Genomic DNA, 72,089 nt, shown 5'->3' on the forward strand with positions numbered 1-72,089 from the left:
GTACCCAGGTGACTTAGTGGACCTATGGCTCGAAGCTCTAACGGTACGTGAATATCTGACTAAACTCTTTAGCTACGAGATCTACCATCCGTTAACTACCAGTATTGATGATCTTCTTGTAGACACAAGGTTCATCAACGTTTTGGTCAAAGCCAAACGACTTGATCGCAACATCAAACAGTATGTTCCAATATCGATACCCCTGTTTCAATCCATAAATGGACCGATTCAGTTTGCAAACTTTTTGCTCTTGACCTTGGGTTGTGAATCCCTCGGGCTGTACCATATAAATGGTCTCCTCAAGATTTTCATTCAGAAAGGTCGTCTTAACGTCTATTTTCTAGATCTCATAATTATAATAAGCTATAACGGACAGGAGGATGCAGATCGACTTTAACATGGCAACAGGTGAGAAAGTCTCCTCATAGTCGACTTCCTCTACCTGAGTATAACCGTTTGCACAAGTCGAGCCTTGAAGGTCTGTACCTTCCTATCAGCACCCCGTTTGTGCTTGTAGATCCATTTACAACCTATAGGGAAAACCAGATTAGGCTGATCTACAAGATCCCATACTGAGTTGGAGTACATCGACTCCATCTCAAGAGCCATGGCCTTGACCCATTCATCTCGGTCAACATTCTCCATTGCCTTCTTATAAGACAACAGATCCTCAACGTCGCCATCTGCTACCATAGCAAGGATTTTCGTGAAACCATATAGCGAACGGGTGGATTCGCAACCCTCCCACTACGTCGAGGTTCCCTAAACTCTCGAAGTCGAACCGACCTACTGGATGAAATCCCATCAACAAATCTTGTTGATGAAGCAGGCTCTTCAACATCTCTTGTTGAAGTTTCAGTAGTTTCATTAAAAATCTCATGCAACACGACTTTGCTTCGTGGATTGTGCTCCCTTATATGATCCTTCTCCAGGAAAGTAGCGTTTGTTGAAACAAACACCCTATTTTTCGTTGGATCATAAAAATAACCCTCTCGTGTACCTTTGGGGTAGCTTACAAAAAGGCATAACCTCGACCGTGATTCTAACTTTTTGGGATTAGCCTCAAGCACATGTGCAGGGCAACCCTAAATGCAGAAGTGACATAAACTAGCTTTATGTCCGTTCCACAACTCAAGAGGTGTTCTGGCAACACTCTTGGAGGGAACATAGTTGAGTATGTACACCGCAGTCTCCACTACGAAACCCTAAAACGAGTCCGGTAAGGAAGCATAACTCATCATCGAGTGAACCATGTCTAACAAGGTCTTATTTCTCCTCTCCACTATACCATTCCGCTGAGGTGTACCCGGCGCTGAGAGTTGGGAAACGATTCTATGTTCTATCAAATAGTCCTGGAATGTGGAGTCCAAAAAATCTCCACCTCGATCCGATTAAAGTGTTTTAATCCGTCTATCCAATGCAGTTTCAACTTCAGCCTTGAACTCTTTGAACTTTTCAAAGGATTCAGACTTCTGTTGCATAAGATAAACATACCTATACTTGGAGTAATCATTAGTAAAACTGATAAAATACTCATAGCCACCTCGGACTTGCACATTCATAGGACCACAAAGGTCAGAATGTACTAACTCAAGAGGCTCCTTGGCTCTAGAACCTTTTCCAGTAAAAGGTCGTTTAGTCATCTTAACTTCAAGGCAAGATTCACATATAGGTAAAGAATTTTCTTCTAACTCATTTAGAAGTTCATTCTTCACCAACGTCTCAGATTGATGTGCCCTAAATGTAGATGCCAAAGATGGGCATTTTCTTTTGGAGAAATTCATCGACGTTTTGATTTAGTTATGGCAGTTCTGAATATTTTAGTATTATGGAGGGAATTAATGGCTAATGACCTTAGCACATATAAATTCGATTCCAGATTTGCTGTGCAAATAAAAACACCATATTTACGAATAAACACTTTATTCAAATCAAAAGAAATAGTGTATTTACATTGCAATAAACATTTTACAGAAATAAGGTTTCTTTTTAGTTCAGGAACAATATATACATCATTTAAAATAAGAAACCTATTCTGTAAAGCTAACTAGAGTCCTCCCACTGCCACAGCTGAGACGACGTGATCGGTGCCTACTCGCATCGTCATCTCACCAGCTGTCGTCAAGATCTAATCCCCTGAAAAGAAGAACAAACATGGTTAGTGGTGCCTGAATCAATTATCCAGGCAGAATCATCATTCTCCACTAAACAAGTTTCAAGCACAAGTAAATCATATTTACCTTTATCCGCCTTGGCCTTAGCCTTGGCTGCTTTCTTCTCCTTCAGATACGGAGGAAAGTTCCTCTTCCAATGTCCATCTTGGTTGTAATGGAAACATTTTCCCTTAGCAACTTGTGGATGCCTCCTCGGGGCGACAGACGATGGGTTAGCAGGTGCCTTCTCTTTTCCCTTACCACCCTTCTTCTTCTTCCCTTTTATAGAGTTAGAAGTAGAAGGTGCAGACTTCGTTCCTGAGGTCGAACCTTGATGGAACGTCCTGGAGGATGAAGCAACATTTGCTTCACCCTTCTGCCTCTCCTTACTTTTCAGTAAAGATTGGTATGTCTGCAACTCGTTGAGGAGAGTTGTAAGGTTATACTTCACTTTATTAAGAATCATATTGCTAACAAAGTGCAGGAAGCTCTCCGGTATAGAATGCATTTAAGAGCCTTACCACCCTTATGCTTTCTTGCATTTTGGAGTTGAATATGTATTTAAGAGCCTCATGCATAAGCTATTCAGACGGTTGTCCAAACATCCCCCGCAGGGACTCTATGATCTCACGGGCTGAGTCCATAGGCTCATGCTTCTTGGCTAAGACGTCAGAAAGACTTGCCAAGATATAGGCTCGGGCCTTCTCATTCGCCCTTGTCCATCGCTCGTATGCCTCCCGAACATTTTGAGCAGCATTTGGAGCTGGAATAGAAGGACAAGCCTCCGTGAGAGCGAACATGAGATCCTCGATGATTAGGATCTTCGTGATCATGTGTTTCCATGTTGAAAATTATCGGAAGTTAGTTTTTTGGCACTTAACAACGATAAGGTGGTTGTAGCCATTTGAAAAAGTTGCTGAAAATATGAACAAAACTTTATTAGATTTTGCTAAACCACTTTTAAACCAATTTGTTTTGCAAAACAGTTTCAAGTACCCTAAGTTATAGACTTCTATTTTGCAATGATGCCCAATGAGTCAGGACAAACGCCACTGTTGGGTGATCAGTTGCCCTTTCACTGGGATGAGACATTCTTAACCATTAGGCAGAACCAACTCTTGGAACTGAACCTATCAGCCACCATTTTTCGGTCCAGAATCGTTAACTTTTAACTATTCTGTGTAAGTGAAACCCCTCGTTTTCGGTGCCAGAGTCCCACCCTAATGTGCTTACCGTAGGGAAAAGACAGATTAGGACAAGATCTAAGTTACCTTATTCTTTTACAGGAGATCAAATAAAGAAACGCGGAAAACTGCCATCCTTTAGGGGGACACTTTTAGGGTGGCTCGAGGCGATGTGCAGTAACTTTATTCAACCTAATGAGGGAGACCGAGGGATATGCTGTCGCACTTCCCGCTGCCACTTACTATGAACATTCTCTCCATCCACCTTGATATTGACCTACCCAAACACCATCCGTTGGGGGGACATGCCAAAGGTGCCGCGAGGCCGAGGATAGATCTCACGGTGTGGACTTTAGGAGAAAAGTGAAAGATTTAAGTGAAGCATCTTATGCCTTAAGTGCCTCCCTCTAAATGTTCTACCTAGGGATTCATTAACCTAGACAATCCAGCTACTGATTTTAGTCTAAGTCATCTTTTTAAACTCTGCTCATAAACAACGTTTGTTTATGAAATATAAACAAGTTCAAGTAGTCACATTTAAACACTTTAATAGACTGTCCTTAACTTGCACACATGCATAAAATTTATCTAATTCACCTTTCTAGGTAAGTTCTTAGGTAGGGGTGTTACGTTTCCGTCAACTTAAATACCCCAGCCTAGACAGAACCCGCCTTAGACAAAGGTCCCTTATAGATAGATTTGCTACACTTTAACCTTTTATTAGCCAATTTAATCCTATTAAACTATTTAAAAGATTAAAGCCTTAGGGTTGCTAATCATATTAGAACTATGATCTTAGGTCTATGTGATCCAAGTTTTAAACACTTTAAAACTATGAATTAAACCTAAGTGAGCATACATGTCTTTCTTATTTCTTTTAGTTCTAATTTCTCTTTCACTCTTAAAAAGAAACAACTAAAAACATTGTGCACAACGAGGTGTTTATAACATTTATAAAGTAACCTATGTGTCATGTTTCATGCAATGTCCGGTCATTACTATACATAACTTTTATATAACGCGCAATAACCAAGCAAACATGCTATTATTCACCCTTATACTATAACAATTATAATATAAAGATGATGCATGTCAATGTTTTTTATGCATGCATAAATATAACTCTTATATTATATGATGCATAAGCATGCTCTTACATAATTAAAATCATGCTTCTCTAAATTATAACAATTACAATAAAGAGATGATGCATGACCATTGCATAACCTAAGGTGGAATTTACTATATGTGCATACCATATGACATATAAAACATACATCGCATGTAATAAACAAAGGATTAATGGACCGGGATGAGCTTTTTAACCAAAATCTGGAATGAAAAACCCTATCTATTACATTTTTCATCGAGCAAACCGGTTCACAGATGAACCGGGTCTTGAACCGCCACGAGGTCTTCATCGTGTAGCAAACTTCAGTAGGTAGACGATTGTTGAGCGTGCACTAGACGATAGGAGCATTAACAAACGATCGCGTAAACGACGATGAGGCTGCGAAGCCTGATCGTCCATGCGATCGTGACGATAGGTAAACGATTTACCTTGAGTTACTAAGCGATCGTTTAGTCCATCTTATAGTGCGACGACAGGTAAACGATTTACCTTGAGTTACTAAGCGATTGTTTAGTTAGTAACTAAGCGATGAAGCTTGCTGACCTAAACGATCGTCTAGCGTGCTTTAAACGATACACGAGTGTCTCATCATCTAACCGATGCATGCAACTTGGTAAACAATTTACCTTGCTATGCTAAACGATCGTTTAGTCAGTTACTAAGCGATGAAGCTTGCTGACCTAAACGATTGTCTAGCGCACACGCGCATTAAACGATACTTAGCAATCGCGTGCCAGATCGTCAACCCGATACGACCAACTCTTGATCGCATACCCCATTGTTTAATCGATGCGTTCAACCGCGATCGCATACTCTTTCATCTTCACAATGTGATGGACAATGATCGCATATAACTTCTTCTACACGATGCGATCAACCCTAGATCATCTCGTTCCTCGAAGAGCCGCAACTTTTGCCCAAAACTTCGACGAACGACTCAAGACTTCAAACAAACTTTGAATACAGACTCGATAATGATTATTTATGCCAAAAAACGTAGGGGCTTTTTCAAACAACCATAAATGTAAAAGGAATTAAACAAATCGAGGCAATTCATCCCGAAAACATCCATTAATTCGGCACATCCATAATAGATTTAACATTTAAAAGAGCATAGAAATGCACCCACCATGAATGTATATGTTATTTCATTGCAACAGATGAAATCGGAGTATCAGAAACCTAGCTTTGATACCAATTGAAGGATCTCATATCGAGAGTTCTATGAGCGGGTTCAGATCGCTTCATAATGACCGTAATACAAAAGATGAAGACAAAAGATATACATTCAACACAAATAGTTATGCATATAAACCTAATTATCGGCATGCTCAGAACACAATAATTAACAAGGAAAGGGTTCATACCAGATGAAGACTCTCTTTGAACGTCTAAACCCTAAGCAACGGAAACCCTCCAATGGATCTACCAATGCTCGGCGGGTATGTCGACTGCAATAGCACGATCAGAACGTACATGAACACTACAGCGGGGACGATACCACCATAAGAGAAACCCGAGTATCCTCGAAGTCAAAGACCCAAAGAGTGGGCTTTAGTGAATTTGGTAGAGGACGGAGGATAATGCGTCGTGTAGACGATAAGCAAGTGGGAGATGAAACTATGCTATCGTATAGCGGAAATATTATCGTATAGAAGAGCTACACGATCGTGTATAAAAGGCTGAACGATCGTTTTGAAAAATTGTATACGATCGTTTTGAGAAAATGTGAGGTAGACGATCGTATAGACAGACGAGCTTCTATCGTATAGGCTCTCGCGATCACTTTCACGAATTCTTTTGGGCACAGACAAAAATATAAATGCACGATTGTGAAAAATGAAAACGGTTTTCATTTTTTAATCCGCCGGTTACCATAACCAACGCAACCCACTTCCCACGTCCGAACGTGGATAATTAGTTAATTATCATATAATTAATTAATTAATATAATCATATTATATTTATATCCTATAGTTTGTTATCACATATCTACTGTAGTATTTTCTCCTCTACTTGATATAAATCATATTTATATCTAATTTCCTCCAAATTAATGTATCTCATACATTTAGCCAATTATATCATATATAATTAACTAGTCCAATTATATCATATATAATTGAACTTCTTCTTGTCAATTTTAACATTTCAAATTAACCCAAAACACTGGTTCTCCAATTTATCCAAGCTACTTAGGTGACCTAATGGACCCGTGGCTCGAAGCTCCAACGGTACATGAATAGCTGACTAAACTCTTTAGCCACGAGATCCACCATCCGTTAACTGTCAGTGATTCCACTAAAGACCAACAACTAAACTCTTCTTACCACAGATATATTTCTGTGTCCATCAGATATAACCAATCATGAGTATGATGACCCTTCACAGATGCTCATAAGTATAATTGGACTAATTTACCGTTTTGCCCCTATAGTTACATCTCACTCTTTAAGTATCATTGATTCCTTTAATGAACAATACAACATAGTCCAACAATGTGTGAACACCTCTCGAGCCAAGAGAAGATGTGTGGCGCCACATCGTTCAAGCCCCAGAATCAGCCTTTAAGGGAGCCATCTATCTACTCACCCCTGCCTCGGGGAAGGAGTGAATTCCATCTTGTGTAGTTGAGTTCCCAGCTCCCAAATCAGACGAATCCCCAAAATGGTAGGTTTGAATCGGTGACCTGGCCATTCACACCCATACAAATCAAAGGACTGGCCTCAATGGCAGGAGTTTCCAACTCACTCAGGATTGATGTCATGTTACCTATGGTCATCCTATTGAAGTGAAGTCTCTGTCATGAATGGTGTTATATAACAAGACGTTAACACTTCGTGGTCAGGTCTTATACAAACTCTTTGTATAAGACGCCCCCGCTCGCATGTCCCCAACACAAATGATTAGGATCGGACTATCTGTGACAAGTCATAACACTTGTGACCATTCCACAAAGCGGGTCGTGTCCGTGGTGTTACCAGGATAAGGATTCCCTCCTTTATCCACTTACTACAGACCATTTTGGTTATCACTCAAGACATGATCGATCCTCTTGTATGTCACCACATACATGCTTGAGTCACATACAAATAACCAGGGATTTTATGTTTATTGGTTTGTGGTAAAGAAAATAAAACAAATAACCGAGCAAAACAACAAGATGTGAAGTAAATATCATATATTAACAACACAGGTGTTTGAACAAAAAGTAACCCCCTCGTGTACCTTTGGGGTACCCTACAAAGATGCACAACCTCGACCGTGGTTCCAATTTCTTTGGATTAGCCTCAGGCGTATATGCTGGGCAACCCTATATGCAGAAGTGACGTAAACTAGCTTTACGCTCGTTCCACAACTCCAAAGGTGTTCTCACAACACTCTTGGAAGAAACACAGTCTAGTATATACACTGCAGTCTCCACTACAAAACCCCAAAATGAGTCCGGTAAGGAAGCATAACTCATCATCGACCGAACCATGTCCAATAAGGTTATGTTTCTCCTCTCCGCTACACCATTCTGCTGAGGTGTACCCGACATTGAGAGTTGAGAAACGATTTCATGTTTTATCAAATAGTCTTGGAACCCTGAATTCAAAAACTCTCCACCTCGATCCGATTGAAGTGTCTTAATCCGTCTATGCAATGAATTTTCAACTTCAGCCTTGAACTCTCTGAACTTTTCAAAGGATTCAGACTTTTGTTGCATCAAATAAACATACCTATACCTAGAGTAATGATCAGTAAAGGTGATGAAATACTCACAACCTCTCCTGGCTCGCACATACATCGGACCACAAAGGTCAGAATGTACTAACTCTAGAGGCTATTTGGCTCGATAACCTTTTCCAGTAAAAGGTCTTTTAGTCATTTTACCCTCAAAGCAAGATTCGCACACCAGTAAAGAATTTTTCTCTAACTCACTTAGAAGGTTATTCTTTTCCAACCTCTCAATCCTATTGAGATTGATGTGCCCTAATCAGAGGTGTTAAAGTTGGGCATTTTATTTTGGAGAAACCCGTTGACGTTTATTTTGAGTTACAGTATTTTTAAACATCTCTATGTTATGGAGGAAACTCGTTGCTAACGACCTTAGCACATACAAGTTATTTTCCAAATATGCTGTATAGGTTTATACTCCATCTTTATGAATAAACACTTTATTCAAATTAAATTCAAGATTATATTTACACTGTAACAAGCACTTTATAGAAATTAAGTTTCTTTTCAACTCAGGAATTACAAATACATCATGTAAAACAAGAAATTTCTTTTGTAAAGTCAACTGGACTCCTCTCACTGCCACAACTGAGATGACGTCCCCGGTGCTGACTCGCATCGTCATCTAACCAGCCTCCAACTGCTGCAAGGATCTAATCCCCTGAAAAGAAGAACAAACATGATTAGTGGCGCTTGAGTCAATAACCCAAGCAGAATCATCATTCTCCACTAAACAAGTTTCCAAAACTAGTAAATCATATTTACCTTGTTTTTCTTTAGCCTTGGCCGCCTTCTTCTCCTTCAACTAGCGAGGACAATTCCTCTTCCAGTGCCCGTCCTAGTTATAGTGAAAAGACCTTCCCTTGTCAACCGATGCTGGATGCCTACCCCGTTGGGCGACAGGCTGTGGTTAGTAGGTGCCTTCCCCTTCCCATTACCACCCTTCTTCTTTTTCCACTTTTTAATGAAAGGAGTAGAAGGTGCAGACTTCGTTCCTGAGATCGAACCTTTATGGAACATCTTTGAAGATGAAGCAACATTTGCCTCACCTTCTCTCTTCTCCTTACTTTTCAGTAGGGATTGGAAAGTCTGCAACTCGTTGAGGAGAGTTGTAAGGGTATAGTCCACTTTGTTAAGAATTGCATTGCTAACAAAGTGAAAGAAGCTATCTGGCAATGAATGCAGGATAATGCTAACCTAGTTGCCCTCATCAATCCGAGACCCATTCATCTCCACCACATTGAAGTGGACCATCATGTTAAGCACATGTTCTCGAACAGAGGTGCCTTCCTCCATGTTGGAGTTGAAGATGCATTTTAGAGCCTTGTGCTTGAGCTATTCAGATGGTTGTTCGAACATCCCTCACAGGGACTCCATGATCTCACGCATTGAGACCATGGGCTCATGCTTCTTAGCCAAAACATCGTTAAGACTGGCTAAGATATAGGCTCAGGCCTTCTCGCCCAACGCTTATAAGCCTCCTGAACGTTTCGAGTGGCATTAGGAGGTGGAATAGGAGGACACTCCTCTGCAAGGACGAATATAAGATCATCGATGATAAGTATTGTTGTGATTGTGTGTTTCCAACTAGCGTAATTCTCGTCAGTTAGTTTATTGGTGCTAAGTAGAGCTATTATGGCGATAGCCATTTAAAATGTTGCTAAAAATAAAAACTTAATAAGTCTATGCTTTAACCATATTTTAACACCAATTTTAGTTTTAGCAAAATAGTTTCCAAGTACCCTAAGTGAAAAGAGTTCTATTTCGCAATGGTGCCCCAGCGATGCAGGACAAACATCACCGGTGGGGTGATTAGATGCCCTTTCACTGGGATGAGACACTCTCAACCATTAGGCAGAAACAACTCTTGTAACTGCACCTAACAATCACCATTCATTCGGTCCAGAACTGTTAACCCTTAACAATTCCGCGTAAGTGTAACCCCTCGTTTTCGACCCTAGAGTCCTGCCCTAATGCGCCCACCATAGGAAAAAAGTAGACTAGGACAAGAGACAAAAGAAACCTTATCTTATACAGGAGATCAAATAAAGAAACATGCAAAACTGCCATCCTATAGAGGGACCCTCCTAGGGTGCCTCGAGGCGATGCACAAAAACTTTATCCAACCTAATGAGAGAGACCGTGGGATATGCTATCGCACGTCCCGCTCCTACTTACTATGAACATTCTCTCCATCCACCTTGATATTGACCTACCTAAACACCATTCTTTAGGGAGGCACTCCCAGGGTGCCACGAGGTCGAGGATAGATCTCACGGTGTGGACAATAAAGGAAGAAACGGGAAGAGGTTTAAATGAAGTATCAGATACCCCAAGTATCTCCCACTAAATGTTCTACCTAGGGGCTCATTAACTTAAACCATCAGACAACTGATTTTAATCTAAGTCAGTTTAATTTGCCAAAAAATAAATCTTGTCTTTGAAATTAAACAAGTTCAAGTAATCACATTAAACTCTTTAATGGACTATCCCCAAATTTGCATGCATGCATCAGATCTATCTAATTCACCTTTCTAGGTAGGTTCCCAGGTAGGGGTGTTCCGTTTCCGTCACCTTAAATACCCCAACCTAGACAGAACCTACCTTAGACAAAAGGTCCCTTATACATATATTTGCTACAATTTAACCTTTTATTAGCCAATTTAATCCTATTAAACTGATTAAAAGATTAAAGCCTACGTTGCTAATCTCATTAGAACCGGGATCTTAGGTCTATCTCCACCAAGTTTTAAAATACTTTTAAAAACATGATTCAAACCTAAGTTCGCATGTATGTCTTTTTTATATATTTTAGTTATAATTCCCTTATAACTCTTATAAAAGAAACAACTAAAACCATACACATTGCCACACAACTAGGTATTTATAAGACTTATAAGTTTAAATTATGTGTTATGCTTCATGCAATGTCCGTTCATTACTATACATAACTTTTATATACATGTAATGAACCAAGCAAACATGCTATCATACACCCTTATACTATAACACTTATAATATAAAGATGATGCATGTCTATGCTTTATGCATGCATAAATATAACTCTTATATTATATGATGCATGAGTATGCTCTTATGTAGTTTAAACCATGCTTCTTTAAATCAGAACACTTACAATAAAGAGATGATGCATGACCAATGCATAATGTAAGGTGGGATTTCTTCTATATGGCATACCATATGACATATAAATAAAACATACATCCTATGTACATTCACAAAGGTTAATGGAATAGGATGAACCGCCTCAAAATCGGACATAAAAATTCTATCTATTACATTTTCCATCGAGCAAAACCAGTTCACAGGTGAATCGAGTCTTGAACCGCCTGGGCAAAGCTCCCATCGTTTAATAAATGCGGTCGGGTATACACAATCGTTTAGCTACGATCGAGTACTAATAACTATACGATGAAGCATGAGGTACTCGATCGTTTAGTGCACAAGACAAAACATGTGAGTCTAAACGATCATTCAGACGACGACGTTGTTGTGAAGCACGATCGTCTAGACGATCACATAACAAGCGCTTAGGTAAACATTTTACTTCGCGATTGTGTAGTCAGGATCTAAGCGATGAAACTTGTTAAGCTACACGATCATCTAGTGCGCTCGTGTTAACCTTCTCCCGAGTGTCCGATACTCTACGATCATTTACCCCATCGGTTACACGACACGACCGATGCTTGGTCGTCTTCATCCTCGAAGAAAAATAACTCCTTGCATTGAAGTTTCATCATGAACGACTCAAACAGACTTAAACACTTTGAATTTACAGACTCGATAGCAAGTTAATACGCCCAAAAACATAGGGGCCCTTAAAACTAACTTCAAATGTAAAAGAATTTAAATAACCAGAGGCTTCATCCCAGAAACTCCATCAATCCACATCCACAAACACATGCTTAAACAGAATGTAGACATGCTTTACCCACCGAGAAAGTAAATGCTATTTTTTGCATCAATGAATTTGAAATATCATAACCTGACTCTGATGCCAATTGAAGGAACTCTTATTAAAGAGTACCTCTGAGCGGAAGAAAAATTGTTCTAAATTCATTGTGATAGAATTTCCGCATTCACAATAAAAAAGATTAGTTATGCAGTTAACAACAAATTATAGGCATGTTTTGAAACTTTAAACAACAAAGAGAATGAAATACATACCAGTTGAAGAACCCTTCTTCGAAGAAAAACTCGTTCTCATCAAAGGACTGCACCTCTCGCTCTCGCTGAGATCGTCCAAGCTATTGTCCACCAAATATCGCTGTCATCTACCCATGAACGGACTCCTCACAAACTTAACAACAAGAAAGACACTACCACTCGGAACCCTCGGTATTCTCGGAGTGAGAATCCAGGAGGTGTGGGTTCTGGAAATGGGAGATATCGGGTGTCTATCGTATAGACGATGCTTGATCGTTTAGGTAGAGGTACACGATCGTGTAGTAAAAGGGGCGAGATCGTATAGACGATCATTTAGTAAATGCTCGGGCACGCGATCGCATAGGAAAAAGCTAGACAATCGTTTACTAAAAACTATGCGATCATTTAGTAAATTGCGCGTGTGAATATGATTGTTTAGAAACGTTGAGCTGTCGTGTATGCTCTCAGTTTGCTATGTGATAGGCAGTACACATAACTTGGTGAGTGAATCTCTGATCCTTTGCAAAATAAAAACAATTTTCATTTTATCCTTCAGTTACGAAAACTGAATGCAACGTCTCAGTATCTCATTCGGTTATGGAGAAAAAGCCGGTACAATTATCCCATAATTGTTAAATTAAAAAATAAATATAATCATATTATATTTATAACCTATGGTTTAATATAACATCATATGCAACATATGAACCATAGTCTTTTTCTCCTCCACTAGATATAAATCATATTTATATCATTTTCCTCTAATTAATGTATCTCATACATTGTGTCAACTATATCATATATAATTGACTCGTTTAATTATATCATATATAATCAAACGCCTTCTTGTCAATTTGAACACTTCACACTGACCCAAAAACCGATTCTCAACTTGAATCCATTGAGCTGCCAAGGGGACCTTATAGACCTATGGCTCGAAGCTCCAACGGTACGTGGATAGCTGACTAAACTCTTTAGCCATGAGTTCCACCATCCGTTAACTGCCAGGCATTCCACTAAAAACTGACAGTTGCACTCTTCTCATCACAGATATATTTCTGTGTCCATAGGATATAACCAATCAACAGTATGATAACCCTTTACAGATGCTCGTAAGTACAGCTGGATCAATTTACCATTTTGCCCCTGTAGTTACATCTAACTTCTTAAGTACCACTGATCCCTCTAATGAACAATGTAACACAATCCTACTATGTGTGGACATCTCTCGAGCCATGAGAAGGTGTGTGGCACCACATCGTTCAAGCCTCGAAATCAACCCTTAAGGGAGCAATCTATCTACTTACCTCTGCTTCGGGGAAGGAGTGAATTCCATCTTGTGTAGCTGAGTTTCCAGCTCTCAAATCAGACGAATCCCCAAAGTGGTAGGTTTGAGTTGGCGATTTGGCCACTCGCACGCATGAAAATCAAAGGATCACCCTTAATGGCAGGAGTTCCAAACTCACTTAGGATTTAGATCATGTTACCTATGGTCATCCTAGTGAAGTAAAGTATCTTTCATGAATAGTGTTATATAATGAGACTATAACACTCCGTGGTTCGGACTTATATAAACTCCTTTGTATAAGATGCCCCCGCTCGTATGTTTCCACATGAATGATCAAGATCAGACCATCTGTAGCAAGTCATAACATTTGTAACTATTCTACAAAGCGGCCGCATCTGTAATGTTACCAAGATAAGGTTTCCCTTCTATATCCATATACTATAGACCATTTTTGTTATCACTTAAGACATGATCCACCTGTATGTCTCCACATATATGCTTAAGTTACAAACGACAACCAGGGATCTTAGTTTATTAGTTTGTGGTAAAGTAATTAAAACATCCAATGTTCTATAGACAAAAGTGAAGAAAATATCATATATTATTACATCACAAGCGTTTGTTCAAAGCTGTGTTTACAAACTACAAGACCCAACGAGAGTTTAGGGCATCATCTCCAACAACTCAAAGTTCTTAAAATAGTTGTGGAAAGTTTCACCATGCATCGAAAAGTCATCCATAAAAACCTTGATCGTTCTCTCCACTAAGTCAGAAAATATCGCCATCATGCATTGTTGAAAGTTTGCTGGCGTATTGCATAACCCAAATGGCATCCGTCGAAAGGAAAAGGTGCCATTAGCGGTGTACATAAAAGCACTGAAAACCGATCCGACCAATCTAAATCTATTGAATTAAAGTTGGTCAGTCAGTTGTCGGTTTTCCTATAAAAAAAATTGAAAAATCGATCAACCGAAAAATTGAAAAATAAAAATAAAAGTAAGCTTACTACCACAAACCCAAGCCCAAGCCTACTTTTTCAGTACTGATTTATTATTTTTTTATGTTGCCTAATTTCCAACTCAATACATGATTGATTTAAATGTTTCATAAAAAAAATTATTGATTTAAATTTGAAAAAGTTGCAAATTATGTTAACCTAAGCTCTCAAAAAGAGCTATATTTTCTTGCTTAATTTAGGCACGTTAATGGATTTTATGTGTTAATCATCTTATTTTCTAGGTACTGAGCAATAAAGAGGTAAAACTAGCCATTTGATGAGAAACGGGGTTAATTGAGGCAATTTGTAGGTGATTTGAGCATCCGAGCTTCAAAGGAGTAAAAATGAACAAACTGCCCTGATTAGAGCGTCGCAACGCTCGTTACATGCATAACCTCAACACTCGTGCAACGCTGAGCAATAGAAGCTGAATATGCAGGGTAGCATCACAATGCTACCCTTGGCGTTGCAACGCTATGATGATTAATGCAAAGCCAATGTTCGCGTGTGCGTGCATGTCGCAAGGGAACATCGAAGCCACCGTTGCAATGCACACTTGACGCTTGAGGTCTAACTCGATAAGAGCTGTGCCTATTTTATAAAATTGTTCTTTCCAAATTAGGTTAAGGAAAAGGCTGATTTTATGGAGGCTGAGGTGGTGCTTCAATTTGCTTCTTCTCCCTTCAGATTTTAGCATCTTAGTTTAGGATTTACATCTTTTTTGGGGTTGTAAATGATAGATTGGACCTTTCCTCTTCCTCTTGTCTAAGGGATGTTGAGGTAACTTCTATCTAATTTTTGGAGCAAGAACCCTATGTGTTTTTCTTGAGATTTCTATTCTTTGGAGTTAATGCATATTGAATTTGTGTTTTCTTGAATCTTGCTTGATTTTGATATATATTTTTGTGTTGGATTGATGGCCTTAACATAAATTTATGTCTTAGCTAGTTTATTTTAGGCTCACACGTTTCTCTAGTGTTCGTTTTGAAGGAAATCGAACACGAGGATTTTCATGAGCAGCGGAATAGATCATTCCAAATTACAATCATGTATGAACATTACAAATTACAGTCGTAAACAAAACAAATGATTATGCATTCATTACAGAAATTACAACATGAAAAGTACAAATGATCAAGAAGAGAAAAGCTACGAACATTTTTCGACTCATCTCCACACTCTTTGATCACGAACGTTTGAACACAGCAACCTCGAACGCTCGAACAACATGACTGCTACACAACATGAACACCTTGCACTCGAACTCAGTGATTGCCTCGATCATGAACACCCCAGTAGCACGAACGACCTCCACAGAACCTCGACGACATCGAGTTAAGTATGACACCAACAAGAAGGTTACCTTGGTATTCTTAGTGTGAGAATCCAGAGGGTGGGCTCTGTGTGGACTTGGTATGAGGCAGAAGAATGGAGGAAACAACAATCGTGTACACGATTGGGTAAGTGGGAAATGGCTGAAACCTACCGTATAGGTTAATGCCCAATTGTTTAGCAAAAGCTAAGCGATCATCTAGCAAAAGCTAAGCGATCGTTTAACTCATCGTTTAGCTGTGTGTCTATCGCCTACAAACACTACACGGTCATTTACCTTTTGTCAAGCTGTCGTTTAGTAAATCTGTATTTACTTGACAACTTCGTGATATTCTTTTACCGAGAGAGAAATCTCCAAAACAATTTTTGACAAAAACTTACTAAAATTAGGTAAACAATTTTTCTTTTATCTCACGGTTACCATGAACCACCAATAACCTCCCACTCAATTGGTTATTAGAGAAAAAGATTTAATAATCCAATAATTAATATTATTATACATATAAATGATAACCAACTTATCATACTATATTTATAACCTATAGTTTTAATATTTCATCTCATGAAACATATAAACCATAGTTCTTTTTCTATTCTATGACACTTAATATAAATCTCATTTACATTAATTCTCTACAAGATGTATCTCATACATCATATCGATCATATCTTATATAATAAAAAATACCTCTTGTCAATTTGAACATTTCAATTCAACACCAAGAACTGATCCTCAACTGAATCCATTGAGCTACCAAGGGGACCTTATGGACCTGTAGCTCGAAGCTCCAACGGTATGTGAATAACTGACTAAACTCTTTAGTCGCAGGATTCACCATCCATTAACTGCCAGACACTCCACTAAAGATCGACAACTGAACTTTCCTTACCACAGATATATTATGTGTCCATCTTAACCAATCAAAAGTGCGACAACCCTTCGCAGATCGCTCGTAAGTATAACTGGGCCAATAACAGTTATGCCCTTGTAGTTATATATAACTTCTTAAGTACCACTGATCCCTCTAATGAACATAAGTCATAGTCCTACTATGACTGAGTCTTCTCTTTCAAAGAAAAGCTGTGGCCATTATATTCAAGCCCCAGAATCAGCCCTTAAGGGAGCAATCTCTCTACTTATCCCTGTTTTCGAGAAAGAAGTGAATTCCATCTTGTGGATTGAGTTCCCAGCTCCTAGATCAGACAAGTCCCTAAAAAGGTAGGCATGTTGAGTTGGCAATCTGGCCATTCTCACCCATACTAATCAAAGGACAGCCCTCAAAGGCAAGAGTTCCCAAAAAACTCAGGATTAAGGTCGTGTCACCTATGGTCGTTTAGGTGAGATGTAAGTCTCTAGTATCAACGACATTATATACAGAGTTTAGTCATCTCGTGGTCTGGGTCTTATACAAACTCTTTGTATAGGACACCCCCACTCGCACGTCTACACATGAATGGTCAAGATCTACCATTTGTAGTAGTTTACAATACTTGCAAACCTCTACAAAGCGGGTCGTATCCGTAATATCACCAGGATCAGGTATCCCACTTTAATCCTTATACTACAGACCAATTTATGTTATCACTTAAGACATGATCCATTGTATATCACATATACATGCTTAAGTTCACATAAGATAACCTAGGAGCTTTGTTTATTGGATATGAGTAAATGCCAGAATTAAATAACAATTATTTTATTCATAAAAAAATATGTATCTTTACAAAACAACGAGACTTCGGGAGAATTATGACACCAATCCCAACACATTTATGCTTAAAATCACTCCGGTAGCAAATGGTTGAATGTGTATGCTAGGATTTATAGTCTAATCTTGGGTCATAGGATGCATGTTTGATCTAGGTTCAAGGATAAATCGGTTGATTGAGTTAGGGCTTTCCGATTAATTAATCGACACAATGGAATCCTAAAGCTTAATGCACATGTGCTTAGTCTGAATTGATCGCTATTGAATCAAATTAGGATTTAATGCATGTAGTTTAATTAGGATGCTTTCTTGGTTGGTCCTAGCCAGTTGTCTGCCTTTGTAGAGCTTAGCTTGGTCATGTCAAGTGATTGTTGTGTAGGCATAAATCGATTGCATGTCCAATTAATGGATTTTGATGATTGAAATTATATAGGATCTCTCTTGCTTTCGAAACTAGATAATTCCTATCCTTAGTTTACATTTATCCGCTTTTATTTCAATTTCTTACATGTTTATCTCTTTCATACCAAACCCCCCCAATTTACCACTCTAATAGAAAATTGGCTTAACGAAACAAGTCACGCTGTCACGTGAATCGACTTGGACTTACCACCATTCTTACGTCTTTGTAGTGATAGAGTAGTTTGGTGTAATTATAAACTTTCTTTTGATTTGTGGCAGTTTTCTAGAATTAAATGACACCACAAAAGAGCCACTATCACCTAACAATAACATTTCGTCAATCCATATTCATCTTGACTTTGCTTTAAAAAAAGGAGAAAAAAAAGACCAAACCAACTGGCTCGATCGACAATCCAACGAATTTTACACATTTTTTGGTCGATTTTCGGTGCCGATTTTCTCCCAAAACCGACATCGACCGATTGATATTCACCCCTAAGTGCCATAGGAGCACGTGAATGTGGTTTTACTCTAATCCTCGAGCACTATCATGATTAATTGTACCCTGAATACCCGTCAAGGAAACAATAGTACTATTTACCAGCTAACCAATCTAAGATTTGATCTATCAAAAGCAATAGAAAGTGATCCTTCTTCGTGGCCTTGTTAAGCTTGTGGTAGTCCATGAAGACTCACCACCCTGTTACTATTTGAATCGGGATGAGCTCGTTGTTTTCATTTACCACTACGGTCATTCAGCCTTTTTTCGGTATACACTGTACTAGACTAACCCATCATTGTCGAAAATGGGATAAATCACTCCGATGTTTATCCACTTGGTGATTTCTTTGCGGACAACTTCTTTCATGTTTGGATTTATCCGCCTTTGACTCTCAATTGAATTCTTTTCTTCTTCTTCCAGGTTGATGGGATGCATACAAAATGAAGGAATGATTCCTCTTATGTCAACTACTGTCCAGCCAATCGCTTGCTTATGCTTACTTAGAATTTTCAGCAACAAATTTTCATCTTATTCCGTTAGCTCAGTAACAATGATTACTAGCAATGTGTTATCTTGACCTAGATATGCATATTTTAAATGTGCCAACAGTGGCTTCAAGTCAAGCATTGGTGGTTCAATTACCAATGGTTTGAGTGTTTTTGATATTTCACGGTCTGATACTAGACTTGCTATTCCTATTACTACAGCAACCTGTTATGTTGTTTCTTCAATTTCTTTAATACTTCTTCCTACTCCTCTTGATGTGTAACGTCCTGCACATTTGAAAACAAAGTATCAATAGCATCAACGAAAGAACACTCATCCAAATCTCCTGGAAATTTTAGTGCACTTGACACATTAAATGAAATCTTTTGGCATTGACTCGCATAGTCAATTCTCCCTTTTACACATCAATAGCTCTCCCAATTACTAAAGAATTATTGATATTTCCTTATCTGATTCACAGTCTAAATTTATAAAGTCCGCAGGAAACACGAACTTGTCTACTTTTACCAATACATTCTCAATCTTTCCCACTGGCTTAGTGATGGATCTGCTAGCTAACTGCGGCGTCACCGTGGTTGGCTTCACTTCCTCAATGCCAAACAGAGTAAAAATGGAGTAAGGTATCGAATTTATGTTTGCCCCCAGGTCACACAACACTCTACCTAGACTCTGTCCTCCAATTGAGCATGGGATAGTGAAGTTCTCAGGGTCTTTCAGATTAGGAGGAATCTTTCTACTAACCATCGTGCTATAACATTCAGTTTACACAATGCTTTCGAACTCCAACAACTTTCGTATCTTAGAAAAAAATACCTTTTAGAAACTTGATATAGTTTGACATCTCTTCCAGTTCCTTAACTAAAGGATGTTGATATATAATTGCTTGAGGATATCCAAGAACTTCTTGAACTACATGTCTTTGTTGGTCTTTTGAAGCTTTAGGGTAAAGGTATGAATGGTTTATATGCTGGTACCTCTTTCTTGTCTGTTGACACCCTTGACATTTCATCTTCTTCATTCTTTTTGCCTTTTCTATCTACTGTCTTTATTTCCACATCTTTCAGAATGGTATCTTCTTTAGACTTGACATTTTTTTGTTTCTTTCTTTGTACACTGTACTTGTTTTTCATATATTTTCGGTCTTTCATATTCCACTTCTCTTCTTACTGTAATAACCTTACACTACTCCTTTCCATTCAACTTTGGTGCTTCTATGTTATTAGGTAAGGCTCTGGGCAGTCTATTCTGAATCTCCTTTGCCAACTGGCCCACTTGCACTTCTAAGTTTCTCAGAGCCACACCATTTCTTGCTATATACTCTTTCATTATTTCTACCATGATGGGACTTTTTTTAGGAGGCTTCACAGAAGGTTAGGCTTGAGGCTACTGTCGCGACACTTGTGGGAATCCAGGTGGGTTGCTTTTGTTTGTTACTGCATGTACTTATGATGTTGTTAGGCTTTGACCATGCAAAATTTGGGTGCAATCTCCATCCAGAGTTGTAAGTATTGGAATAGGGATCCCAATGCTCTTGTATTGGGTTTTATGTCATAAAACTCGTTGTTTGTAAACAATAAACTTATTCTGAAATTCAATAAAGTTATTATTGAAGTTTGATTCAATAAAATTGTTATTGAATTTATGAATTGCTTATTTCGTTTTAGAAATAAATCCAATAAACTAAAAGATCTATGATTATTATATGAGTACTTGAACTTTATGTAGAGACACAAAAGTGGATCAAGTTTGAGTAAATAGTAAAAATGATCTATAGTATATAAATAAGGTTGGGTGCCTTATTCTAGTAACACTATTAGATGCGACCCACTCTATAGTTGTTACAAAGGATTGTAAAGTGCTACAAACGAGGTGATCCTGATTCGTTCATGTGGTGACATGAGGAGTGGGGATGTCCTGTGCAATGAGTTTGCATAAGATCGGACTAAGAAATAAGTCACTCTTACTTTATAACGTTGTTTACTTTTTAAAACTAACTATTTCACAGTGGTGACATAGGTAACTTAACCTTAATCTTGAGCTAACTATGAACTCCTGTTTATTCAGGATTATTCTTTGATCTGCATAGGTGAGAGTAGTCCAACGACACTACTTAATAAGCCTTCCATTTTGGAGATAAGACCGGGTAGATAGCTGGGGACATAGGGTGCAAGATGGAATTCACGCCTACCCAATTTAAGGATAGAAGGAAGGTTGTTCTCTTAAGTGCTGAATCTAGGTCTTGAACAAGGGGCTCCACCCTCTCATTGGCCCGAAAGGGATCTGGTTTAGTAATTAGATCACAAATCAATTGTTCATTAGAGGATCAGTGGAAGCAAGACATTATTTCAGGGGTAAAACAACATTTGACCCAACCGTTATTACGAACAACCTGTGAAGGGTTGACTTACTGCGTATGGTTAAATCAAGTGGGCACAAATATATCTACAATGAGGAGAGTGAAACTGTCGAGCTATAGTGGTGTGACTCGATAGTTAACGAATATTGATTAATTTGGTCTAAAGAATTTTAGCCAATTAATCTCAAATCGTTGGAGGTCATGATCTATAGGTCCATAAGGTATCTCTACTAGCTTGTAAAACATAACACCTTGAATTAGTAAATTGAGTGTATTTGGAATGATATCAATTTGAAGTGTTCAAATTGAATTTCAATTTGAAATGTTTAAATTGAATTTATGGTTTGAATTTGAATAGTTCAAATTCAAATTAGAGTTTGTATAATTATATTTGATATAATTAATTAATGTTTAATTTATTGAAACTAAATGAAAATGGAGAGTTTATATTGATTTATTGTATAATTATATTTGATATAAATATTGATTTAAATATTAATTACATGAATAGGATGCATGTTTAAAAGTAGGTATGTGATTAATTTAATTTTTGATATTAAATTACTATTTAATTAATTAAATCAAAATTAATTTTTATTTTTATTTCAATTTTAGAAATTGAAATATTGGTTTTGATTTTAATTAATTTTGAATTAATTAAAATTAAAGATTGAAAATTTGAAAATTGGTACTGCATGAAAAAGAATGATAAAACTCTTTAATTTTGAGATTAAAAGAATTTCAGGCTAAAAATTAGTTTTTGCAGAAACGGTTTTTCCCTCTCTTCAAACCCACACCAAATCCTTCACAAATTCAACCCAATTGTGAGTTTCACCACTTAAATTCAAGGCTGAGAATAGCAGAAAAGATCTCTTGGTGGTCCACGACTTTAATGGAAGAAGATTGCAGTTCAAATTCGTGTTCGTAGAGGATCTTCAAAGGTATGTATTGAAACCCTCTCAATACCCTATGAACATGCTTATTTTGATGTCAAAATTAAGAAATTAGAATGCTTAATGAACATGCTTATTTTGATGTCAAAAGTAAGAAATTAGAATGCTTAATGAACTTATTTTTTTCTGCTGCATGTTTCTGTAAAAGGAATTGAAAATCAAGATTAGGAATGATATAATCTGAAGAATGAAGTCCTAGTCCGACTATGCTATTTCACTCCTATAAATAAATGCCCATCACTCATCTCCCAACTTAGTTCAATTCATTCCAATGACTTGTCATAAAATTAACTAAAGATTTCTAAATATATTTTCATATTAAATTTAAATTTGAAAACGGATTGCTATATTTAATTTAGATATGAAACGTGTTCCTATTCAATTTAGATATGAAACATTTTTGTATTTAATTAAGTTTTGAAACGTTTTTGTATTTAATTAAGATCTGAAACGTTTTTGTATTTAATTAAGATCTGAAATATTTTCTACATTTAATTTAGAAAAAGTTTTTGTTGAATTCTTATAAAAAGAACCATGGTTGTTTTAGCCCTCAAGATGAGATTTGAGTTTGACATGATATTTCTCTCTATTAAAAATGATTTAATTTTTAGCCAAGTTTTCATCCTAGGCGATTTAACACCTCAGTCGCACCGATTTTGCTTTCAAGGAAGTGGTATATCTATGGCACAATAGTGGATGTTTGAATCTTACAATTTGAAAGCAAAATTCAATTTCTACCAAATGTCGATAAAGAACGAATTGTGAAGGAGTTAGCATCTTGATATTCAATTAATGGCAAATTGAGAAAACGAATCTGAACGAGGTGAACGGCGATGAGTGGCGGAGATCTCGGAGGAACTGAGATATTGCAATTGGATCTGAACTATGGTGAGCGGTAGATTTTGTAGCGTGGAAGATCGATCAGGAAGAGAGATCCACGAGTGAAGCTACCCACGTCGATAGATCTGGTGCCAGCGGAGGAAGACCAGTGGCAGGTCTGGTCTATAGAGGCGGTGGAAAAACGGCAGATGAGGTCAAGTCTTATTTATTTATTTATTTATTTTTGGCTGAAGCCAACTCGACGAATCTCCACTTTCAATTTATAAGATGAAGCCAACGTTCTGCGATTACAGAAGAACCAGTCGGAAATGTTGTCCATCGATCAAGAAGCTATCGTTGGGTGATTTTAATATCATTCTCGCGGATATGTTCTAATGCAAAATGAATTAGGCCCAACATCACGTCTAAAATGGTTTCAGTGACCAAGACTTTAGAAGAAGCAATTGGCAGTCGACTGGTATGTACACTTTAAATCCACTTTACTCTAATTTAAAACATCAACATCAAGTGTTGTTTGATGGAAGACATCAAGGTCTAGACTTAGAATTTGATTTTGTGTTATGTGTTGCCTAAAGTAAGGGTTGATCTAAAATTAGGAGAGAAGTAATATTTAATAAGATTGAAAAAGGTTAAATATCTTAAAGTAAAATCAGTTCTAGATTTGTTCATCTATTTTTCGAAGAAATCGTGAGAGATATTATATTCAATATCTAAAGATTTACCAATATGGTTCATTGATTCAAATCTTATGTCTGCAACGTAAATAATTTCAAATCAAGTTGAAAAGTAGAAGTTGATTGTACATTCTCATATGTGTTCAGTACAATTTTAGAATCATTTCTTATATACAACCATGAAAGAAAATTGGTACACTGAAGGAAAAAACCACTTGAGGTAAAAATTAAAATACATAAAGAAAGGGAATTAATTATTTGTGTGGCTTTCCTTATAAGTGATTGCATATAATGGAAAATAAATTTTGTAGTAAAATTAATTTAGCATTTCTTCATGAAAAACAAACATGGTGTTTCATTTTTTGAGTAAAATTCATTTTGAATAAATTTTGCATTTGTTTTCAAAATGGTTCATTGACTAAATCATCTAACTAATGGCATGATTTAATAGATTTGAAAAAAAAATCAGTATATTACATTATGTTAAGTAAATTAGTGGATTGATTAATGTTGGTTGCTAGAAGAGCTTTTTGTGGTATAGTAGTTGTTGATCATCAAGTATAATGGATTTAAGCTCAACGTTTCAAATTTTTATTTATGGTATGAGAATTAAGAAATTTTATTTCATTGCTACATTTGAGCATTGTATTCAATATATATTTGATTAGTATATATTATAATATTTCATGAGTAGCAAATGATATGTGCAATAAAAAAATAATAGTATTATTGTAATTGAATTGTCTTCCATACCTTAAATGGGATGCTATTGTGATCTACTTGAGCATGTGTATTAGCATGTTAGCATGAATGAAAATAATATTTCATGTATGTTATATTTAACAAAGTTTACGCATATTAAATTGTCATATTTGGCCATTAATTTTCATGAAGTTGAAAAGTATTATTATTACTTTTTAAATTGAGTGTGACCCTATACCATTATTTTGATTATCACTTAGCTTGTTTGTGGTACGAAAATATGTAAATTCCATCATTTTTATTTGGAAGCTTGTAGAATTGATGGTAATCTGAAATATTGTCTAAGCTATAAAATATGTGGATATTTTATAAGAACTTTTCATGGATATATAAGTTAGAACAACTATCTCTATTGGTATGAGGCTTTTAGGGTCAAAATAAATACATTACCATACTTTTGTGAAAATATTTGCATAGTTGTTATCCTTAATAAGTGGTATTAGAGTTATGCCCCTAGTTTAGCTATGTTGAACAAAGATGTAGTGGAGCCTCAAAAGTATGTTATGGTATGATCTATAGTTGAACTCTGTCAGATAGGCCGTGTGTCCTAGTGAAGAGGAGTTAGCCTAGACAAGAGTGAGACAAATGAATTGCTATTTGAGGGGAGACTTGGTGATCCTTTGTTTGAGGGGAGAAATATTGGAAATGCGACCAAAGTTCCACATTGGTTAGATAAGGAGATGATCATCACATTTAGTAGATAAGGAGATGATCATGGATAATATTTAATTTCAATTGATTAAAAGTACGCATGTCTAGGATCTTGAAAAGAGAAAAGTAAGATTGATGATTTATTGTTGTTATGTGATTTAGCAACTTATGAAGAAACATTATGAATTAAACATGGATTTAGTAGAATTTTTTAAAGGAAATAAACCAGTTAAGTTTAAATGGATCTTCAAATATTTTGATGCATATTCTCATATGACTAAAATATTTAAAATATCTATTATAAAACTCTGATAGTATTTATATAATACATCACATGGATATAAAGAAGTCATTTACTCAAGTTATTTGAGCTAATTATGTGAATATTTGTAAATATCCTTTGATACATGTATTTATGCAAAATTATTTGAGCTAATGGTGTGATATACTGATCTTTGGTACAAACATAAATGTAAGTAATGATACTAAGTTCTTTATATCCTCACAATTTGAAATGTAAGATTTAGGTGAAGGTAATGTGATACTTAATGTTAAGATAAAGCAAACTAAAAATGGTTTTTCTTTATATTAATTACACATTGAAAAATGCTCCTGTAAGAATACCTTATGATACTAGTATGGGTCCTAAGAAAAATAAGGAAGATGTGTGTTTTGATCTGAATATGCAAAAATTATAAGAATTGTTATGTTTTTTTTTTTATGAACTATACTAAACCTATCATTGTATATGTTCTGAGAAGATGAATAGATATACACATAATCCTGATAAAAATCATTTAATTACTCTTCGTATGTTGTGATTACGTATGTTGTGATTGCATATTTTGTTAGAAGGGTAGTGTATGCAAACTGAGTAACATAGAATGATGAAGTACACTTTACTAATGGATATGTGTTCTTATTGGGTAGAGAAGCTATTTCATGGAAGCGTGAATTTATTGCTCTGGAATTAGTAGGACATTAGTTTGAGTGGCTTAAAAACCAACTGGGAGATGCACCATTATGGGGGACATTAGTATGAGTGGCTTAAAAACCTATGTGGAGATGTACTAGACATTAGTATGAGTGGCTTAAAAGCCAACTAGGAGATGCATCATTGTGAGGGACATCAGTATGAGTGGCTTAGAAGCCTACTACAAGATGTACCATTGTGGGAGGGCATTATACCTATCTCTTTGCATTGTGTACCATTCTACGCTTTAGACATGGAGCTGTGAACCAATTGTGAAAGGCGGATTATTTCATTGTAAGGTTTGAGAGGAATTTTACAGATCCTCTCACTAAAGACATAACAAGGAGAGTAATTCTAGAATTTTCAACAAGTATGAGACTCCAACCATTATAGTGGTCCATAGCCCTTTATCTAAGTGGTCTATTGTAATAGACTTGATGGTCCATGGCCTTTTATCTAGATTGTCTAGGTTGTCTATTGCGATAGACTTGATGGTCCACAACTTTTCATTTGGATGGTCCTAGTACGGACTTGATTGACAAAACTAAAATATTTAAAAATTCCATAGCTCTTCCTTTAGGTGGTCCTAGCATGGACTTGATGGATAATGGTAAAATTTTCATAGCTCAGTTTTTGAATGGTTTGTCTTTGACAGACTTGATGGAGTTGGTCTCCTGGTATGGATTATATATGTCATAGCTCAGTTTTGAACGGTCTATTGCGATAGACTTGATGAAGCAATTAATGTGATTGTGAAGGTGTGACCGCCTTCTATGGAAAAGTTTAAAGGTATTTTTCTAGAGCTTTCACGTTGATTCGAGGTTCTATGTGCATGGCTTTAAATAGCACGCTCTTATCACGGAATCGATAGAAATTTAAGGAATGAAACGTATTGTATGGGTCTCGACCATAGTTATTGAAAGTTCAAGAGGTAACTCACTCTCTCTAATCAACTTGTTGCTCTACTTCACTATGTATTAATTCATATTGAAAGATGTTGAGGTTTAAGTTTATTCTCTTATATTTGCTCATATAAATTATTTATTGTTTTTAATTCTCAATCATTCGTGGGGGATTGATGTGAATGACTAGTTAATTAGTCATTTGCTGGAATGACTTGTTATAAAATTAGCCAAAGATTTCTAGATGTATTTTTATATTTAATTTAAATTTGAAAATGGTTTTCTGTATTTAATTTAGATATGAATCTTTTCCTATTTTATTTAGATATGAAATGTTTTTGTATTTAATTAAGATTTGAAATGTTTTTTACATTTAATTTAGAAAAACGTTTTTCTTGGATTCTTATAAAAAGAACAATGGTTGTTTCAGTCTTCAAGGGTGAGATTTGAGTTTGGCATGATATTTCTCTCTATTAAAAATGATTTAATTTTGAGCAAAGTTTTCATTCAATTTCAATCCTTCTACGATGAGTGTACGACCGAGAAGGATATTGTGTTATCCTTAGAAAGTAACCGGCTTCTGGCGATTTAGCATCGAGGTCACGTCGATTTTACTTTGAAGGCAATGGTATATCCACTGCACAAAGGTAGACATTTGAATCCTATAAGTTTCTTCCAAAAATAAAACACCATGCTTGCTTTGGCATGAAGAAATGCTAAATTAATTTTACTCCAAAAATTAATTTCCATTATATGCCATCACTTCAAAAATAATTAATTCTCTTTCCTTATGTATTTTACTTTTTACCTTAAGTGGTTTTATCCTTTAATACACCAATTTTCTTTCATGGTTGTATATAAGAAATTGTTCTAAAAATGTACAGAACACATATGAGAATATACAATCAGTGTCTACTTTTTAACTTGATTTGAAATTATTTACGTTGCGGACATAAGATTTGAACGAATGAATCATAATGGAAAATCTTTAGATATCTCTTGCAATCTAAAAATAGAGAATATAATATCTCTCACAGTAATGCGTCTAGATCTTCCAGATTAAACCAAATCTACATACCTCGAGAAGTAGAACTTCCATTGCTGAAAAGAAAGAATGGGTATTGGAAGTGGAGATGTATATTGTTGGACTACTAAGTGGAATTCGTTGGGGGGGAGGAAATAGGATTAAAAAGTGGAGAATATATTCAACTTTGGAGCTTCAGAAAAGATGATGAATTTGATGTTTATTGTCTTTGCTTCGTGTGGTTAAGTTAGTACGTTACTAATTTATCATAGGAAAGATTAAGGACTAAAATTGATGATCAAGACTTAGTAGGGACTAAAATAAATATTTTTTTAATAGTTTAGGGATTAAAATAAATATGTTTGAAAGTTTAGAGACTAAAATAGAACGGGATTCAAAGTTTAGGGACCAAAATAGGTAAAAACTTAAATACATTCATGATTGTACTTATCTTTTTCATATCACAAATTGTTCGATCACAATTTGACGAATTCTTGTTACTTTTCTGAAATATTTTATGGTTTTTTTTTTTGTTTGAGTGTTTGGGAAATTATGAATTTCATCATTTATCTATAAGATTGTTAATTTTAGCTCCAATTAACTTTGTTAAAAATATCATTTGATCTCAAACTTTGATGATAATAACAATTTAGTTTCTATACTTCAAATTTATAACAATTTAGTCTTTAAACTTTAATAAATATCAATTTTGTCATTTTAGATTAGGATTTGTAACAATTTAGTTTCTATCTTAAAAAACTAAGATTTAATGAAATTTCTTACACATTTAGATTGATAAACTAATTAAGTGTCAAGTTTTTGTTCATAAATTATAAATATGGGTCTGCTTGGCAACCAATTTATTTTTTTGTTTTCTATTTTTATTCTTGGTTTTTTTTAAAAATAAGTTTGTTGGGTAATTAATTGAATTTTTTGTTTTTACAATTTAAAAAATGGTTTGGAAATTGTGAAGTAATTATGAAAGTAAAAAAAAAAAAAAAAAGAAATGTTTAATTTATAGGATATTTGTAATATATAGTAGAATAAGAGAAAAAATCTAAAAATATATTACATCTTTAAAATATTTGCAAATATGGATGAGTTGACTAATCAATCTTTGAATTTATTTTTAATTTCTAACTTCGCTCTCCCTTTATCTTATTTGATGTACACCTTCTTTTTTTTATTCTTTTTATTTTCTTTCTTTTCTTCGTCAGTTTTTGCTCTTCCCTTTTTTTTTTTTTTTAAAATTTTATTCTTTCCTTTATCCGATTTTTGTTTCTTTCCTTTATTTTTTAGTTTCTTTCATTTTTTTCTTTTTTCCTTTCTTTTTCTTTCCTTTCTTTTTTATTTTCTTTCATGTCCTTTATTTTTTTTTATTTTTTGATCAGGAAATTAAAAAAAAAATTCAAAGATTGACTAGTCAACTCATCTATATTTGTAAATATTTTAAAGATGTAATATATTTTTAGATTTTTTCTCTTATTCTAGTATGTATTACAACTATCCTATAAATTAAAGACTTTTTCTTTTCTGCTTTCATAATTACTTCACAATTTTCAAACCATTTTTTAAATTGTAAAAAAAAAAAAAAAATTCAATTACTTACCAAAAAAACTTGTTTTTAAAAAAACCAAGAATAAAAATAGAAAACAAAAAAATAAATTGGTTGCCAAGCAGACCCGTATTTATAATGTATGAACAAAACTTGACCCTTAATTAGTTTATCAATCTAAATGTGTAAGAAATTTCATTAATCTTAGTTTTTTATGATAGAAACTAAATTCTTACAAATCCTAATCTAAAATGACAAAATTGATATTTATTAAAGTTTAGATACTAAATTGTTATAAATTTGAAAGTAAACTAAATTGTTATTATCATGAAAGTTTGAGATCAAATGATATTTTTAACAAAGTTAATTAGTGCTAAAATTGACAATCTTATAGTAAAGGATGAAATTCAAAATTTTCCAAAAACACAAAAAAAAGTCATAAAATATTTCAAAAAAGGAAGTAACAAGAATTTGCCAATTTGTGATTGAACCATTTGTGAAATGAAGAAGATAGGATCAATGAATGCATTTAAGTTTTTGCTTCATATTAGGTTTAAATACTATTTTGTTCCATAAACTTTGAGTTCGGTTTTATTTTAGTCTCTAAACTTTCAAACATATCTGTTTTGGTCCCTAAACTATTAAAAAAATATTTATTTTGGTCTCTACCTCTAAGTCTTGATAATGTGTTTTAGTCCTTAATCTTTCCTATGTTACATCAAAATACATAATAAATTAGCAATGAACTAACTTAACCATAGTGAAGCAAAGACGATAAGCCTCAAATTCATCATCTTTTCTAATGTTCCAAAGTTGAATATGTTCTCCACTTTTCAGTCCCATTTCCTCCACCAACGAATTCCACTGTGTCGTCAAACAGTACACATTTTCACTTCCAATCTTCCACTTCTTCAAACAAATCATTCTTTCTTCAAGAACATCATCTAAAATCACCACGTTTATCCCTTTCTTATTTTGGTTTTCCACTTCACTCAACATCTTCCTCTCTTACTTTGTTGCAAAATCAAGTAACAGTTTCTTTATCGATAGGGAAAAACGTCCATGGTTCTTGTTTAAATCAGTATCTTGAAGTTTTCTGAATCATCAGTTTAATTTCATACCCACCCATCTCCACGATCCGATCTTTGAATGTCGCCGACATCTTAGGAATCGTCAGATACTTGCTTTGTTTTGCCTTCTTCTTCCTTTATTTCGCCTTTTTCTTCCTCTGTTTCCTATGTTTCTTAGTCCTAGTCGTCAATGTCGACGTCGAAGTTGGCTTCTTTCTCTTATGGGTTTTGTTAATTTTTTCCGATTCAATATGAGTAACAAATTGTGAAAACTCTATTACAATATCCGCAACCTTCAACATAGATAGGGGAATGACAGTCTCAGTCTTGGGTTGTTCTTTCTTTTCGACACTAGAATATCTTCTTCTTCGAGGTATGTAGATTTGGTTTAAATATGGAAGATCTAGATGCATTACCATTGTTATTTCTTTAACACGAAAAAACTTGAAATCAAAACGGAGTAGAATGAATTGAACTGAGTTGGGAGATGAGTGATGGGCATTTATTTATAAGAGTGAATTGAACTAAGTAGGAGATGAGTCGAACTAGGATCTCAATCTCCAGATATGTCAGGAAACTACAACCTTATAGGAATTTAATTTCTAACCTTGATTTTCAATTCCTTTTATGATTTTCTTTGTTACTGCCATAATTGCATTGAGTTTTTAATGAAATTAGATTTTAATTCAAATATTTATCTATATTCTTGTTCTAAATCGAGTTATCTTTTTATTTATTTTTGTTCTTTTTTATATCTATCTATCCTAATCTCTTCGGAGTGGGAGAAGGAAAAGGATTGGAAATACATTTTCATTCTCTCTTTATATATAATTTTAAACTATGCGGGGCAGATTCCCACGAGTCCCATCCTAAAAAAATGGGCGATCTCTAATTCAATAACAAATGTACCCATTTTTTTTGGGATTGGACTCGCTGGAATCTACCACCGTTTAAAATTATATATAGAGAGAGAATGAAAATACACTTTCAATCATTTTTCTTCTCCCACTCCGAAGAGATAGGGAGAGATACATATAAAAAAGAAAAAAAATAAATAAAAAGATAACTCGTTTCAGAACAAGAATATAGATAAATATTTGAATTAAAATCTAATTTCATTAAAAACTCAATGCAATTATGGCAGTAACAAAGAAAATCATAAAAGGAATTGAAAATCAAGGTTAGAAATTAAATTCCTATAAGGTTGTAGTTTTTTGACATATCTGGAGATTGAGATCCTAGTTCGACTCATCTCCTACTTAGTTCAATTCACTCTTATAAATAAATTCCCATCACTCATCTCCTACTCAGTTCAATTCATTCCGTTTTGATTTCAAGTTTTTTCGTGTGCAAAAAATAACGATAGTAATGCATCTAGATCTTCCAAATTTAAACCAAATCTACATACCTCGAAGAAGAAGATCTTCCAGTGTCGAAAAGAAAGAACAACCCAAGATTGAAACTGTCGTTCCCCTGTCTATGTTGGAGGTTGCAGATATTATAATAGAGTTTTCACAATCTATTACTCATATTGAACCCAAAAAAGTTAACAAAACCCACAAAAGAAAGAAGTCAGCTTCAACGCCGATACCGATGACTAGGACTAAGAAACATAGGAAACAGAGGAAGAAGAGGCAAAATAGAGCAAGTATCTAATGATTCCTAAGATGTTGGTGACATTCAGAGATCGGATCGTGGAGATGGGTGGGTATGAAATTAGACTGGTGATTCAGAAACAACTTCAAGATACTGATTTAAAAAAGAACCATTGACGTTTATCCCTACCGATAAAGAAACTATTACTTGATTTTGCAACAGAGGAAGAGAGGAAGATGTTGAGCGAAGTGGAAAACCAAAACAAGAAAGGGATAAACATGGCGATTTTAGATGATGTCCTCGAAGAAAGAATGATTTGTTTGAAGAGTGGAAGATTGGAAATGGAAATGTGTACTGTTTGACGACACAGTGGAATTCGTTGGTGGAGGAAATGGGATTGAAAAGTGGAGAACATATTCAACTTTGGAGATTTAGAAAAGATGATGAATTTGAGACTTATCGTCTTTGCTACGCATAGTTAAGTTAGTTCGTTGCTAATTTATTACGTATTTTGATGTAACATAGGAAAGATTAGGGACTAAAATACATTATCAAGACTTAGCGGTAGAGAGCAAAATAAATATTTTTTTAATAGTTTAGGGACTAAAACATATATGTTTGAAAGTTTAGAGACTAAAATATAACATGATTCAAAGTTTATGGAACAAAATAGTATTTAAACCTAATATGAGGCAAAAACTTAAATGCATTCATTGGTGTTCCTATCTTCTTCATTTCACAAATTGTTCGATCACAATTTGACAAATTCTTGTTACTTCCTTTTCTGAAATATTTTATGACATTTTTTTTTGGTGTTTTTGGGAAATTTTGAATTTCATCCTTTATCTATAAGATTGCCAATTTTAGCACTAATTAACTTTGTTAAAAATATCATTTGATCTCAAACTTTGATGATAATAACAATTTAGTTTCTATACTTTCAAATTTATAACAATTTAGTCTCTAAACTTTAATAAATATCAATTTTGTCATTTTAGATTAGGATTTGTATCAATTTAGTTTCTATCTTAAAAAACTAAGATTTAATGAAATTTCTTACACAATTAGATTGATAAACTAATTAAGAGTCAAGTTTTATTCATAAATTATAAATACGGGCCTGCTTAGTAACTAGATTGTTTTTTTTTTTATTTTTTTATTTTTAGAATAGGTGATATTATTATACAACAACAAGGAGGATCTCATAGTCTGGGATCAAGGCATCAAAGCAACCAAACACAAGCAAAGGCAAAGCAACAAAACCAAAACAAAGCCAACAGGATACGACCAAAAAAAAACCAACACATAGACGTAAATTCGCAAACCACTAGGAAGAAAGGCAGAGAAAAGAACCCAGAACCCCACAAACTAGGGGCTACAGCAAAATAGAGAACAACGTGAAGTTCAAAAGTAAACAACATCCGTACACACACTAGATAAGACCAAGAAGGTCAACCCACCAGGAAGTCGCACGAGCATGAATCGTAGAGACCATAGGGTGAAATAGAGCAGACACTGACCTCGGTCGACCTTCATGCAGCCGCCGATTACGCTCCTGCCAAATGTAGTATATGGACGCACAATAGAAAACACGGAACAACTTACTACGCACCCCCTTACCCAACCCTACTCGATACAACCAACTCAACTCTACATCCCAACCAGCCACCTGATGCGTCGAACCCAACTGACGCAACACACTAGACCACACCTCTCTCCCAAACCCACACTCAAAAAATAAATGATCCCACGACTCCACACTTCCCCCACACAGAAGATACCTCCCTCTGATAACACATCCCAAATCCTCAACCAATTCCGCATACCCAACCTATCCCTTCTTGCTAACCACACACAAAAGGAGTGACGTGGAATACCACCCCCGCCCACAAAATACCAGCCCAAGACACTCTAGGACGACGAGGACGTATATTCTCCCAAGCACTAACGATAGAAAATTGACCACTAGCATCCGACACCCAAACCCAATAATCCTCTCCCTTCACCCTAGGCCCCACTAACTGGATAAGACCCCAGATCTCAAGCAGCTCCCAAGACACTGTAGGCCACCTCCAACCTCCCTCACCATCTAAGAACTCTGACAACCGCGCTTCCAAACTACTCCTTGCATCATAAACCACCGTAAACCTGTATGAATCCAAAATCGCGCCCCCCGGCAGCCAAGGATCCCACCAAACAAAACAAGACCGTCCATCGCCAATCATCAAACGAACCAGATGCTTGAATCTATCTCTACTTCGCAAGATAGCCCTCAAGCACCACGACCTCTCAACCTCACTTCGAACAGCTCACAGTGACCGCCCACGCATCTGGTTCAGAAATTAATTGAATTTTTTGTTTCTTCAATTTAAAAAATGGTTCGAAAATTGTGAAGTAATTATGAAAGTGAAAAAAGAAGGTTTTTAAATTTTGTTTTTATTTTTGGGTTTGTGGCTGATCCAATTGGTGGAGAGGGAAGTCTTGACTTAAAAGTCTACAAAAGCTTGTCGATCCAAAGTTCTACAAAAGTTTTAATTTATTTTTAATACTTTTGTACATTTGGACCATATTTTCTTTATGGTATTGTGGTTAACTAACAATTACTTTTTGTCTTTTGAGATTTTGGGCTCATATATTAGGTGACGCAATTTTTTAAACATTTTTTATATGAAATTAAATGAAAAATAATTTTCAAAATATTTTCTTATTTTACCCTTCACTTTCACTCAATTTTTCACTTTGTTTTTTCTAACAAGAATATTTTAAATATTTTTTTCAAAACTATTTCAAAATTCAAAGTTTGGTATCGAAAAATACAAATATATTATGAATATTATATAAAAAAAAAAATAGATGTTCATTGTTTAGTATCCCAAAAGGCATGTGTCACCATTCATGTTGTCCATGTGCCTTGTAGTAATTCATGCTTGTTGTCCATGTAAGTCTACATCCTACTTACCACTTTGTCTATAAATAGTGGTCTTTGGTGGATCTTAAAATGATATACCCATTGGTGATAAATCCACACGAAATTCCACTAAATTTTCATTGTCCAATTATATAATTTGAGTTATTTTATAATTTGAGTTTTTATTTATTTATTTTATTATATAAGAATATTATTATATTATATTTTTCATATCCATATTCCTATTGTGCTCCTCAAACAAGGAGTCTCCAGTTCAAACAGGCGAACCGGGTCTTGAACCGTCTGGGCGAAGCAACGCGTCTCCAACCATCGTTTACTAAACTCCCTGTGATCGTCTACACAATAAAACAAACGCTTCGTTCTATCGCTTACCAACGCTCCCAGAGCTAAACGATTGTTTAGCAAATACTACACGATCGTGTACCTTTTACTAAGCGATGAAGCCTGAGGTACACGATCGCTTAGTGCGCTCCGCATAACGTATGCGTTCCGCGATCGTCTAAACGATTACGATGCAACAAAGTACCATCACCTAAACGATCGCTTAGCTAGCGCCTCTGTATCGTATACGCACGATCGTGTAGGTAGTAACTAAGCGATGAGGCTTGCTAACTACACGATTGTCTAGCACATGCCTTTTACTAAACGATGAGCATCACATGCTCCCACTACGATCGTCTACCTCTAGCGCCTACGCGATCGGGTAACCAATGCTACGCGATAGAGTAAACGATTTACCCCATCACTTAGCATTAGCTAAATGATCGTTTAGTAAATACTACACGATCGTATAGAAAAATCTACACTATCGCTTAGATCAATCCCAACGATCGTTTACCTTAGGCTACACGATACGTCCAATGCTTGGTCTTCTTCCTCGTTGAGAACCATATCTCCATGCTTCGAAACTTCATCACGAACGACTCGACTAACTCAAACTCTTTGAATTACAGACTCAATTGCAAGTTAATTACGCCTAAAAACACAGGGGACCTTACAAATTAACACTTTGTAATTGAAGAAAGCTTTAAACTAAAGGCAATTAAACCCGTAAACATTCATAAACTCCATCAAAAAATGCACTTAACAATTAAACACAAATGCAGAAACCCACCGAGACTGTAAAATGAAGTTCAAAACAGACTTGTAATTTGGAATATCAGAACAACCTGGCTCTGATACCAATTGAAGGAAATCGAACACGAGGATTTCCATGAGCAGCGGAAAGATCATTCCAAATTACAATCATATATGAACTTTACAATTACAATCATAAACAGAAACATATAGTTATGCAATCATTGTAGAAATTACAGCATGATACTACAAATAATCAAGGAGAAATGCTACACATATTTGTAGACTCATCGCCAAGGTCCTTGATCATGAACGCTCAAATACAACAACCTCGAACGCTCATCTAACACGATCGCTACACTGCAAGAACACCGCACACTCGAACTCAACAATCGTCTCAGTCATGAACACCCCAATAGCACGAACAACCTTCACAGACCCTCGACAGTGTCAAGTTGAGTATGACACCACCAAGAAGGCTACCTTGGTATTCTCGGTGTGAGAATCCAGACATTTGGCTTCGTGTGGACTTGGTTTTAGGTAAAAGACGGAGGAAACAACAATCGTGTATACGATTGAGCAAGTGGGAGAAGGTTGAACCTATCGTATAGGTTGATGCCCAATCGTTTAGCAAAAACTAAGCGATCGTTTAGCTCATTGCTTATTTGCGTGTCTATCGCCTACAAACACTACACGATCCTTTAGCTCGTTCCAAGTTGTCGCTTAGTAAATCCTATTTACTTGACAACTTCCATGAGATTATTTTTCAAGAGAGAAATCTCAAATTCACAGAATTTAACCTTATTAAAATTAGAAAAACTATTTTCGTTTTATCTCACGATTACCATGAAACCACCAATAACCTCCCACTCAATTTATTATTAGGGAAAAAGATTTAATTATCCAGTAATTAATATTATTATAAATATAAATGATAACCAACTTATCATACTATATTTATAACCTATAGTTTTAATATTTTATCTCAAGAAACATGTAAACCATAACTCTTTTTCTATTCCATGGTACTTAACGTAAATCTCATTTACATTAATCCTCCACTAGATGTATCTCATACATCATACCGATCATATCATACATAATCGGATTACCTCTTGTTAATTTGACATTTCAAATCAACACCAGAATTAATTCTTAACTAAATCCATTGAGCTACCAAGGGGACCTTATGGACCTGTAGCTCGAATCTCCAACAGTACGTGAATAAATGACTAAACTCTTTAGTCATGGGATCCACCATTAACTGCCAGACACTCCACTAAAGACCGACAGCTGAACTCTCTTTACCATAGATATATTATGTGTCCATCTTAACCAATCAGCAGTACGACAACCCTTCACAGATCGCTCGTAAGTACAACTTGGCCAATAACCATTATGCCCTTGTAGTTACATCTAACTCTTTAAGTACCACTGATCCCTCTAATGAACATAATGTTGAGTTTGATGTCCTAAAACTCGTGGTTTGTAAATATTAGAACTTATTATGAGAATTTAATAAATTTGTTATTGAATATATTTTTTTTTTATAAATCCAATAAACATAAGTCTCTTGACTATTATATGAGCACTTGAACTTTATATGGAGACATACAAGTGGATCAAGTTCGAGTAAATAGTCAAAATGATCTATAGTATATGAATAAGGTTGGGTATCTTATTTTAGTAACACTATTGGATGTGGTCTACTCTGTAGTTGTTACAAAGAGTTGTAAAGTACTACAAACGAAGTGATCCTAATTCGTTCATGTTGAGACATGAGGAGTGGGGGTGTCCTGTGCAAATGAGTTTTGTGCAAGATCGGACCATGAAACATGTCATTCTTTCTTCATAACTTTGTTTACTATTTAAGATTGACTATTTCAAAGCGATGACCTAGGTAACTTAACCTTAATCCTGAGTTAACTATGAACTCCTATTTGTTCGAAATTATCCTTTGATTTGCAAACGGTGAGAGTAGATCAATTGCCTCTGCTCAATAAGCTTACAATTTTGGGGATAAGACTAGATGAATAGCTGGGAACATATGGTGCAAGAGGGAATTCACTTCTACCCAATTAGGGTTAGTAGAGAGGTTGTTCCCTTTAAGTGCTAATTCTGGGTCTTGAACAAGAGGCCTCACCCTCTCATTGGCCTAAGAGGGATTCGATTTGTTGATTGGATCACAAATCAATTGTTCATTAGGGGATCAGTAAGACTTCTAAATAAGAGGTAATTTCGGGGGTAAAACAAAGATTCGACCTAGCCGTTATTACGAGAAACCTGTGAAGGGTTAAATTACTAATCATGGTTATATCGAGTGGACATAATATTTCTATATGAGGGGAGTTCAGCTATGGGCTTTAGTGGAATCATCCATTAGTTAACGAATGGGGGTTAGATCGGTCTAATAAGTTTAGTCAATTAGTCTTGGATCGTTGGAGCCCATGATCTGTAGATCTGCGAGGTCTCCTACTAGCTCGTAAATGGATAAGCTCTAGAATAGTGTGATAAGTTAATTTGAAGTGTTCAAATTAGAATTAAATGAATTTGGAGAAATAATATTTAAATATGATTTAAATATTTTAAGATAGTTTTTCCCTTATCTTCTTCTACTAGCTCATCAACAACCCACATTAACTCCAAGCATGAGCTGCATCTCATGTAGCAAATTTCTTTGCATGAATGTCTGCAATATAGTAAAGAGATTGGAGTGTTTTGAAGTGATGGCAACCGAAAAAATTTTTTGAGAAAAATTTGAGAGAAGAAGGTTGTTCTTCTACTTGGTTGCTGTTGTAAGCTTCTCCAATTTCCCTTAATTCCAACTTTTTGAGTCCCACTACTCAATTTTGACCTCCAAGAGGATAGTAGGGAAGATCTTGGGGTGGTCTACTACAAGATGTTGTGGAGATTTACAGCTGAATCAAAGCTTAGAGGAAGTTCTTCAAAGGTATGTCATGAAACCCATTTATTTCTGTTGAAACATGTTTTCTTTTCTGCCAAAATTAATGAATTAGAGTGCTTATGGATCCTGGTTTCTTCTGCTGCACATTAGTACCTTCCAACAACTGGTATCAATATGTTTTATATGAGAATTGTGAAACTGCTGTACTGATATAGTTCTTTAAGTTTTGGCTTTTAATTTCGCTTTGATCTTCCTTTTAAATTTGTAATTGGCTCTTGCTTGATGAGCTTTAATGTGTTCCCAAGAATGTAATTTATTTGGAGTCATTAGAGTTGAAATTAAGCTGCAAATTGAAGAAACAAGCGAAGAGGCCGAGTTGCAGATTCCAGAAAATCAACCTCTGTTCTTATCGTCATTTAGCTTCATGCATTAGACGATGTGAAGAAAAGCTAAGCGATCGTGTAACTTTACGCGTTGATCGTTTAGGTGTTGTGTGCTAAACGATCGTGTACCTACTGGAGCTAAGCGATGTGTTGTATTGCTATATGATGGCACTACACGATCGTGTAGCTTCAGGTGCGATGAAGAGCTATACGATAGTGCTGTGCGATCGCTTACCATGATCGTTTACCTTTAATCGAGAGCTAAACGATGTGTCGAGTTCCTAAGCGATAGCACTACGCGATCATTTACCTCTATACGACAACTAAGCGATGTATCGAGTTGCTAAGCGATAGCACTATGCGATTGCTTACCTATGTGCAGTAGTTGGGCGATGCGTTGAATGCTATACGATGGCATTAAGCGATCACTTACCTTTTGCGTGCATTAAACGATCGGCTTCATGCGTTAGACGATGGAGCTAAGCGATCATGTAGTAAATTATCCGTGTTAAACGAGAGCTACACGATAGTGTTAGACACTAAGCGATCGTGTAGCTTCCTTCGGCACTAGACGATGACACTATGCGATAGAAGGAAAATACTACACGATCGTGTAGCTTTGCTAAACGATCAAGCAAATACTAAAAGATTAGGCAAAATGCAAGACGATGGTCGTCATTGCTAAATGATAAGACTTAGTGAGATTTTGAACATGAGCAAGAGTTGCCGGTTCAATCGGTTCTTTTGTGGTCCGGTTCGGTTCAGCTTCGAATGGTTCTTGGCTGGTTCAGTTCAAACTTGGCTGGTCCGGTTTAGACGGTTCGGGTCTGATTCTAGCTACTTGAGTTCATTTTGGAGTGGTTTGAGCAGTCCATGAGCGGTTCAGAAGCTGTTTTGTAATAATTAGGTTTTATTTGCTTGTTTTTGCCAAAACTAAAGCCATATTAGTTAGTGTTTAATTATTTATGCATGTGATGTATGTTATAATTAAATAAATCTTATATGGCATACAGTATGCCATGTAGATTTAAAATCCCACCATACGAAGCATGCTACATGTATTGAAAGTATGTTATAAATTGTTATAATATATAGTATGCATGTTAGGATTTCTTTTATTTAATATAATAGTTATATTAGATATTGAATGCCTTTGTTTTTTGTCATGGATATTTAGCATATCTAACATTTTGTAAGATATTATAAAATTAGGTTAGACATTTGAAATCCATAACAAAGAACAGCCACATGCTCACTTAGGTTAACCGCTTGTTTTAATAGTTAAAATAGGTCGTTAAACTTGTAAAAGTAGGGTTAAAACTCAACCGGTATATAATCCTGTCGAAGGCTAGGGGTACTTAAGTTGACGGTCTATGGAACACCTTCTACCGGGGATTATAACCGAATAATTGAGCGTTGGTAACCGATTTTATGAGCATTCGTGAGCGATGTGAGGTAATAAAATGGTTTATCACCTAGACATTGTAGGTTAAATCCAATTATAAGAGTTATATTTGGATAAATCACTTAGACTTAGGTTGTATGAAATTAGCCATCATGCCTAAGTAAATATACCCAAAAATTTAAAACACTTCAGTGGGAGAATAAAAGTTAGCTCTCACGTCCTCAAGAGTTCACACCGTGAGATCTATGCTCGACTTCTTGTCGATTTTACCTCGACTGCTCCATACGAAAAGTGTTTGCATGGGTCAATAACAAGGTGAATGGGGAAGTGGTTCATAGTAAGTGGGTGAAGGAAATGTGTCAACATTGTCCTATGGTCTCCTCTATTAGTTTGAACTGTGAGATTCCTGTTGCACCTGCTATCGTTTTTATGCAGCACTAGCTAATCGTTAACCACGACGATCCCCATGGAGGGTTGTAACAACCCAGGCTTCAGTAAAATGAATATGGTCTTATAGTTCCGTCTTGGGTATTGTCTTTTATTTCGGAGGCATACTCACACCGTTCTGTAAGATCTGAAAATGGCGGTTCTACACTTATAAAACTTACTAAGTGTTCGTAATGATCTTGACCGAAAACAATAATTAAATGACTATTGGTATATAAGTTATTCTGAAGATAGTATTTGGTCAAGAACTGTCTTACTTTTGTGAAGGAATTCTTGACTGCCCCACGGTAGCATTTGTTCTAAATCACTTAAGTATCGTTGCAAAAATAATGATTATGGGTACATTATCACTTTGCTAAAACTTGATGGATTTAAAAGCAATTCACTTATAAAATTTGTTTATAATTTTAGAATGACGAGTTATATTATACAATTGTTGGCTTCAGACAAACTGATTGGGGACAACTATGTTAACTAGAAATCGAATTTGAATACAATACTCACAATTGACGATTTGAGATTTGTCTTAACGGAGGAATGTCCTCCTATTCCTAGCTCAAATTCCAACCGAACTTTTTGGGAAGTGTCTGATAGATGGATCAGGGCGAATGATAAAGCTCGTGCTTATATCCTCGCTAGCCTATCTGACGTTTTGACGAAAAAACACGAAGATATGAACACTGCCAAAGAGATTATGGAATCTCTAAGAGGGATGTTTGGATAGCCGTCTTTCACCCTGAGGTATGATACTATCAACTACGTTTACAATAGTTGCATGAAAAAGGGGACCAATGTTTGTGAACATGTTCTGGACATGATGGTCCACTTTAATGTGGCTACAGTGAACGGTGCTATGATGGATGAGAGAAGTCAAATTGGATTTATTCTAGAATTTCTTCCAAAGAGTTTTTTGCAATTTTGTACCAATGCCTTGATGAATAAAATCGAATACAACTTGACAACTCTACTTAATGAGCTGCAGGCGTTTTAGACCATGTTGAGAACTAAGGGTCTGGAATCAGTACCAAAAGTAAATGTTGCTTCTGTTCAGAAGAGAGGAATGTCCTCCAAGCCTAAAGTTGCCTCCTCTTCGCAGACTAAGAGTATTCCAGCGAAGAAAGACAAAGGGAAAGGGAAATAGAAGCTTGTTGGCAGAAGAGCAAGAAAATCGCTGCAGAGAAAGGGAAATGTTTCCACTACTACGAGCAAGGGCACTGGAAAAGAAATTGCCTTAAATATCTTGCAGAGAAGAGAGCAGAGAAAGGCAAACAGGCTACTTAGAACCTGGAGACCATTTGCTCAGCTCATCCAGTAGAAGAAGTTGCTGATGAAGATGTAAATTACCTGCTTTTGTTAAATCTTGTAATGAACCTATTGTACTTATTTTGTTTTGAATGAAATTTTCATTTTCAGGAAATATGTTTGTTCAATCTCATAGAAACTTCTGTTAAGAATCAAAACTGTTAAAAGCCATTTGCAAATATTCAGATATTTAAACGGCTAAGATCGAAGTATAATAAATTTAAGATTTCTAGAGCTGACTGTTAACAAGAGTTGTTAAGGCAGGTCAGGCGCATCTTAATCAAAGAGTTGAGTGTATCTCAATGTAGTGGGAGGAAAGTGTGCTTCCTGGCCATTATTGAGAAATAGATGCATTCCTCATATAGTTTAATGAGAAGCCTATTTGTACACTAATGTGTTTATAATGATTCTCTCAGCTAAAGTGTTTAAGAATCATCTAGTAAGACTAGAAATACCAGAGGTCAATAACCTAGAGCAAGTGGGAGAAATATCAGGTATGAGATACCGAATGGTAAAACCATGGGTAGGGGATGCCCTAGTTTATTGTATTTCTCTATAAAACTTAGAAACTCATTCTTATATATCAGATATATAAGTTACCACTGGAGTTTTAGTCCAAGTGGGCTTTATGTCCTAAAACTCGTGGTTTGTAAATATTAGAACTTATTCTAAGAATTCAATAAAGTTGTTATTGAATATATATTTTTTAGAAATCCAATAAACTTAAGTCCCTTGACTATTATATGAGTACTTGAACTTTATCTGGGACATACAAGTGGATAAGGTTTGAGTAAATAGTCGAAATGATCTATAGTATATGAATAGGGTTGGGTACCTTATTCTGGTAACACTATTGGATGCGACCTACTCTATAGTTGTTACAAAGAGTTATAAAGTGCTATAAACGAAGTGACCCTAATTCATTCATGTTGAGACATGAGGAGTGGGGGTGTCCTGTGCAAATGAGTTTTGTGCAAGATTGGACCATGAAACCAGTCACTCTTACTTTACAATGTTGTTTACTGTTTAAGACTAACTATTTCAAAGCGATGACCTAGGTAACTTAACCTTAATCCTGAGTTAACTATGAACTCCTATTTGTTCGGGATTATCCTTTGATCTACAAACAGTGAGAGTAGACCAATTGCCTCCGCTCAATAATCTTACCATTTTGGGGATATGATCGGATGAATAGCTGGTCAAGAGGGAATTCACTCCTACTCGATTAGGGTTAGTAGAGAGGTTGTTCCCTTTAAGTGTTGATTCTAGGTCTTGAACAAGAGACCTCACCCTCTCTTTGGCCTGAGAGGGATTCGATTTGTTGATTAGATCACAAATCAATTATTCATTAGGGGATCAGTGGGACTTAAGGAACAAGAGGTAATTTCGAGGGTAAAATAGAGATTCGACCTAGCCGTTATTATGAGCAACCTGTAAAGGGTTAACTTACTAATAATGGTTATATCGAGTGGACATAATAAATCTACAGTGAGGTGAGTTCAGCTATGAGCTTTAGTAGAATCACCCATTAGTTAACGAATGGGAGTTAGATCGGTCTAATGAATTTGCCAATTAATCTTGGATCGTTGGAGCCCATGATTTGTGTTGGGGTTGATGCCCTAAAGTCTCGTATCTCATAGTTTGTAAACAGTATGTATGAATGCTTATGTTATTAATATCTGATATTTACTTCACATCTTGTATTTTTGCTCAGTTACTTGTTTTATTTGCTTTACCACAAACCAATAAACATAAAATCCCTGGTTATCTGTATGTGACTCAAGCATGTATATGGTCACATATAAGTGGATCATGTCTTGAAAGATAACCAAAATGGTTTGTAGTATATGGATAAAGGAGAGAAACCTTATCGTAGTAACGCTACGGATGCGGCCCACTTTGTAGAATGGTCACAAGTGTTGTGACTTGTCACAAAGGGTCTGATCCTGATCATTTGTGTTGGGGACATGCCCCCCCGGGCATCTTATACAAAGAGTTTGTATAAGACCTGTCCACAAAGTGTTAACGTCTCGTTATATAACACCGTTCATGACAGAGACTTCACTTCAGTAGGATGACCATAGGTAAGATGACCTCAATCCTGAGTGAGTTGGGAACTCCTGCCATTGAGTGCGGTCCTTTGATTTGTATAGGTGCGAGTGGCCAGGTCACCGATTCAAACCTACCATTTTGGGGATTCGTATTATTTGGGAGCTGGGAACTCAGGTACACAAGATGAAATTCACTCCTTCCCTGAGCCAGGGGTAAGTAGATAGATGGCTCCCTTAAGGGCTGATTCCGGGGCTTGAACGATATGGCGCCACACACCTTCTCTTGGCCCGAGAGGTGTTCACACATAGTTGGACTATGTTGTATTGTTCATTAGAGGAATCAGTGGTACCTATGGAGTGAGATATAACTACAGGAGCAAAATTTTAATTTGGCCCAGCTGTACTTACGAGCATTTGTGAAGGGTCATCGTACTCATAATTGGTTATATGAGTGGTAAGCGATTTGGGCAAGCGTTGCAGTTCTTCGAAGAAGGAGGCGATCTAGGGTTGATCACATCGTGCAGAAGATGTTTTACGCGATCGCTGTTGATCGCATCCTAAAGATGAAGGAGTACACGATTGCGGTTGAACACATCGGTTAAACGATGGGGTATGCGATCAAGAGTTGATCGTATCGTATTGATGATCAGGTACGTGATCGCTGAGTATCGCTCCGTGTAGACGATGAGATACTCACAGATCTCTTAACGCGCGGGCGCGCTAGACGATCGTTTAGGTCAGCAAGCTTCATCGCTTAGTAACTGACTAAACAATCGATTAACATCGTAAGGTAAATCGTTTACCTGGTTGCACGCATCATATAAACGATGAGATGCTCGCGTATCGTTTAAAGCACGCGCGCTAGACGATCGTTTAGTTTAGCAAGCTGCATCGCTTAGTAACTGACTAAACGATCGCTTAGTAACTCAAGGTAAATCGTTTACCTGTCGTCTGGCACACGATCGCATAGATGATCAGGCATCGCAACCTTGTCGTCGTCTACGTGATTGTTTAAATTATGCTTCTATTGTCTAGTGCGCACTGAACGATCGTCTACCCCTGCGGCTTTTGCTACGTGATGAAGACCTCCTGGCGGTTCAAGACCCGGTTCGCTTGTGAACCGGTTTGCTCGATGAAAAATGTAATAGATAGGATTTTTTTTTTCATTTCGATTTTTGTAAAGGCTCATTCTGGTCCATTAATTCTTTATTTATTACATGTGATGTATGTTTTTATATGTCATATGGTATGCACATATAGTACATCCCACCTTAGGTTATGAAATGGTCATGCATCATCTCTTTATTGTAATTGTTATAATTTAGAGAAGCATGATTTAATTATGTAAGAGCATGCTCATGCATCATATAATATAAGAATTATATTTATGCATGCATAAAAAGTATTGACGTGCATCCTCTTTATATTATAAATGTTATAGTATAAGAGTGAATGATAGCATGTTTGCTTGGTTATTACACGTTATATAAAAGTTATATATTGTAATGACTGGACATTGCATGAAGCATGACACATAGGTTATTTTATAAATGTTATAAATGCCTCGTTGTACGCAATGGTCTTAGTTGTTTCTTTTTAAAAGTTAAAGAGAAATTAGAACTAAAATAAATATGAAAGACATGCATGCTCACTTAGATTTAATTCATGGTTTTAAAGTGGTTAAAACTTAGATCACATAGACCTAAGATCATGGTTCTAATATGATTAGTAGCCCTAAGGCTTTAATCTTTTAATCAGTTTAACGGGATTAAATTGGCTAATAAAAGGTTAAAGTGTAGCAAATTTATCTATAAGGTACCTTTTTATCTAGGGGGGTTCTATCTAGGCTGGGGTATTTAAGTTGACGGAAACGTAACAACCCTACCTGGGAACTTACCTGGAAAGGTGAATTAGATAGATTTTATGCATGCATGCAAGTTAAGGATAGTCCATTAAAGTGTTTAAATGTGACTACTTGAACTTGTTCATATTTCATAGACAAACGTTGTTTATGAGCAGAGTTTAATAAGATGACTTGGACTAAAATCAGTAGCCGGATTGTCTAGGTTAATGAACCCCTAGGTAGAACATTCAGTGGAAAGTACTTGGGGCATAAGATGTTTCATTTAAACCTTTCACGTTTCTCCTAAATAGTCCACACCGTGAGATCTATCCTCGGCCTTGCACCACCTTTGGCGTGTCCCCCCAACGAATGGTGTTTAGGTAGTTCAATATCAAGGTGGATGGAGAGAGTGTTCATAGTAAGTGGGAGCGAGAAGTGCGACAGCATATCCCTCGGTCTCCCTCATTAGGTTGAATAAAGTTACTGCGCATCGCCTCGTGGCACCCTGGGAGTGTCCCCCTAAAGGATGGCAGTTTTGCGCGTTTCTTTATTTGATCTCCTGTAAGAGGATAAGGTAACTTAGTTTCTTGTCCTAATCTGCTTCTTCCCTACAATTTACTCATTAGGGCGGGACTCTGGCACCGAAAGGGAGGGGTTACACTTACGTGAAATAGTTAAAAGTTAACGATTCTGGATTGAAAAATGGTGGCTGTTAGGATCAGTTCAAAGAGTTGGTTCTGCCTAATGGTTGAGAATGTCTCATCCCAGCGAAGGGGCAACTGATCACCCCACCGGTGGCGTCTGTCCTGCCTCACTAGGGCATCATTGCAAAACAGAAGTCTATAACTTAGGGTACTTGAAACTGTTTTGCAAAACTGTTTGGTTTAAAAGTGGTTTAGTAAAATCTAATAAAGTTTTGTTCGTATTTTCAGCAACATTTTCAAAATGGCAACAGCCACGTTAGCATTGCTAAGCACTGAAAAACTTACTGGCGATAATTACGCAACATGGAAACACATGATCACAACAATCTTGATCATCGAGGATCTCATGTTCGCTCTCACAGAGGCTTGTCCTATTCCAGCTCCTAATGCCGCTCGAAGTGTTCGAAATGTTGAGAATGTCCTACAACTCGCAGTTCGTGTTAAACATTCTATTTAATCAATAATAATGATTTGTTGATTTTGCATCTTATTATGAATATCCAATAAACGCATCCTTGGCCATAGTATGAATGCTGTAACTTTATGTAGTGACATAAACAGGATCAAATGACAGTATATAGCCTAAATGGCCTAATAAGTATATGGATAAAATTGGATATCTCATCATGGTAACATTATTGGATGTGGTCCACTTTGTAGTTGTTACAAGAAGTTGTAAGGTGCTATAAATGATGTGATCCACAAATCGTTCATGTTGAGACATGAGAGTGGGGGCATCCTATGCAATGAGTTTGCATATAGACTAGACCACGAAAATAGTCACTTTTCTTTCTAACGGCCGTTTACTATTAAAACTGACTATTTCATTTATTATATAACCTAGGTTAGCTTGATCTTAATCCTGAGCTAGCTATGAATTCTTGTTTGTTTGGGATTATCCTTTGATCTGCAAATGGTGAGAGTAGTCCAACAGCACTGCTCAATAAGCTTACCATTTTGGGGATAAAACTGGATGAATGCTGGGGACATAGCCTTGCAAGATGGAATTCACTCCTACCCTATTTAGGGTTAGTAGATAGGTTGTTCTCTTAAGTACTGACTCCAGGTCTTGAAAAATCGGGACCCCGCCTTCTCATGATAGAGAAGGGATTTGATTCATAGAGATTATGAATCAGAATTGTTCATTAGAGGATCAATAGAAACTTAAGGAACAAGATGTAGTCACAGGGGTAATACGGTATTTTTGACCTAGCTGTGATTATGAACAACCTTGACTTACTGATTATGGTTATTAAGTGGACATAATATATCTACAGTGAGGGGAGTTCAACTATGGGCTATAGTGGAGTGTCCCATTGGTTAACGAATGGGGGTTAGATCGGACTAATGAGTTTAGCCGATTAATCTCGAATCATTGGAGCCCAGGATCTGTAGGTCCGCGAGGTCCCCTTACTAGTTCGTAAATGGATAAGCTTTAGGGTAGCTTGAGAGATTAATTTGAAACGTTCAAATTAAACGGAACAAGAGAATAAATATTTAAATATGATTTAAATATATAAAGATGATTATTGTACAAAATTTAATTTAATATTTGATATTAAATTAATTATTTTTTTAAGTTAATTTATGAAATTAATTTAAGAAAATTAAATTTTGTATTAAAATGATTTAATATAATTTTTTCTTTAGTTTTAAGAAAAAGAGAAAATGAAAAATCATTTTTGCATGTTGCACAAAAATAGAGAATGGGTATTTTCCATTACCATCATCTTTATGCTCACAAAAAATGCATTATCTTCTTCACCTTGATTCTCCAAGCATGAGCTGCAAGCCATGCACTCCATCACTTTTCATGTTTATATAGTATATAAAGAATATTGGAGTTGTTGGAGAGGGTGAGATAATCACAGAATTTCGAAGGAATTTTCTCTGAAGAAGAAGTTGTCTTCTTCAACTGTGCTACTGTGAGTTTCTCTGGTTTCTTCACTTCTTCAAGCTATTCTTGAGTCCCACAACTCTTCCTAAAGCTTCAAGAGCATAGTAGAGAAGGCTTTGAGGTGGTTCACGTTGATAACAAGAGTAGACAGCAGTTGGACATGCGTTATCTTAAAGAGTTCATCAGAGGTATGTTCATAAAACCCACTTTTGCGAAGAGCATGTTTTAGTTTTTTCTAAAATTAGTGAATTAGAAAGCTTATAGATCCTCGATACTTCTGCTGCATGTTATTATACTCTTTCACGGGAGGCATATGAATGATGAACAAGGGTGAATGAGAAGGCCTGAGCCTACATCTTGGCAAGTCTTTCTGAAGTCTTGGCCGTGAAACATGAGCCTATGGTTTCAGCGCGTGAGCTCATGGAGTCCCTGCGGGGGATTTTTGGACAACTGTCTGAACAGCTTATGCATGAGGCTCTTAAATACATATTCAACTCCAAAATGGAAGAAGGCACCTCTATTCGTGAACATGTGCTTAACATGATGGTCCATTTTAATGTGGTGGAGTTGAATGGGTCTACCATCGATGAAGGCAGCCAGGTCAGCATAATCCTGCATTCTTTGCTCAAGAGCTTCATGCACTTTGTTAGCAATGTGATTCTTAACAAAGTGAAATATAACCTTACAACTCTTCTCAACGAGTTGCAGACATACCAATCTTTATTGAAAAGTAAGAAGAGGCAGAAGGGTGAGGCAAATGTTGCTTCATCCTCCAGAACGTTCCATATAGGTTCGACCTCAGCAATGAAGTCTGCACCTTCTGCTTCTAACTCTGCAAAGGGGAAGAAGAAGAAGGGTGGTAAGGGAAAAAGGAAGGCACCTGCTAACCCACTGCCTGTCGCCCCAAGGAGGCGTCCACAAGTTGCTAAGGGAAAGTGTTTCTACTGCAACCAAGATGGACACTATAAGAGGAACTATCCTCGATATCTGAAAGAGAAGAAAGCAGCCAAGGCTAAGGCTAAGGCCGATAAAGGTAAATGTGATTTACTTGTGCTTGAAACTTGTTTAGTGGAGAATGATGATTCTGCCTGGATAATTGATTCAGGTGCCACTAATCATGTTTGTTCTTCTTTTCAGGGGATTAGATCTTGGTGACAGCTTGAGGCTGGTGAGAGGACGATGCGAGGAGGTACCGTGCACGTCGTCTCAACTATGGTGTGGGAGGACTCCAGTTAGCTTTACAGAATAGGTTTCTTGTTTTACATAATGTATATATTGTTCCCGAACTAAAGAGGAACCTTATTTCTTTAAAGTATCTATTGCAATGTAAATATATTGTCTCATTTAATGTGGATAAAACGTTTATTCATAAAGATGGTGTTTTTATTTGCACAACAAATCTTGAATCGAATTTATATGTGCTAAGGCCATTAGCCATTAATTCCCTCCATAATACTGAAATGTTCAGAACTGTCGTAACTCAATCAAAACGTCAACGAATTTCTCCAAAAGAAACTGCCCAACTTTGGCATCTTTGTTTAGGGAACATCAATCTCAATAGGATTGATAGATTGGTGAAGAATGGACTTCTAAATGAGTTAGAAGAAAATTCTTTACCAGTGTGTGAATCTTGCCTTGAGGGTAAGATGACTAAACGACCTTTTACTGGGAAAGGTTATAGAACCTAGGAGCCTCTTGAGTTAATACACTATGACCTTTGTGGTCCTATGAATGTGCGAGCTCGAGGTGACTATGAGTATTTTATCAGTTTTACTGATGATTACTGAAGGTACGGTTATGTTTATCTTATGTAACAGAAGTCTGAATTCTTTGAAAAGTTCAAAGAGTTCAAGGCTGAAGTTGAAAACGCATTGGATAGACGGATTAAAACACTTCGATTGGATCGAGGTGAGAGTTTTTGGACTCAGCATTCCAGGATTATTTGATAGAACATGGAATCATTTCCTAACTCTCAACGCCGGGTATACCTCAGCGGAATGGTGTAGCGGAGAGAAGAAATAGGACCTTGTTAGACATGGTTCGCTTGGTGATGAGTTACGCTTCCTTACCGGACTCGTTTTGGGATTTTGTAGTGGAGACTGCGGTATATATACTCAACTGAGTTCCCTCAAAGAGTGTTGCAAGAACACCTCTGGAGTTGTGGAATGGGCGTAAGCTAGTTTACGTCATTTTCGCATTTGGGGTTGCCCTGCACACATGCTTGAGGCTAATCCCAAGAAGTTGGAACCACAGTCGAGGTTATGCCTCTTTGTAGGTTACCCAAAGGTACACAAGGGAGTTATTTTTATGATCCAATGGAAAATAGGGTGTTTGTTTCAACAAATGCTACTTTTTTAGAGGAAGATCATATAAGGGAGCATAGACCACGAAGCAAAGTCGTGTTGCGTGAGCTTTCCAATGAAACCACTGAATCTTCAACAAGAGTTGTTGATGGGAGTTCATCTAGTAGGTCAGTCCACCTCAAGAGTTGAAGGAACCTCAATATAGTGGGAGGGTTGCGAACCCACCCGTTCACTATCTGGGCTTCACAAAAATCCTTGCTATGGTAGTAGATGGCGATGTTGAGGATCCGTTATCTTATAAGAAGGCAATGAAGGATGTTGATCGGGATGGCGACATTGATGAACCTTGTGTCTACAAGAAGATCATCAATGCTTTAGTAGTCTTCTTAGTGTTGTATGTAGACGTTTTCCTACTCATTCGAATGATGTAGGTCTACTGACTGCAGTTAAGAACTGGCTAGCGGCCTAATTCCAAATGAAAGATTTTGGAGAGACTCGGTTTGTTCTAGGTATACAAATCTTTTGGGATCGTAAGAACAAAGTGCTAGCATTGTCTCAGGCATCGTACATTGACAAGTTGTTGCTCTAGTACTCGCACGACTCTAGAAGGGGCCTAGTGCTGTTCAAACATGGAGTCACTTTGTCTAATTATGTGTCCAAAGACGCCTCAAGAGGTTGAGGAGTTGAGATGAATCAGTCTAACCTAGGCCATTTTACTGTTGCTGACTCGTTTACAAAGGCTCTCACGGTACAATGTTTGAGGGTCACCTATGAAGCATGGGTCTACAGGATCGCCCGTGGTTGGACTAGGACAAGTGGGAGATTTTATTATACTGGGCTTTTATGCCCTAGTTTATTGTTTTGTACTAAATTTTTTGTACACCCCACTTTGCTTTAGGACAAGTGGGAGATTGTTGAAGTTGATGCCCTAAAGTCTCGTATCCTATAGTTTGTAAACAGTATGTATGAACGTTTGTGTTCTTAATATATGATATTTACTTCACATCTTGTATTTTTGCTCAGTTACTTGTTTTATTTGCTTTACCACAAACCAATAAACATAAAATCTCTGGTTATCTGTATGTGACTTAAGCATGTATGTGGTGACATACAAGTGGATCATGTCATGAGAGATTACCAAAATGGTCTGTAGTATATGGATAAAGGAGGGAAACCTTTATTTACTTCACATCTTGTATTTTTGCTCAGTTACTTGTTTTATTTGCTTTACCGTAAACCAATAAACATAAAATCTCTGGTTATCTGTATGTGACTTAAGCATGTATGTGGTGACATACAAGTGGATCATGTCATGAGAGATTACCAAAATGGTCTGTAGTATATGGATAAAGGAGGGAAACCTTTATTTACTTCACATCTTGTATTTTTGCTCAGTTACTTGTTTTATTTGCTTTACCATAAACCAATAAACATAAAATCTCTGGTTATCTGTATGTGACTTAAGCATGTATGTGGTGACATACAAGTGGATCATGTCATGAGAGATTACCAAAATGGTCTGTAGTATATGGATAAAGGAGGGAAACCTTATCTTAGTAATGCTACGGAGCAGCCCACTTTGTAGAATGGTCACAAGTGTTGTGACTTGTCACAGATGGTCTAATCTTAATCATTTGTGTTGGGGACATGCGAGCAAGGGCGTCCTATACAAAGAGTTTGTATAAGACCTGACCACGAAGTGTTAACGTCTTGTTATATAACACCGTTCATGATAGAGACTTCACTTCACTAGGATGACCATAGGTAAGATGACCTCAATCTTGAGTGAGTTGAGAACTCCTGCCATTGAGGGCGGTCCTTTGATTTGTATTGATGCAAGTGGCCAGCTCGCCGATTCAAACCTACCATTTTGGGGATTCGTCTGATTTGAGAGCTGGGAACTCAGCTACACAAGATGGAATACACTCATTCCTCGAAGTAAGGGTAAGTAGATAGATGGCTCCCTTAAGGGCTGATTCTAGGGCTTGAACAATGTGGCACCACACACCTTCTTTTGGCCCGAGAGGTGTTCACACATAGTTGGACTATGTTGTATTGTTCATTAGAGGAATCAGTGGTACCTAAGAAGTGAAATGTAACTACAGGGGCAAAATGGTAATTTGGCTCAATTGTACTTACGAGCATCTGTGAAGGTTCATCGTACTCATGATTGGTTATATCCGATGGACACGTAAATATATTTGTGGTAAGAAGAGTTCATCTATTGGTCTTTAGTGGAATGCCTGATAGTTAACAGATGGTGGATCCCATGGCTAAAGAGTTTAGTAAGCTATTCACGTATCGTTTGAGCTTCGAGCCATAGATCCATTAGATCCCCTGGGTAGCTTGGATAAATTCGAGAACCAGTATTTGGGTTAATTTGAAATGTTCAAATTGACAAGAGGAAGTTCGATTATATATGATATATTGGACTGGTTAATTATATATGATATAATTGGCTAAATGTATGAGATACATTATTTTGGAGGAAATTAGATATAAATATAGTTTATATCAAGTAGAGGAGAAAATACTATAGTAGATATGTGATATCAAACTATAGGATAAAATATAATATGATTATATTTATTAATTAATTAGTTGACTAATTATATGATAATTAATCCAAATTTCACGTTCGGACGTGGGTTAGTGGGGAGCGTTGGTTAATATAACCGATGAATTAAAATGAAAAAGTTTTCATTTTGATCGTTCGTCGTCAGATCGCCCGAAGAGAATTCGAAAGCACGCGTTGGTGAAAGTAAACGATCGCTTGAGAGCCTATATGATAGCGCTCTCCGTCTAGACGATCTTCCACCTCGCGCTAAACGATCGTACACTGGTTCCTACACGATTGGATAGCTTCTCTAAACAATCGTATAATGTGCCGATTTTACTAAACGATCGTGTAACTTTTCCTAAACGATCGTGTAACTACTCCTAAACGATAAGCATTTTTACTATGCGATAGCGTTTTCTTCCCTCCCACTTACTTATCTCCTATACGATTCGTGTTTCCTCCTTCCTCTACCAAATTCACTAAAGCCCACCCTTTGGGTTTTCACTCCGAGAATACCTGGAGCTCTTTAGTGGTGGTGTCGTCCCCGCGGCGTTCGTGTTTGTGCTGCTGCTGGACGTTGGTAGATCGCGTGGAGGTTTTTTGCTGCGTTAGAGTTCCGAAGTGTGATGACTATCTTTAACTTGTATGGAACTCTCTCCCTTGTTATATATTTGTTGTTCGTAGCATGCCATTAATTAGTCTTTATTTGCATTACTGTATATTTGAATGTATAATTTTTATTTCGGTCACGATGAGATCGGAGCGATAAGTTAATTTGAAGTGTTCAAATTAAAATTAAATGAATTTGGAGAAATAATATTTAAATATTTGAAGCTGGAATTATGTTAAAATTAATTTAATGTTTGATATTAAATTAATTAGAATTATTTAAATTGTTTAAATAATTATTTATTAATTTTATTTAAAAAATTAAATTAATTTATGAAATTAATTTTGTAAAATTAATAATTTTTTCAGTTTTATTAATTAAAATTGATTTATGAAATAAATTTTGATAAAAATGAAAAAGAAAAGATAAACACAAAAAAGTGGGAAATAGTTTTTCCCTTGTCTTCTTCTACTAGCTCACCAACAACCCACATTAACTCTTCATGAACTCCAAGCATGAGATGCATCTCATGCAACAAATTTCTTTGCATGAATGTCTACAATATATTAAAGAGATTGGAGTTTTTTGAAGTGATAGCAACCAAAAATTTTTTTTGAAAAAATTTTGAGAGAAAAAGGTTGTTCTTTTATTTGGTTGCTGCTATGATTTTCTCCAAATTCCCTTAATTACAGTTTATTTTGAGTCCCATTACATAATTTTGAGCTCCAAGAGGATAGTAGGGAAGATCTTAGGGTGGTCTACTACTAGATGTTATGGAGATTTGCAGCTGAATCCAAACTTAGAGGAAGTTCTTCAAAGGTATGTCATGAAACCCATTTATTTCTGTTGAAGCATGTTTTATTTTCTGCCAAAATTAATGAATTAGAGTGCTTATGGATCCTGATTTCTTCTGCTGCACATTAGTACCTTCCAACAACTGGTATCAGACATCAATAAGCATTCAATTCGGTTTAATTTTGGTTTTGTGGGTATTTTATATGAGAATTATGAAACTGCTGTATTGATATGGTTCTTTAAGTTTTGGCTTTTAATTTCGCTTTGATTTTCCTTTTAAATTTGTAATTGGCTTTTGTTTGATGAGCTTTAATGTGTTCCCAAGAGTTTGTAATTTATTTGCAGTCATTAGAGTTGAAATTAAGCTGTAAATTAAAGAAACAAGAGAAGAGGTCGAGTTGCAGATTCTAGAAAATCAACCTCTGTTCTTATCGTCGTTGAGCTTCAGTAGCTAAGCAATTGTTTAGCTTCATGCATTAGATGATGTGAAGAAAAGCTAAGCGATCGTGTAGCTTTGCGCGTTGATCATTGAGGTGTTGTGCGCTAGACGATCGTGTACCTGTTGGAGCTAAGCGATGCGTTGTATTGCTATATGATGGCACTACACAATCGTGTAGCTTTGGGTGGGAGATGAGCGATGCGATAGGAGCTATACGATTGTGCTGCGCGATCACTTACCATGATCGTTTACCTTTGATCGGGAGCTAAACGATGAGTCGAGTTATTAAGCGATAGCACGACGTGATCGTTTACCTCTATACGATAACTAAACGATGCGTCAAGTTGCTAAGCGATAGCACTACGCGATCGCTTACCTATGTGCGGTAGCTGGGCAATGCGTTGAATGCTATATGATGGCATTAAGCGATCACTTACCTTTTGCGCACATTAAATGATCGACTTCATGTGTTAGACGATGGAGCTAAGCGATCGTGTAGTAAACTGTCCGTGTTAAACGATGGAGCTGTGCAATAGTGTTAAACACTAAGCGATCGTGTAGCTTCCTTCAGCACTAGACAATGACACTATGTGATAGAAGGAAAATACTACACGATCGTGTAGCTTTGCTAAACGATCAAGAAAATACTAAATGATCAGGCAAAATGCAAGACGATGGTTGTCATTGCTAAACGATGAGATTTAGCGAGATGTTGAACATGAGCAAGAGTTTCCAGTTTGATCGGTTCTCTTGTGGTTCGGTCTGGTTTAGCTTCGAATAGTTCTTTGCTAGTTCGATTCAGACGGTTATGGTCCAGTTCAAGCTACTTGAGTTCATTTTGGAGTAGTTCGAGCGATCCAGGAGTGGTTCAGAAGCTATTTTGTAATAATTAGGTTTTATTTGCTTGTTTTTGCCAAAACTAAAGCCACATCAGTTAGTGTTTAATTATTTATGCATATGATGTATGTTATAATTAACTAAATCTTGTATGTGCATACATTATGCCATGTAGATTTAAAATCCCACCATAGGAAGCATGCTACATGCATTCAAAGTATGTTATAAATGGTTATAATATATATTATGCATGCTAGGGTTTCTTTTATTTAATATAATAGTTATATTAGATATTGAATGCCTTTGTTGTTTGTCGTGGATGTTTAGCATATCTAAAATTTTGTAAGCTGTTATAAAATTGGGTGAGACATTTAAAATCCATAACAAAGAACAACTGGATGCTCACTTAGGATGTTTCAGCAAATTTATTCATTATGACTCCCACAATTCTTAATTTACTCGTCGTGGACAAACTAATGGCCGATAACTACACAACTTGGAAAGATACAATCAACACTATTTTAATCATCGATGACCTCCAGTTTGTCTTAATGGATGACTGTTCTCCTATTCCAGCTCCAAACACTACTCAAAATATTCGGGAAGCATATGAGTGATGGACACGGGAAAATGAGAAGGCCCGAGCGTACAACTTGACAAGTCTTTCTGAAGTCTTGGCCAACAAGCATGAGCCCATGCTAACGGCCCATGAGATCATGGAGTCCTTGAAGGGATTGGTAGTCCGCATAGCTTTGGCATGACGCTCTTAAATACATCTGCAATGCCCATATGCAAGAAGGGGCATCTGTTAAAGAACATATTCTAAATATGATGGTCCACTTCAATGTGATAGAGATGAATGAGTCCATCATCGATGAAGCCAGTCAAGTTAACTTCACCCTAGAAACTTTACCTAAAAGTTTCCTACAGTTCCGTAGCAATGCTATTATAAACAGGATTGACTACAACCTGACCACCTTGCTCAATGAGCTACAGACCTTTCAATCCTTGATGAAAACCAAGGAACAGAAGGGTGAGGCAAATGTTACTTCATCCTCTAAGATGTTCTTCAAAGTTCGACCTCTGGGATGAAGTCTATGCCTTCTTCTTCCGGCACTAAAAAGTGGAAGAAGAAGAAAGGTGTAAAGGGGAAAGCTAACCCACCAACTGCTACCCAGAAGAGCAAGAAGGCCAAGGCTACAAAAGGAATCTATTTCCATTGCAACTACGAGGGACATTGGAAGGGGAACTGTCCCAAACACTTGGCAGAGAAGAAGAAGGTCAAGCAAGATAAATATGATTTGCTTGTTTTGGAAACCTGTTTAGTGGATAATGATGATTCGGCCTGGATAATTGATTCGGGTGTGACTAACCATGTTTATTTTTCATTTCAAGGAATTAGTTCCTAGCGATAACTAAAAGATGAGGAGATGATGATGTAGATTGAAACTAGGCACGTCGTTTCAACTATAGCAGTGGGAGGACTTCGACTTTGTTTACAAAATCTTATGTTATACTAGATAATATATTTTTGGTTACAAGTTTGAAAATGAACCTTATTTCTATAAAATTCCTATTAGAACAAAATTATTTTATCTCTTTTAATGTAAATAAAGTGTTTATTTACAAAAATGGTGTATATATTTATTCTGCAAATTTCAAAGATAATCTTTATGTGCTAAGACTGTTAGCAACTAAATCATTCCTTAACACTTAAATGTTTAAAACTGCGGTAACTCAAAATAAAAGACTTAAAATTTCTCCTAAAGAAAATGCCCAACTTTGACAATTGAGATTAAGACACATCAATCTCAATAGGATTGAGAGATTGGTAAAGAATAGACTTCTAAGTGAGTTAAAAGAAAATTCTTTACTTGTGTGTGAGTCATGCCTCGAAGGTAAAATAACTAAAAGATCTTTTACTGGAAAAGATCATAGGGCTAGTACATTTAGACCTCTGTGGTCTGATGTGATAGAAAGTAAACCCGTGAAATGGAAGCAAACAAAATCAATAAGCACTCTAATTGCATTTAATTTGAGTTTTAAAGCATGCAAAATCAAATTTTCCAGAAGTGAGGTTTCAAGAACATCATACATTTGAAGAATCCTCTAAATCTAAGCTGCTCTTCATGAATTCTCAGCTTCAACACCTCAATGAACCACCAAAAGATCTTCTCTACTTTCTTTAACCTTGAATTTGAGTGGTGAAACTCTAATTTGAAGTGAATTAAATGAGGGAATGGAGAGGGTTTGAGATAGAAAGAAAGAGAGCTGCATAATTTCTCTAAATTCCAACATCCATTCCCCTTCAATCTAAAATTTCAAGCTTTTATGTAACCCTTACATGCAAGGACTCTACAATAGAGTCAATGCCACATAAAAAATAAGATTGAGTGGGCAAGGGGTGAGAATTGGAACAATCCACCTCTTACTCTAAGAGATATTGGATTTTTCCACTATCTTGATTTAATTTTCAAATTTTGAATTTTAATTTTAATTAATTCAAAATTAATTAAATTCAAAATCTCAAAAATCAATTTCTTCAAATTGAATTAAAAATGAAAATTAATTTTATTTTAATTAATTAAGCAAATTATTAATTAAATAATAATTTAACATCAAATATTAAATTAATCAAACATCAAATTAATTTTAAACATGAATCCTATTCATGTAATTAATATTTCAATCAATATTTTAAATATTATAAACTTTCCAACTTTGTTTAATTATATCGAATGTAATTATGCAAACCCTAATCGTAATTTGTACACTTCAAATTGAAACCCTAAATTCAATTCGTACATTTCAAATTGAAATTCAATTTGAACATTTCCAATTGAAATCCTTTCACATTCACTGAATGTACTAATTTAAGGTGTTCATGTTTTACGAGCTAGTACCTTATGGACCTATAGATCATGAGGTTCAACGATTTGAGATTAATTGGCTAAAAATCTTTAGACTAAGTTAATCAATATTTGTTAACTACCAAGTCACACCACTATGACTTGATAGTTGCATTCTCGTCACTGTAGATATATTTGTGTCCACTTAATTTAACCTTAATCATTAAGTCGATCCTTCAAAAGTCATTCGTAATAACGGCTGGGTCAAATGTAGTTTTATCCCCGAAATTACATCTTGCTTCTTAAGTTCCACTGATCCTCTAATGAATAATTGGTTTATGATCTAATCACTACCAGATTCTCTCGAGCCAATGAGAGGGTGGGGCCCCTTGTTCAAGACCTGGATTCAGCACTTAAGAGAACAAACTTCCTTCTATCCCAAACCGGGTAGACGTGAATTTAATCTTGCACCCTATGTCCCCAGCTATCTACCCGGTCTTATCCCTGAAATGGGAGGCTTATTGAGCCAGTGCTATTGAGCCACCTATGCAAATTTAAGGGTAATTCCGAATAAACGGGAGTTCATAGTTAGCTTAAGATTAAGATCAAGTTATCCAGGTCATTTAAGCGAAATAGTCAATCTTAAACAGTAAACAACGTTATAAAGTAAAAGTGACTTATTTCTTGGTTTAATCTTATGCAAACTCATTGCATAAGATGCTCCCACTCCTCATGTCAATACATGAACAAATCAGGATCACTTTGTTTGTAGCATCTTACAACAAATTGTAACAACTACAGAGTAGGCTCGGATCCGATAGTGTTACCAGAATAAGGCACCCAACCTTATTTGTATACTATAGATCATTTTGGCTATTTACTCGAATTTGATCCATCTTTATGTTTCCACATAAAGTTCAAGTATTCATATAATATCCATGGATCTTATTTTATTGGATTTAGTCTTTATAGGTGCAATTTACAAATTCAATAACAACTTTATTGAATAAAATGTCTAATAACATCTTTATTGATAATAGAAAATGTTTAACTTTACAAACTACGAGTTTTAGAACATACAACCCAACAAACTCCCACTTGGACTAAGAAATCCATTGGATAAAATTATATACATAATGTTGAGTACAATGAGAGAATATATACAATAAACCAGGGCATCAAATACCCATTATATTTTCCACTTGCCCTAATTCTAAATATCTCATAGACCTAGTCCTACTAGGTGATCCTCAAACAGTTTAGCCGAGAGGGCCTTCGTAAATGGATCAACCAAGTTGTCTTGTGAGGCTATCTGTGTGACAATTACGTCTCCCCTATGTACAATCTCCCTGATGAGATGGTACTTGCACTCGATGTGTTTTCCACGCTTATGGCTTCTAGGTTCCTTTGAATTGGCAACCGCTCCACTGTTATCACAATATAGGGTGACTGGTAGGTGCATATTTGGAATTACTTCCAAATCAATTAGGAACTTTCTGAGTCATATTTTTTTTTTGTTACTTCACTTGTAGCTACATACTCAGCTTCCATTGTGGAGTCAGCAATACAACTTTGCTTGATACTTCTCCATACTAGTGCTCCTCCATTTAGAGTGAGTACTGCCTCGAAGTAGATTTCCTTGAATCAATATCAGTCTGGAAATCAAAATCAATGTATCCAGTAAGGATCAAATTCTTATCATCATACATGAGCATATAATCCCTCGTTCTCCGAAGATAGTTAAGGATGTTTTTAACGGTAGTCCAATGATCATTTCCTAGATTGGACTAAAATCTGCTGACAATTCCAATTGCATAGCATATATCGGGATGAGTACACAACATGACATACATTAAACTCCCTACTGTTGATGCATATGGAATTTGTTTCATAACCTCAACCTCTTAAGGTGTCTTAAGACATTGTCCCTTAGACAGATGAATTCCATGTCTGAAAGGTAACATTCCTTTCTTGGAATTTTGCATTTTATATCTAGACAACATTTTGTCTATATAAGATACCTAAGATAATGTGATAGTTCAGTTCTTGCGATTCCAAAACTATTTGGATCCTAAGAACATATGTGCTTCTCCTAAATCTTTCATATGGAATTGTGTAGCAAGCCATCTCTTAACGTCAGCCAGAAATTCTACCTCATTTTCTATGAGTAGAATATCATCAACATATAGAACCAGAAAAGTCATAGTTTGTTGACTATTTTCTTGTATACACAAGGTTCATCAACATTCTGTTCAAAGCCATAAGACTTGATCGCAGTGTCAAATCTTATATTCCAGAATCGAGATGCTTGTTTCAACCCAAAAATGGATCTATTAAACTTGCAAACTTTTTGTTCTTAACCATATTCAATGAACCCTTCTGGTTGAGACATATCGATACTTTCATCAAGATAGCCATTTAGGAAGGTTGTCTTGACATCCATTTGCCAAATTTCATAATCATAAAATGTAGCTATGGACAAGCATATTCTAATAGACTTTATCATAGCAACCAGAGAGAAGGTTTCTTCATAGTCTACCCCATCTCTTTAGGTAAACCCTTTTGCCACAAGCCTAGACTTGTAGGTCTGTACCTTACCAATTTGGTCTCATTTTCTCTTATAGATCCACTTACAACCGATGGGTTTTACCCCTTCTAGTTGATCTACAAGATCCCAGATTGAATTAAAGTACATTGACTCCATTTCATGGTCCATGGCTTTAATCCACTGGTTCTTATCCACATCTTCCATTACATGTTTAAAAGTTAATGGATCCTCTAAGCCATCATCTGGTATGACGACTTGAATTTCAGTTAAACCCATTGATAACTTGTAGAAATATAAGTTATTATCTCTCGAAAGTTAGAACAATCAGGATTTTCTATGATAAAATCTCATATTTCTTAAAGGAAAACACATGGAATCCTTCAAACATAACTAACCTTTACAAAAACATTATTTTTTTATAAAACTGTGTCATTAACGTATCTCATCGTAGGATTTCAATACATTTCACTAAGTGTCGCAGGCACAACTAAAGCAAAGGCATGCGTCTGAAGAATTCTAACGTATAGCAAATACATTGGTTCGAGCAGTTCCAGTCAAATCATCACTTGCAAATATGGGTATCTAAATGTCGGTGTCTGAAAAGAAACTGAAATGGTAGGCACTAACCAGGGTATGGAAATTAATGTTGTCATATCACAAGTTGCTTAGGGAAAATACCTATAAATAGAAGACTTGCAACCGGAAAATAGAGCATAGCATAACATAGAGAGAGCATCATAGAGCTTAGAATAGAGTAGTTTTGCTGCTGCAAGAAGATCACAGGAGGAAAAGAACCATCACCATTATTGATCAAGGAGAATTGAAGAGAACCAAGCTCGAGAGAGAAATTTTCTTCATTTCTTTAACAAGTTGGTTGTACACACATTAAGATCAAGCCAAAGAGGACAAGAAATTGAACTTTGCGGCTTGACTCTTTTCTTTTTACTTCATTTCCGTTCATCATTCCTGCAATTAAGTGTGTTATTGTAAAGACAATTTCAATCTTTATAAAACCGTGCATTTAATCCATTCACACTTGCCTTTACTTACAATCTACCGTGTTAAGTGCGCTTGTGACTATGTGCATGCTAAAATTCTAAAAGCTTTAAAGATTCTGATCATTTGGTTGAAGTTATCTCAACTAAACCATTTGAGAGAATAAGATAGCTAAAAATGCATCAAGTCAAAATGCATAGTAGCTTTAGAGATAAAGATATTTGTGCTTCACTATTTTCTGTATCCAATGTATACACCCTAGGGATAGGAACATATGGCATTTTCATTGAGAAATGTTAAATGATTAGATAGAAAGAAACCCAATGCATTGACATACATTTGATTGTAAATACGCATTTCCATCTTCCACCCACAATATTTTGTGTTCATCTTACTTGGATCAACACATCAATCTATCACTTAACACCATTCCTTCATTCAACCCTATATTTCAGTTAAACTCTTGTTTCTTCTTGTACGCATGCAGTTAAAATAGTGCAGATAAATTTTTCTACATCCATGCAATGCAAGGCTTGTATTAGTCTAACCTAAATCCCTATGTTCGACCCTGGACTTACCAGGAACCTGAATTAGATTTATACTTGGATCTAGCTCAGGTAAAGCTTGTATGCATCATCTAATGAGTGTAATGCATCATCCATTGTTCCCACCTAGAGAAGTCATTCACCATTCATCTTCATTTACATCAAACTTATCTTCCATCTCCACTCATAATACACTCCTAGCACAAATCACGAAACCACGAACAAGTTTTTGGCATCGCTGTTGGGGATTTAGCAACAAGGCTAACTAGAATTTTTCTTGTATCTTTTGTAGAAAAACTTGCAGCTGGGGGAGTATTACAAGCTAAGTCGAAGCTTGTAAATGTTTTATGAGCAGGGAAAACACTCTTGAGCTCCAACACAACCCCGAAGTTGAAAGGAACTTTAAATGAAGAAACTGATCGAATCGTCGTCGAAGGTTAAGACAATAACAACTAAGACAACAACAACAAAGACAACAACAAATGGCAGATGATCAACTAAACTAGAACATTGCTCAGAAATTAGCTAACGCTGCCCCAAATCCAATCCTGATGGAAAATAACAGTATGCGTCCAATGCGAGAGTATGCATTAACTATGTTGTATGACTTCTCACCAGGGATCATAAACCTGATGCCAGATGAACGAGATTCGATATGAAGTCTGTAATGCTTCAGATGCTTCAAACTGTAGGTCAGTTTAGAGGTGGCCGTGGTGAAGATCCACATGCCCACATGAAACGCTTCCTAGAAACGTGCAACTTGTTTGTGATTCCTGGAATTAGTCCAGAAGCTATTAGACTCTCTTTATTTCTCTATTCTCTCCACGATGATGCAAAGCAATGGGTAAGTTCCTTGGAACCTGGTGAGATAACAACATGGGAGAAATTAGTGGAAAAGTTCATGCAGAAGTACTTCCCTCCAACCACTAACGCAAGGAGGCTTAGAGAAATCATGAACTTCGAACAAGGAGAGTTTGATACATTGAGTGCCACATGGGAATGCTTCAAAGGATTAGTCAAGAACTATCCTAACCACGGACTACCTTTAACTGTTCAAATGGAAACCTTTTATAGGGGTTGAACTGAGCTTTTCAAATGGCAGCTGGCGGCATAATGGATAAGTCCTACAATGAAGCTAAGGAAATACTAGATCGCATCACCAAACACAATATGGAATGGATAGACGATACTTACGATGCTAGAACGAACAATAAGAGGTGTTCTCAGAGTGTGAACAATGTTGATTCAAACGCAATAGCCATACTCTCTGAAAAACCTTTTGCAAACTTTATCATTAGGAAATGCAGCTCGTACTCAAAAAGTGAATCAAGTGGACACATTCGTACATCCCATGGTTAGCTGTGTGGGCTATGGAGAACCTCACTCCTATAATGATTGCTAACAGAATCCATAATTAGTCTATTTTATCAAGAACAACCCATTCTCGAACACTTACAACCTTGAATGGAGAAACCATCCAAATTTTTCCTGGGGAGGTCACCAGCAAGAACAACATCAACTGAGGGCAAACCTACAGCAAAGGCAGGGACCGCTGCCTAGATTCCAGTCATCACGGCAACCTCAGCATCAATCCTTCAATAGAGGTGTTCAGGCATCGAGTTCAACTTCTTCGCCTGAAAATCTCTTGAAGGAGTACATGACCTAGAATGACACATTGTTAAAGAGCCAGGCATCATCTATCAAGAACTTGGAGATGCAAGTGGGACAAATTGCTAGTAAACTGAAGAATCGGCCGCAATGAGTGCTACCAAGAAATACGAAAACCCCTGGAAGTAATAATGGAAAGGAGCATTGTCATGCAGTGACATTGCGAAGTGGTAGATCTCTAGTAGAGAATATGAACCCAAGAAATAATAATCCTTCAACAAATGAGCACACAACAAACACAAAGGAATTTGAAGATCAAGAAGAAAGAACACCTGAAGCTATAAGTCATTCTGAATCGAGCACATCAAACGTAGGGTTGCCTGTGGTGCAACTGAATGCACCATTTCCTAGACGCTTGTAGATAAAGAATAATGAGCAGCAATTCAGGCGTTTCCTAAAGATCCTAAGGCATTTGCACATTAATATTCCCCTTATGGAAGTCATGGCGCTGACGCAGGAATGCAATACGTTGATCAATAAAAAAATTCCTGAGAAGTAGAAGGATCCGGGAAGCTTTACAGTCCCTTGCTCAATTGGAGGGATAAATGTAGGTAATGCATTGTGCGATCTAAGAGCCAGCATTAACCTCATGCCCCTTTTAGTTTTCAAGAAGTTAGGAATTAGTGGAGCGCAACCCACTTCTGTGATGCTTCAGCTTGCTAACAGGATAATCACATACCTAGAAGGAAAAATTGAAGACGTTTTAGTGAAGGTTGACAAGTTTATATTCCCAACAGATTTCATTATCTTAGATTATGAAGTAGACGAGATGTTCCAATCATCCTTGGACATCCATTTCTTGCCATTGGGAAGGTATTGATAGACGTACACAAGAGAGAACTGACTATGCGCGTGGACAACTAGGAAGCAAAATTTAATTGCTGAACGCATTGAAGTTCCCAGATGATGAACAATGTCAACCTAACAGTCCAATTGAGTTGTCTGATGAAGAAGAAATGGACCAAGTCTACGAGGTACATGCGTTGGGGGAAACCATAAGAAAATTTGAGCCACCAGGTCTGAATGAGCGGTAAACCAAACCAATGTGGCCATCTTTAGAAGAACCACCAACACTGGAACTGAAACCTTTACCTCATCACTGAAAATATGCTTTTCTTGGATCCAATAACATTTTGCCTATATTATTTCAGCCAATCTTTCTAAGCCTAACGAGTGTTCTCTTTTGTAGATGTTGAGAAGGCATATGCGTGCAATCGGGTGGACGTTGGTTGATATTCATGGTATCAACCCATCCTACTGCATGCAGAAGATTCAGCTAAAGGAAGGGAAAATTGGATCGATCGAGCCTCATTGTAGGCTAAATCCTATAATGAAAGAAGTAGTGAAGAAAAAATCATCAAGTGGCTTGACGCAGGGGTAATTTACCCTATCTCTGACAGTAGTTGGGTGAGCCTAGTCCAATGAGTTCCCAAAAAGGGAGGCACCACTGTGATAGTTAACAGCAACAATGAACTCATTCCCTCGAGAACTGTCACAGGGTGGAGAATATGCATGGACTACAGGAAGCTCAATGCATCGACAAAGAAAGACTACTTCCCTCTTCCCTTCATTGATAAAATGCTTGACCGACTAACTGGCAAAGAATTTTATTGTTTCTTAGATGGATACTCCTGATATAACCAATTCTTATTGACCCTGAAGACCAAGAGAAAACAACATTCACATGCCCTTTTGGAACATTCGCATTCAAACGCATGCCCTTCGGGCTATGTAACGCATCAAGGGCTTTCCAGAGATGCATGATGGCAATTTTCTCTGAATTTTTAGAATAGACCGTTGAAGTTTTTATGGATGATTTTTCTATTTTTGGGGACTTCTTTCAATCCTGCCTAGACAACTTAGAAGTTGTTCTTGCACGATACAAGAAAACAAATCTTGTTCTGAATTGGGAGAAATGTCACTTCATGGTGACTGAAGGCGTTGTCTTGGGACACAAGGTTTCCAAAGCAAGATTAGAAGTTGATGAAGAAAAAATTGATGTTATAGCCAAACTTCCCTCACATTCGAATGTTAAAGCACTACGAAGCTTCTTAGGCCACATAGGTTTCTACAGAAGATTTGTGAAAGGATTCTCTCAAATTGCATGACCTCTGAGCACATGGTTAGAATTAAACAGGCCCTATATATTTAACGAAGACTGCATCAATGTATTCGATACATTGAAGTATGTGTTAACAACAGCTCTGATACTGATAGCCCCGGACTGAATGCAACCCTTCATTTAGATGTGCGATGTGAGTGATGTAACCATTGGAGCCATGTTAGGGCAGAAAAAAAGGAAATCTGATACATCTCATCTCTTATATGTAAAAAACATTAAACAAGTCTCAGAAACATTATACCACTACTGAAAAGGAGATGTTGGCGGTAGTGTTCAGTATTGAGAAGTTCAGAGCATATTTGGTTGGTGCAGCAGCAACAATCTATATGGATCACTTCACTATAAAGTTTCCGATGGACGAAAAGGACACAAAACCAAGGTTGATTAAATGGGTACTATTATTACAAGAATTTAATGTTGAGATCAAAGACAGAAAGGGAACCGAGAATTAGGTAGCTGATCACCTATCAAGGCTGGAAAACAAGGAAATATAGGAAAAACAACCTGAAATCAAATATGTGTTCCCTGATGAACACCTGCTTAAAATTAAAGACGGGGAACCATGGTATGCTAACTTTGTTAATTATTTAACCATAAAATAGTTCCCTAAGAACTTCAATGCACAACAGAAGAAATGGCTTATTCATAACAAAAAGTTCTATTTTTGGGATGAACCGTTTCTCTACAAGCAAGGTCCTGGCTCCATTATGCGTCGATGTGTTCTAGAAGTTGAAACACAACGCATCCTTGCTGAATGTCATGACTCACCTTATGGGGGTCATTTCAGAGGGCAAAGAACTGCTGAAAAAGTTCTTCAAAGTGGGTATTTCTAGCCCACCCTTTTCAAGGACACTAGGGAGTATGTGCTGAAATGTGATCCCTATCAACGCATTGGAAATATTTCTTCAAGGGATACTGATAACTTGTAGAAATACAAGTTATTTTTGCTTTTAAATTGGAACAACTAAGGTTTTTAATGATAAATTCTCCTCATTTTTAGAATAAATGGATGGATTTATTCAAACATTATCAAACTCATGCAAAATAAGTTTCATTACTAAATATCGCGACACTAACGCATTGTATTACAAGATTTCAACGCAAGGATTAATGCTAATGCATTAGACAAGTGCCGCAGGAAAAACTCTAACGCATGGGCCATGCGTCGGAGGGAGTTCAACGTAGAGAAGATTCATTGCTTCAGGCTGATTGTGTCACATCACCACTTGCAAGTATGGTCACTTGCAGCAGGCGGCGTCTGAAAAGCTTCTGAGAGTTAGGTGGCTAATTAGGGCATAGACTTTAATGTTGACCAGGACATGGACTTTAATGCTACCCATTCACCAAGTGGACGTGACCAACACCTATAAATAGATGAAGTCCCTCCAGAGTTAAGAAGTTCGGAAATTATCAAGATCCTTACTCTCTGTGTATTGTAGTCATAGTTTTAGTTCTGTAGAGGTTGTGCTGTGGTGCTAGACGATCAGAAAGGTTGAGAACCACCACCATCGCCGGTCAGGGAGCGGAGGAAGCTAATCTTGAAAAAGACACTTCATCCAATTCCTAAACAAGTGATTGTACACAACGAGATTGAGCCAAAGAAATACAAGAGATTGTATTCTTTGGCTTGACTCAGTTTCCTTCTTCTCATTTATCACTTTCATTCCATTTGCCATTGTTTATTTCTTGTTTATGTTGAACGCATTAATAATTTATGCCAAACTTCATACCAACGCTCAAGCCAACTTGACAAATTGGTAAAAAGCGTCTTTAACATAGATTGTTTGAAAGAATAACTAAGCTGCATCAAGTAGGACGCCTAGTACAGCTAGAGATAGACTTACTGGTATCTATTACATTCTATGTTAGACGCATGCATCCTAGAGATAGGTTTTGTATGTTATTTGCAATGAGAAATGTTGAATGAAGTCTAACGCATGACCAAAAGATAAGCAAGTCACTCCATCTCATCCATATCACAACCTAGTTTGTGTACATTCATCTTAGACCGACGCGTCCACTTACATTAAACTCCATTCTCACATGATCCATCACTAACTACTCAAATCTTTTGCATCTCTTGCATAGGCACAGCAATTTAGTGTAAATAACACATTTATCACATTTATTTAGGAAAACCTCTACAGTAGATACAACGCAAGGTCTACGTTTGGTTAACTGAATCCCTGAGTTCGACCCTGAACTTACCAGGAACCTAAATTAGATTTACACTTGGGTCTGGTTTAGGAAAACTTGAACGTCATTAGAAGGAGTTGTGTGAGTTCTGTACATATATCTAACGCCCAACGCATTACAATTATTTAAACGCATTAAAGTATAACGCATGACTTATAATTGGACCTTATTTCTCCAATTTATTTTATACAATACACTTCTAGAGAAAATCACGATAGCAACGAACAGATACTATGCCTTTGAACAACATATTGGAAGTTGAGTTGTTTGATGTATAGGGCATTGATTTTATGGGACCTTTCCATCTATCTTGCGGACAACAATACCTTTTGTTAGCAGTCGATTATGTATCAAAGTGGGTCGAAGCTGTAGCGTATGCCAAGAATGATGCGGCAACCGTTTCAAAATTTCTTACCAGAAACATTTTCACACGCTTTGGAATGCCTAGGGCGCTGATAAGTGATGAAGGTACACATTTCATTAACCGTATTATTTTTAAATTACTTGCTAAATATAATGTCAGGCACAAAATCGCTACCACATACCACCCCCAAACCAACGATTAAGTGGAAGTATCTAACAGAGAGATCAAATCTATATTGGAAAAAGAGGTCAACGCATCCACGAAAGATTGGGCACAAATGCTGGATGAGGCACTATGAGCTTACAGAACTGCCTACAAGACGCCAATAGGTATGTCTCCCTATTCTTTGGTATTTGGAAAAGCATGCCACTTACCATTGGAATTGGAGTACAAAGCATTTTGGGCAGTAAGAAGCTAAACTTGAATTTATAGATTGTTGGTGAACAACGCAAGCTGCAACTCAACGAGCTCGATAAGTGGCAGCTGACCAAGCATTAGCATGACCAATGTATCGGTAAGAAAGAACTTTATATAGGTCAAAAGGTCTTGCTATCTATCGCGTTTGCGATTGTTCCCAAGAAAATTGAAGTCCAAGTGGTCAGGTCCATTCATTGCAAAAACAATCTTTCCTCATGGAGCTTTGGCACTTACACGAGAGGATGGCATTAATGCATTCAAGGTAAATGGGCAGTGGGTGAAACCTTACCTTGAAGGAAATCTAGAACGTAAAAAATCATCCTTCAAACTACGTGAAGCTATCTGAAGCTCGCATTGAAGCCTACCTGCGTTTGATTAGACACATATTCCAGGGACGCTTCCTCTTCCTCTTTTTTTTTTTTGCCTTATGTATTTTATGCTATTGATTTGCTATTCGATTCTTGATTAAATTTCTGCTTGCTTTGATTCTTTCTTTGATTGCTTTTTATTAATTCACAAAAAAAGCTTCTTTTTTAATGTTTGTTCAAACTGACTTAACAAGTAAATGCATTAAAATTAGATCAACGCATCACCATGCGTTAGAAGTTAAAAAGGTGCTCTTAGGGGGGATCAACCACTCGAGTGTTTAGAAGCCCAAGACGCGTCTCTTCACATTCGCAATTAATGGGCAGCCTAAATGTCCCAATCGACTGACACATCATAGTTGTCCTTTTGCCTCTCTCTCCTAGGTTGGTCTATAAAAAGGCTTCCAAACCCTTTACCTTCTTATTCTTCATTTTCCCCGAAGCCCTCTATATTTCAAAAGGAAATCGCCCAGCCCTCACCGTCCGACCAAGTAGCTGCTTCATTCAAAGCTCCGATCATCCATCAACCTCGCAATTTCGGATGCCTCGGACAGTCAAAATCACTCGATGAGCTTCGCTGGAGACTCACCAATAAGATTTTTTTCTTCTTCGTCCATTTCAATATCGTCTGCCTCTTTCTCTTCCCTCATGTCGAAGGCCCCCCATTTTAGCCAAGCAACGAGGCAGTTCTTCTTCCATTTCTCGAAGGTCGTCTCAACCTAAAACGGCCAAAAGACCTGCTCCGACCACAACCCTCATGCGCGCTTTGGCATTGTCCAAAAACCCCAAACCTCAACTAGACCTGAACCTTCCACTCCAACCTTTCCAATACCCCAACCTACTCCATCCAAGTCATGACGACAACTTACGTCCAAACGACCTATCTCATCTTCTATCGCACGACCATATAGAAAGCTTGGCCCACCACTAACCATCTAAAAAATCACCCTTTTTGTGTCAACGTATGAACCAATCCCAAAGCATCTCCACACCGCTCCATCACCTGCCATGCGTCCATTGACCCCCCTCTCCATTCAACCCTTGGCCACAATTTTTTTTCTAAGGGAGGCCAAGCCAGCCAAG

At 36.6% G+C, this 72,089-nt stretch overlaps 2 protein-coding genes and 2 pseudogenes across 7 annotated transcripts; 3 read left to right on the top strand and 1 right to left on the bottom strand.

Moving 5' to 3' along the window:
• Positions 1-22,982: 22,982 nt before the first annotated feature.
• Positions 22,983-50,895, top strand: LOC120092701 (uncharacterized). 6 transcript variants are annotated; one of them, XM_090307704.1, is made up of 5 exons: positions 22,984-23,435; positions 23,536-23,699; positions 33,616-42,336; positions 42,578-49,992; positions 50,101-50,893. In XM_090307704.1, the coding sequence occupies exons 4-5, from the start codon at positions 49,792-49,794 to the stop codon at positions 50,545-50,547; spliced, it is 648 nt and encodes a 215-aa protein (XP_090163830.1). In that variant the 5' UTR covers positions 22,984-23,435; positions 23,536-23,699; positions 33,616-42,336; positions 42,578-49,791; the 3' UTR covers positions 50,548-50,893. The 6 variants fall into 6 exon arrangements, 5 of the variants coding, with proteins under 5 accessions (XP_090163827.1, XP_090163829.1, XP_090163828.1 ...); XM_090307705.1 differs by having other exon boundaries at positions 22,985-23,435; positions 42,578-50,425; positions 50,530-50,888; XM_090307701.1 differs by having other exon boundaries at positions 22,983-23,435; positions 42,578-50,895.
• On the bottom strand, positions 30,519-31,434 carry LOC120067469 (putative B3 domain-containing protein At3g49610; annotated as a pseudogene).
• Positions 31,648-33,377, top strand: LOC120092700 (putative B3 domain-containing protein At5g35780; annotated as a pseudogene).
• Positions 50,896-64,529: 13,634 nt separating the features above from the next.
• On the top strand, positions 64,530-64,955 carry LOC150031919 (uncharacterized). Its single transcript, XM_090308323.1, has one exon. It carries the CDS (start codon positions 64,530-64,532, stop codon positions 64,953-64,955), a length of 426 nt encoding a protein of 141 aa, XP_090164449.1.
• The last annotated feature ends 7,134 nt before the right edge of the window (positions 64,956-72,089 follow it).

Source organism: Benincasa hispida, chromosome 12, assembly GCF_027475165.1.
Source record: "Benincasa hispida cultivar pf3 chromosome 12, pf3_genome.v1.1, whole genome shotgun sequence".
Lineage (NCBI taxonomy): Eukaryota > Viridiplantae > Streptophyta > Magnoliopsida > Cucurbitales > Cucurbitaceae > Benincasa > Benincasa hispida.

Coding starts and splice junctions, on each gene's coding strand:
- LOC120092701 (XM_090307701.1), top strand. CDS start 49,792: ATGGTTTCAGCGCGTGAGCTCATGGAGTCCCTGCGGGGGATTTTTGGA.
- LOC150031919 (XM_090308323.1), top strand. CDS start 64,530: ATGAAGTCTGTAATGCTTCAGATGCTTCAAACTGTAGGTCAGTTTAGA.